This window comes from Tachysurus fulvidraco, chromosome 21, assembly GCF_022655615.1.
Source record: "Tachysurus fulvidraco isolate hzauxx_2018 chromosome 21, HZAU_PFXX_2.0, whole genome shotgun sequence".
Taxonomy (NCBI): Eukaryota; Metazoa; Chordata; class Actinopteri; order Siluriformes; family Bagridae; genus Tachysurus; species Tachysurus fulvidraco.
Window position 1 is genome coordinate 11,388,742 of NC_062538.1, and position 72,089 is coordinate 11,460,830.

A 72,089-nucleotide genomic window follows, 5' to 3' on the forward strand; every position below is an offset into this window, starting at 1 on the left:
AAAAACTATTTACAGGTGGTGTTACTATGTACTGACTTAGCAGGTGATCAAATCTATTTAATATTTTTTCTATATTTGAAGTATAAAATGATTAATATTTGTAGAAGAATTTTGTAATTTTTGTTTGTATTTTAGCCTAAAAATCTGGTTAATGTTTCATTTTCTTCATAGCTGATTCTGGTAGTACGTGTGGTTACTTATTGTTTTATTAGATGGTAGTGAAATTGTGTCCAAGTGCAAGGGTTAACAGATAAGATCATCGGTAGAATAAAAATAAGCGAGACATAATGTACACCCTCACAAGTTAGACTACATTTATTACCACTTGGGTGATTACCTGATTATCTGATCTGATCTGATCTGATCTTCTCCTGATTATCTGAGAATATATTACTATAACTTCTATAGGCATTTTTTTTTAATTTGTGAGACACGATCAAGACACGATACACTGAACAAAATTATAAAAGCAACACATTTTGTCCCCATTTTTCATGAGCTTAACTCAAAGATATAAGACTTTTTGTACACAAAAGTCCTATGTCTCTCAAATATTGTTCGCAAATCTTTCTAAATCTGTGTTAGTGAGCACTTCTCCTTTGCCGAGATAATCCATCTACCTCACAGGTGTGGCATATCAGGATGCTGATTAGAAAGCATGATTATTGCACAGGTGTGCCTTAGGCTGGCCACAATAAAAGGCCACTCTAAAATGTACAGTTTTTATCACACAGCACAATGCCAAGATGTCGCAAGTTTTGAGGGAGCGTGCAATTGGCATGCTGACTGCAGGAATGTCACCAGAGCTGTTGCCCGTGAATTGAATGTTCATTTCTCTACCATAAGCCGTCTCCGAAGGCGTTTTAGTGAATTTGGCAGTACATCCAACTGGCATCACAAACGCAGACCACGCGTAACATTAGGTTACTGTCGTAACCCCGGTTCTCTGAAACATCGAGTGGAGAGATCCACCTATGGGAAGGGCATCCGTTCCTGACCTCTACAGAAGCATCCAATTGCACCGTCTGGCTTGACAGACAGGAGCGCGTGGCAAAGGCCGGTAAGGTAACGCCCCTTACCCGAGTGCATAATGCACCTGCACGCGCTGCCTTTCCTCAGTGTACATATTCGCTTCTCGTGCAGCAAGCAGGGCAATCTTGGTGGATCTCTCCCCTCGATGTTTCAGAGAACCGGGGTTACGACAGTAACCTAATGTTCTCTTTCATCATCTCATGTTCGAGATCCACCTATGGGAGATATAGACAACTCCCCGGTTGCCCAATACACTCACAGAGAAGCCCTGTAAGCCAGAGGACGGCCAAAAAGGTGGTGCTCGGCACGTCACAAAGCAGCAGACATAACATATTGCGCGGGGCAAAAAGCTCAGCCAAAGGGAAACACAGCATGCGGCAACATGCATGTTAAAACCTCGATGACGTCCAACAAGCGGGCAGCCTGCAGGAAAAGAATATGTAAATAAACATGTAAATGGACCAACCCGAGCGTATGGCGGGGAGAAGACCATATGCCTGAAAACATGCACAGCCAGGCCAGGTGGACAGGGCTGACAAGACTGCATTTGGCTACGAAGAGCCCACACTCAAGACCGCATGAGCCACGGTGGTACGAGTAACATCAAGCCGGTAGTGCCTGACAAAGTTGTGCGGAGAGGACCAGCTTGCAGCGGCACAAATGTCCTGCAAGGGAACTCCCCCAAACAGAGTCCACGAAGCAGCCAAGCCTCTTGTGGAGTGAGCCCTGAGGCCATCTGGAGGCTGCACGCTCCTAGACTCATACTCTAAGGAGATAGCTTCTACAATCCAGCGAGAGAGGCGTTGCTTAGAGATGGGTTTTTCCGTGTTCGCCGGGGCCCAAGAGATGAAGAGCTGATCGCTCCCCCGAAAAGAGTCCATCCTGTCCACGTATGCCCATAGGGCGCACACAGGGCACAAAGCATTCAACCTCTGGTCCTCCGCAGAGGAAAAAGGAGGAGGGTGAAAAGCGGAGAGCTCAATCACACCACCAGTGAAGGCTGGAAAGCACTTAGGCACGAAGGCCGGGTTAGGCTTAAGCCAAACCCTATCCCCGCTGAGTGAGAATTTGGTGCACGAGGAATGAACCGAGAGGAGCAGCGCCGTCTTGAAGGACAGCAACCTGAGGGAGATATTCCCCAGGGGCTCAAAGGGCTTTTGGGCCAACACCTCCAGCACCATGGAGAGATCCCAATCCGAGACCACACTCCTGGTGACCAGCAGGGAGCGGCGCACGCCCCTCATAAATCTATGGATAAGGGGGTGCTGCCCCACTGTAGCGTCGCCGAAACCGGCGTGACATGCAGCGATAGCCACCAAATAGACCTTAATTGTCGAAAAAGACCTGCCACGATTGATAAGGCCCTGTAAAAAACCCAGAAAATCAGTGACTGAGCACAGATACGAGATGAGCTGGTGCTGCTTGCACCACGCCTCAAACACATGCCATTTGCAATAATAGAGAGAGCGTGTGGAAGGGGCCCTGGCACTCTGAATCGTGGCGATAACACGGGGGGGAAGCCCCAGCGTGCTCAAATTCACCCTCTCACGGGCCAGGCCCAGAGAGCCATCCTGCCCGGGTGAGGATGAAAAATCTCCCCATTCGCCTGGGTCAGGAGGTCCGTACGCAACGGGAGGGGCCACGGCTCCGCATACAGAAGAGGAATTATCTCCGCTAGCCAAGGTGCCTTGGGCCACCTGGGGGCTATGAGGATCAGAGATAAACCCTGCACCACGACCCTGGCCAGGGTCCGGGATATCAGGCAGAGCAGAGGGAAAGCGTAGAGCAGCGCGCTGGGCCATGGATGAGCCAGAGCGTCCACGCCGAGGGAGGCGTCCTCGTCCCAAAGCGAGAAGAACATAGGATAGTGGGCGTTTTCGCACGAGGCGAAGAGATCGACGGCAGCCTGGCCGAACCTCTCCCAGAGAAGTCCCACTATCTGGGGGTGGAGCCTCCACTCTCCTTACAGAGGGTTCCCCTTCGACAGAAGGTCTGCACCCCTGTTCAAAAGGCCCGGGACGTGAGTCGCCCGTAACAACAGAAAATTCCGCGTGCTCCATACCAACAGCTTGTGAGCCAGAGCGTGAAGCCTGGAGGAGCGCATTTCGCCTTGACGGTTGATATATGCTACAGCTGTCGTATTGTCACAGCGTACCAGCACATGATGCCCCCGCAGGCGGGGTGAGAAATGCATCAGAGCTTTCCACACAGTGAGGAGCTCCAAGTAATTTATATGGGCTGAGCGAAGTGAGATCGGCCACACACTGTTCACTGATCTGCCCTCTTGTGTGGCTCCCCATCATGACCGCCCCGAGAGGGGTCCCATGTGCGTAAAACTCCACAGCTCTCCAGTGGCGCAGCGCGGGCATGCACACACGCGTCAACGAGACAAAGCGGAAACGCGCAACGGGCAAAGATGAAGGGACAAAATCCACTTCATGAAAGCCCTCATTCTCAGAAGACATAGAAGCAAGACATGGACAGCCGAAGCCATAAGACCCTGTAATCTGAGACATGTGCGATACTGTATCCGTGCCCCTTCCCTGAACCGCAATAGACAGTTCATGAATAAAGAGACGTGCCCCCGCGCTAGGTGCACGCGCATCGCGACGGAATTCAGCTCCAGATCCAGGAATATGACTTCCTGAGCGGGAGTGAAATTGCTCTTTAACACATTGACTCTGAAACCGAGTGCAGCGATGTGTGAGAGCACATGGGCAGTGTTCTGAATCACATTCTCTCTCGAATCAGCTTTAATAAGCCAATCGTCTATGTAAGTCAGGATCCTGAGACCCGCTATTCTCAGTGGTGCAAGTCCCGCCTCCACACACAGACAGAACTCAGTGTGAGCCCGAACGGAAGGACTGTGAATTCGTAACATACGCCTTGGTAGGCGAAACGAAGGAATTTTGTGTGTGGAGGATAGATGCTTATGTGGAAAAAGGCATCGCTCAGATCGATCGAGCAAAACCAATTGTTCTGCTTTATCGAACGTATGAGAAAGCCGCGTGTTAACATTCTGAAGTTGTATTTCCGTAAATGTTTGATCAACACTCTGAGATCCAGAATAGGACGGAGAGATCCATCCTGCCTCGGGACCAGGAAATAACGAGAATAAAACCCCTGATTGCTTAGATGCGCGGGTACAACTTGAATTGCTCCCTTCTCGAGAAGAGATGAGATCTCGTCTTTCAGAGCCCTGGTCCGTGTGGGACAGAAGACTGTAACCCCTCGTGACTGTTTGAATCACCCTATCGGGGGCCGAGACAGACAGCCAGGCTGTCACGTGACTTCCGAGCATCCCTACACGGGAGGGCGGGACGCCGGGGGCCGGTCCGGCCGGAACGTTCATTGATGGCGCGACGGCGCCTTCCAGTGGCCAAACCAGAGAAGTTTTCATAATTTTTTTGTGAAAAACTGGGGCCGTAGCCTTTATTGAACATGTGAGAGGTGTGCGAAGGGGGGTGTTTGGTGACACTGCTTCTGCACTCGATCCCCCGACCGTCCCTACTGGGACCGGGGAACGCACTCTGGGTGACACAGGGAATGGTGAAGCCTGTGCGGAACAAAGGATGACCCTCGCCAGCGAGGGGGGGCTGACCTCGCCGAAGGAGACCCTCCGTCTCTTGGACGGGTGAACCTGGAGGGTAGAACGGGTGTCCGGAGGGCTGGCCGCCCATGAACGCGGACTGAAGACCCCCAGAGGACGAACATCAGGTCGGCCGCTTACGTTTCGGAACAGAAGGAGCGGGAATAGGAGGCCTCCGAGCCGCGGCCGCGGCGAAAGACGTCGTACCCCAGGGCCTATCGGGGGGGAGCAGGCCCGCCCTGCTGAGCCTGTGGCTTCCCACAGGGTTTGTTGGACCTGCCAGCGTAGTGGGAATGGTGTCCCGCAGCAGGAGCGTTAGGCGGCCGCCCAGATGGTGTCTGGCGCGGCGCCGGCTTTCTAGGAAGACACAGTTTGAAGGCCTCATCCTCCTTCTTCTTATCAACGCAGCGCTGCTGCATCAGCGCATCAGCGCAACGGCTGGGCCAAAAAGAGCTTGACCTGGATCAACTGCCGCCCCAACGATGCGGCGCTTCTAACTATCAGGGAGACCAGATAGGTTGAGCCACAGCGCATGTTCTCCGACCACCGACAAAGCCATAGAGCGCCCGCTAGCCTGGACAGCCCGACGGGCATTGCGGAGGACGAGGTCATTGACCGTGATGATCTCCTTCCAGAGATCGGGAAATGGTGAATCACTCTCCCGCTGCTGGCCCAAATCAAGCAGGAGTTCAGCCTGATACGCGGACAACAGCAAGGAGACATTGAGAGCTCGAATGGAAAGAGCTGAGGCTTTATAAGACACCTGATGGATTGATGCGGAGAAACGATCCATCTTGCCTGGGAGGACAGGCTTGGGTGGGGCGAGCAGCCCGCCCAGGGATGGGTTAAGGTGTCTGGCGATGGAAGGCTCGATCACGGGGGAGTCGCCCATGCCCAGAAACGCCATATCCTTCACCTCAAGCCCCGCGAGACCGTGTTTTAGATCAAGCGGATCTCCCCAGCAATACCTCATGTGTTTTTCACATGCAGGGAGGACGGGCAGGAGCTGCTTCCTCGGGACGGCAGGAGGCCCTAGAAGCTTACCGTCATACACATCCCTCTCCTGATCTGAAGCGTTCAGGAGAGGCGGCCATTCGATGTCGAGGCGTGCGGCGGCACGTTCGCAAAGCTCCAACAGCACCGTTTGAGGTGGAGCGGGGGGACCTCGTCTACCTCGTCATCCGAGCCCTCAAGAAGGCCCGCCTCGGCCTCATCCCCGGAACCTGCCGGTCCTTCGGGGAAGCAGTCGTCGGCCGGTTGTAAATCCTCAAACGGGGAAGGACACATGTCGGCCCAGTCAGAGGAAGCCGCACCGCGGAGCCGCTTTGGAGAGCGCCATAAGGAGGGAAAAAAGGCAAAAAAGCAGGTGGGCAGCCTACAGAAAAAAGGGGGGTGCGAGCGTGGGGCGGCTCGCAAAGCTAACCTGGCTGAGGACGAACATGTCCGGCGGAGGCTGATCAAGCGATATGTCCCCCTGAAGACAGAAAGTACAGTCCAAAAAACCAGGGAGCTGTGAGGTAGGATCAGAAGTCGCGAGAAGCGAAAGTGAACTGAGGAAAGGCATGCAAGTGCATTATGCACTCGGGTAAGGGGCGTTACCTTATCGGCCTTTGGCACGCGCTCCTGTCTTTCCTGGTTTTCACTAAACAGGGCAGATGGCAGAAGGCGTGTATGGCGTCATGTGGGTGAGCGGTTTGCTCAGGTCAACGTTGTGGATCAAGTGGCCCATGGTGGTGGTGGGGTTATGGTATGGGCAGGTGTATGTTAATGACAATGAACACAGGTGCATTTTATTGATGGCATTTTGAATGCACATAGATACCGTGACAAGATCCTGATGCCCATTATTGTGCCATTTTTCCACGACCATCATTTTGCAGCACAATAAAGCATGGCCCCATGTTGCAAGGATCTGTACACAATTCCTGGAAGCTGAAAACATCCAAGGTCTTGCATGGCCAGCATACTCACCAGACATGTCACCCATTTAGCATGTTTTGATGCTCTGGTTTGACAGCGGACCCCCCAATACAGTAAAACTGCACATTTTAGAGTGGTCTTTTATTGTGGCCAGCCTAAGGCACACCTGTGCAATAATCATGCTGTCTAATCAGCATCTTGATATGCCACACCTGTGAGGTAGTTGGATTATCTGGCAAAGGAGAAGTGCTCACTAACACAGATTAAGACATACTGTATTTGTGAACTATATTTGAGAGAAATATTGTAGGTGTACATAGAAATTTGTGTACATAGAAAAAGTCTTAGATCTTTGAGTTCAGCTCATGAAAAATGGGGGCAAAAACAAAAGTGTTGCATTTATAATTGTGTTCAGTATATATACACAGCATATATAGTCTGTGTCAAACAATAATGTAACATTTATTACCTGTATTTTGCAAAGTGGAAATTAAATATCCAGGTATCAGCAATTCACACTACAGTTCCTAGAGAATCCAGACAGTGATACATTTATACACACAGAACATACTGTCTCTCTGAAATGCGCTAATGACTTCATGGTTGGCACATTTCCCTCGCACCACCAAGGTTGGGCTTTAATCTGCCCTGTGAATATTAAGTTTGTATGTTCTCCACACACTTTTGTTTGCTTCTTCACTCCAAAGACATACAAGGTTCTACAGTATGTACTAAAGGAGCTGCAGGAATATCTGGTAAGTACTAGTGTGTTTTTAAATCTAAATTTAAAACCTATTTTTATTTTTTGTCATTTAATGCAGTTTAGAAGTGTGTTGTCTTTTTCCATTGTTGTTTCATTCTTCTATGTACGGATGTACAGCACTTTGGTCAACTTAGGTTGTGTAAAATGTGCTCTTGAAATAAACTTGAAAATAGTCACTCCATGTATATGACAACCATCTCTCATATTCTTCATATGATAGAGTCACTTCTCTCACCACAATAGCAACCTAAATTTGGTCAAAACCATGTGGAAAAATGTGTTATGATCCAATGAGACCTAAGTAGAAATTATCGGGCATACTTCTAAAAAGATCAATATCACCAAACCATGCTGAAGCACGGTGATGCCACTTCTCTTTACCTGGCATGGTAGCTCTAGTCACGATGGAGGGAATCATGGACAGCTAAATATACCAATCTATTTTTACACAAAACCTCCAGGCCACTGTTAAACAGCTGGAGATTAGACAGCATTTTCACCTGCGAGTCTTTTGAAATTCTTTTAGAAACTACTGAAATGACTTGTAAAGCACTGTTCACAGTAGGTTTCCTCTCATTTGACAGATCTGGGGCATTTTTGAAAAGAACAATAGAATAAATCAAGATGTGCAAAGGTGTTTGAAACCTATCCAAAAAAGGGAATGCTGAATTATTTTCAGAAAGTATAAGTTAAGTGATGTGCACAACTGTGCAATAAGGTTATTGTAAAAAATAAAAGTAACCAAAAACATCTCCCTAACTCCATAGGCCATGGCCCTGGCTCACTACTGTTAGGACACAGAATTGCCATCAATGACAAGATTACCGATTAAACCCAATCATATAAAATATTTAACACATTTCTACTTTATTCACATTACTTCAAGTTGGATTGTTGGTTAGCTAGGGGATTATAAAAATAAGCAAACACATAAAAGTCATTAGACTCAAACAAACCTTATATAGAACATCAAATAAAGTTAAAAAGCTCTAAGAGAAGTAATCATTTAAGAGCTACAACAATGATAACAAGCTACTGAAATTTGGCTTAAAGTTTATCTGCCATTTTATTGAATTTTTGGAAATTGACCCCTTAAATAGACGATACCATGATTACTGAACTACTGTAAGGAGTGGACTAGCTGAGATGCACATACTGTCATGTTAACCCTTTTCTGATTACTGGCCATTTACACCTATTACCACTTATCACAATTGCCACTAAAAATGACTCTTTAGCAACTTGCTCACTCACTGTGAAGTACACCATATCATTGAGTGACTGATCAAGCCCGGTGTAATTCATCTGTTTTTTTTTTTTACTTTGTTACCTGGTTTTACGAGTTTGCTTTTTGCCCTGTTTATGACTGTGACCTTGTTTCATCTTTTGGATTGTCTGCCTGTACTTCCTGCATACTTAATGCAAGTTTTAAAATGTAATAAAATTGCTTTTTACAGCTTTTTACTTTTTACGTAATAGAAATTCTGTACCTGTAGCAACTCCAGATTATTTTTTATAATAGTATATTATATAGGTGCATTATTATTAAGGGAACAGTAATCTTATTATAGAGGTATACTATGATATGTTAAATGCCATATATGTACAGTAGGTGACAAATTTAAAAAAAAATTCAATGGCTCAAAGTTTTTTAATGAGATGAAAATTATATTATATGGGCTGAAACGTTATTTTAAATTGGAAGTGTGTCTGTTATGTGTGACATGCATTAAACATACTTCCGAAAACTCATTGTATACACTGGCTTCTAGTGCTGATTCGAAGCTGTTGTTGTTGTACAGTGGATTAACAGTGAGCAGGATTCAATGCTACACCTTCTTTCGGCCCCTTTTCCCTTTAATTCGGGTGTGACACGTGGAAATATTACCTTAATGAAACCAAATTCAATTTAATATTTTTAACTTAATCATTAATTAATTCCATAGTATTCTAGTGCAAAGTGTTGCTTATTGGCAGAAGTAATTTTATTAGCATTTTCAAAGGCTTAACAAACATGTCTCAATTCTCTAAAAACACTTAATGACAGAACCTTTGTTTAAAAAACAAATACTGTCCCAAACACAATTTTCTCTTGAGACAGCGAACTGGAAACTGCATCTTCCTGAAGCGCTCTTTGTCCTCTTTACCTTTAAACATGCTTGATGTGTCTTCTCATGGCAGCATGTTAAAGGAAGAGAGCTCAGCAGGCTCCTGTGGAACAAAACAGGAGATTTATGACCCTCACAAAGTGTCCAACTGGCATGCGTAAATTTGTAAAGATGTCACTGTATATTACTGACTGGGGCTAAAAGTGTTCTTTGACAGAAGTGCTTTATTGTTAATCCAAGTGTGTGTTTGTGTGCGCACTTTGCTGTGGCCTGACCTGACTGCAGCACAGGTTTGAACTGTCCCAACATGCAGATTTCTTCCTGTTTCTGCCGCACAATGCGCTGGATGGCTGGGGGCAGGCCGCGGGGGTTCCGGGAGAACACAAGGGCATAGCCGTCATCACAGGTGCCGTCATCTTTCAGTGTGCGGCATGCATAGGTGATGGCGTAGTTGTCGTAGTCTGTGTCGATGATCCAGTAGTTATCACCTGTGTGAATGAAACATGCATTTATGTAGATGTTAGATTCTGAACATGGGGACTCTGGGTAAAAGTAGGTATAATTCTCATTTAGTTATTATAAAATGTAGAGAACAGCACTGATGAATTATTTACTGATGCTGATTGGTCCAAAGGTAATGATTCATTTTCTATAGTAGCAGCTCTTTCATTAGTATAGCTTCAAATCACAGGTTTTTATTAATGCATAGATAATATGTTATCATTTCTATAGAAACCGTAATAATCCTATAGCACTGATTTGGAAAAGTTTTGCAAGATCTTCTTTTACAATTTATAGAAGTTGTTTCTAGGTAACCAACAATTAGTAAGAATAAAATGTATATACTGTGCTATGGAATAATAAGCACTAGAACAATACAATACAATAAAAAAAGTGTTTTCCTCCTAATTAAGTAGATGCTTACCTTAAAACTAAATAACTTAAAACCAAACATAGAACATGCTTTTAAATCCTACTGGGATTTTATTCTAGCTAAGAAAAATGTATATATATATATGGGTAGTTGACGTAAACATGGCTTTTTCACTGTCACAGAAGATAAAACATAATTTATTTCACATTTTCATAATTTAGAATACTGTAAATGGTTAAACATTCTTGTTTTATATGAATTTGTTGTTTAAATACCCAAGATATTGTTAGTTTTTTAGAACTTTGAGCCAAATCTCAAAATTGTCCTATGGTGTTACGTAGACAACATTATTTCATAAATATTACATTTTATAAATAAAGAAAATAATGTTTAAAAATCTTAATGAACACTCCGGGCATAATTGTGCAAGTGTCTATTTCACTAAGTGGCCATCACTTTTCATATACATACATTTCTAAAAGTGTAGGAATTTCATAAAGTTTGTCACAGAAAAAAATGTCCTTTGGTGTTATGCAAAAACCTAATTTTAATTTGGGCAATATCATGGACAACTACATTTAATTGAAAGACAAGGTCATGTGACTGAAGACCCCTATGAAGGCCATGAGAAGTGCACATGGTAAGTATTTCTCTCAGAATTGTTTAAATATTTAACTATGTTTTAAGACCACTGAAGTTGTTAAGTTTTTTTGTCCTTTGGTGTGACACCATTCATCTATTCATGGTGAAAATGATTCTAATTAGTACTTTCATGTAAAATAAATATCACTTTAAGAAAATAATGTTTTAATAATGTGAACAATTATATCTCAAGTATTTATTTTATGTTATTTGATATAATTTCTTAGTACTTTTTAAATGTCACACCATAGGACACATTACAGTATTGTTGAGTGAAAAAGTGAAAAAAATATGTGAAGTCATTGACAAAATGAGTTAGCAGTACTATTTTCTGAAACTTTCATACTCCACAAATATATGTATTTTATCTTAAAAAGTTATGCTTTCCAAAAAAAAGTACTTTTTCTTGGTCATTTGTCAACTACCCATATATATATATATATATATATATATATATATATATATATATATATATATATATATATATATAAAATGAAAAAGTATATAACGAAGAGGTTCAACTTGGTACCCTATTTAATTTAAAGAAGCTTGTGTTTGTTTGTTTTTTAACAAAGTGTGGGATATTTGTAATATTTGATATTCTAAACATCTAACACACTGTTTGGGTTTCTTTTGGGTTTGGGTATGTATAACGGTACATGCTGATGCTTTGTATGTCTGCCTAACTGTTATTATTAAAATTACATTACATTTTATAAAAATAAAATCTAAAAAAAAAAAAATGTTATCTACCTCCACTAGACAGGTAGCTGGCCAGACCCTGGTAGGTCATGAACATCTTGCCAGGTGTGGAGTGATCAGGGACTGTATACTGGGCAGCCATGTCAGCACACACCACCCAAAATCTGTAGGTACATATAAACACACACGCCAGGTTAAAAGTTTAGGTAGTATTCAACTAGTAGATAGTTTTTCTTCTAATATCAGATGCTGATTGAAAATTGCCTTCACACTTAACCCTTTAAACTCTCCCTCTGTGTGTCCAGAATTCAGTGTTGTAATGTAACTAAGTACAAATTACAACGAAGTACAAATACTTCGTTACTGTACTTAAGTAGAAATTTCACGTATCTGTACTTTACTGCGCTATTTAAATTTATGTCAACTTTCACTTTTACTCCACTACATTTCCTAGATAAAATGTATACTTTTACTCCGCTATATTTCCACTAAGCATCTTCGTTACTCCTTACTACAAAATAAAATCAGAAGAAATGTGTGAGGCTGCAATAGGGAGGTTTGGCGAATCACTGCTCCTAGATCGCATTCCGCACATCCGCACGCTGTATTTCAGCGTAATGTTGCCAAAGGAGGTGGAAGCACAACTGAAACCGCCATGGGTGCACCTACTAGAGGACCTCCCGTTATCGTAGGCCAGGGGTGGCCAACCGGTCAGAGACCAAGAGCCACATTTTTTACTGTGTTACCGCAAAGAGCCACATCATACACATGGGCACACATGAACATCACCGTTTTTCCCCTGCCATTTTGAGAGCGAACTTGACACAAATTGTTTACTCAAATGATCTTGCTCCTACTGGGAAACATTGAGGTATTTTTATCCCACTTACATGCGCGTTACGAAAATACCGTATTGAACTCAAGCGAAGCAAACATGCACAATAAAAAGACATAAATACAAACTTTGATATGAACGAGCCGCGGGTTGGCCGCCCCTGTCGTAGACGACCACCCCGACGATAGTGGTGAACAGGGTGAAGAAGATAACGTTATACTGTACACCTGTGGCCGTATTTGCAAGAAATGTTTCTGTACATTGGAATGAAATATTCTTCCTACCGGATTAAGTGCCTCTTATGCCTACCGAAAATCACTGAATTTTTACTTTTACTTCAAATACTTAAGTACATTAAATATCAGAAAATTACTTTTGATACTTAAAGTACAGTATATATCAGATACTTTAAGACTATTACTTGAGTAATATTCTAAAAGGTGACTGCCACTTCTACCAAAGTCTTTTTCTAGTACGATACTTGTACTTTTACTCAAGTATTGCTTTCTAATACTTTATACAACACTGCCAGAATTATACTTTTAAAAATATACTGGATTACTGAAGTTACTGAATAATCCGTAGCAGATACAGAGTTACATGTGTGAACATGAATAATTAACCCAAAGCATTTAATGGTTAAGAAATGCAAAGACTGTTTAACTTGTCGTTAGGATTTATACATTTTAACCTCTGTTAGTAACATGGTAATTAACATAATATGGTCATTATTCCCTGCCTTTGGTTTATACCTGTTCCTCATATTAAATGTCACTGGTTGCTTTTTTTATTATTATTTTTATACAAGATGTCTTTTTATATGAAACTTTTCAATATCAAGTTTTAGCCCAATATTGATATTCAATATCATATCTGTGCTTCTGGTCTAGTTATTCCAACTGCCAGCTGCGCCATGCTGTTGAACTGATCTTTGTCCTCACCCACCCAAACAGAGTGACACGACCCTTGGTAAAAGCAGTCATGGTGCCATCATCTTCAACAGTGTATTCTGCAGAAATGTTGTCCTGCAGGAAGAGTCCTTCTGGATCTTTCTTCTGCTGAGCGTACCACTTTCCTGCATACTGACAAAGCACAAATCATCAATATCAGTACTGCAGTATTGCCTCTTTAATTTGTTATGGATATCACTGGTATGGACTGTGTCTTATCTCTATTGCTATTTCTTCTTTTTTGCTTGTATGTAAATTAAAAAAAAGAATTGTTCCATTTTCTTATACAAAAAAGAAGCTTGTTACAAAGGAACCACAGAGTGCAACATCCTCCATCATTTGCCTTAGTCATTAAGCACTGTCACTTAACTCCTTCCAAAAATGTTACATAAACATATCTTTCACCAAAGAATGCTTCACCATATCAACAGTTATACAATACCTTCTGACCAATCAGACTCAAGAATTACAAAAGAATCCTTTTTCGTGATATCCATATTATCTGTGGACTCACTTTTTTTGGGTCAAAGTCCTGCTTGACATTAAAGCTGTCCACCACACAGGAAGAAGACCAGCAGCGCTCAATGTAGTACAGGAAAACAACCAGCGAGGCGAATTTGTAATATTCCATCCTATACCACAATGAGATAGCAAACACTGTGCATATATAGTATATATATATTATATATGTGAGTATATAGACTTGCTTATTTCAGTCTCATCAACAGTAATACTTTCCTAGCAGGGAATTCCTTCTTTATTATATGCATTTTAACAGTGTAAAACTATTTAGAGCTCATTCTTATCAAATTGATAACAAAAAATCACAGCTCTTACCTGTTGTGTTGAAGTTGATCAAAGGGGCTTTTTCCACTTCTACACCAAGTTTTAGCTTCTCCGTAGACCTGTGGCCTCTTTATAACAACTCCACAGAAGGGCTTATTAAATGATTTTCACTTCTTGTTGCTAAATAAGGTGCTTAGCCTAATCCGGTTGTAGAAATCCTCTGTTTAATCTGGATTCTTGCTTGTGCCTGCCCATGCTGCCTGTAAAATAACAAGCCAGTCTTTATGTAACACAATAATCTGTACTGATTAAACAAAAAAGAAAACATTCCCTTGTGACAACTGCAAGTAAGCTAATTGAGTATCTGAATGTGTCATACATATGATGTTAGTATACAAACATGGGTGTGAGTGATTTTGTTGCATCTAAGTTCTAGCGAAATAATGTTTAGTGTATATTATTTTAAGCAATGACTAATGAAATAAAATGAATTAGATAAATCTATCAGAAAATGATTTTTAAATTATTATTTTTTTCAAGATTCTATTCAACCTATTTATTTATCTATTTATCTTTTTATTTATTTATTTATTTATTTATTTATTTACAATTATTGGTCATCATTCTATCATTTATTATTATTATTATTATTATTATTATTATACTTTTAGAAATGTACATGTTGTTTTTTTCTATTTTAAATTAAATTAATATTTTACACATTCTTATATACAGACTGATATACAAAATTTTTTTAAATCTTAATATTATTTTAACTTTGTTTTTTTTGTTCATATTCATAATAACGCAAAATATATTTTCTCCCTTCTCAACAGTACAGTATTCAAAGACAGCACTTGTACTACTTGTACAGTACTAGTCTAATTGGAAAAAGACAAAACAAAACAAACAAACAAACAAAAAAAAACAGTAATCTTGACCAAGTTCATAAACTACCGTCATGAAAACCAGAAATAAATAAGAACTATTGTGGAATCCAAACTCTTGCTAGGCATCAACTGCATTTTTATAATCAGAACTTACCTAATGCACATTAATAATACCTAATGCACACGTTAATAATAATTATAATGTATTGTACTGACTGACCTTTTAACGTGTAAAGCCATGGCATTGTACTTACTAATAGTATCTATTTTCTTGATTAGCTATTTTCACCGGGAGTAGCCCAGTCCTTTTTAGTTTCAATCTGTTTGCTGTATTTACACATGTAGGGAGAAATGTTGTTCACAAAGACACACAAACAGTTTAGTCAGTGTTCATATATTTGTTTTATATGCTCTATGCCATTGGGAGAAAACACTTGTGATTCTAAAATGGCTTCTAATAATTATTGAGTCGTTTCAATTTACAGTATACAGTATCAAGGTCTTTGATGTATAATATACAAACCTTACATTTTGAAGAAAAAGATTAAATGTAACCTACAGAGTTTGTTCTTTTATCCCAAATGTATCCCAATCAAGTCAAAGTTTGTTTGTATTGAAATATTTTTAGTAAAATATGTTTTTTTGCTTTATCGTTGTTTATCGTTTTAAACAGACTTGCACAGGCCACAACGTTATCTTAAGACATCACAGAGTTGAAAACAGTTATAGCTCCATATTTCTTCCTGAACACATAGATTGGTGTCAATGCACACAAGCAACAGGCTCAGGTTGGGGCGGTCTAAAATCTGAATGGGAAGTACATTAGTAGTGATAAAGTGTTAATGGTGATATGCATAATGTGATAAAGAAGTAATAGCGTTCAGTTAGAATTCTACAACCAATCAAAGCCATCTTAATTTCACCTTGGTAGTGTCCCATGTCATGCTGTTCGAAATTCTTAAGTATAAATTTGTTAAATTAACCAATTTTTTAATCTTCCATCAGCCAGCTAGAACAATAATCGGATATTACCTTTGCGTACGAGCAAGAAGAAATAAGATAAACCAGTACTGTATTGTTTTAACTGCTACTATGACTATGTATTTTTCACACTTAAATGTGCAGCTTGTTTACACCACTGCTGTTATTTATATTAATTCCGACAAAATTCCTTTGGGAATTGTTCATAGTGAGTTTGAAAAAACACCACTACCACTTGACAAAGAAAAAAAAGAAAACGACTAAGACAAAACAGTGAAAGAGAGGCAACACCAATCTATGCTTAATATCCCAATAATACAACTCGGCCATTGCAGCACATCAACCACCACAGACACACAAAAACGCTTTCTCTTTTTATTGGGTGCCATTACTTTTTTCTCCGCTGAATTACTAGTCTTATTTGTTTTGATGCGCATCCCAAACAATTATATTATACTTTGAGGTTTTCAAGGTTTACACTAGTGAGTCCTCTTATACACAAATTCATACAAATGTAAGAGCTCTAGTAGGATACAAATTATTTTCATATGAAACTGGTTCTGGTGATTGTTCTTTAAGAGGGTTTAGATTTTTGCAGTTTGTACAATGCTAAATTACTTGCTGATGGCTGCTCTTAATTGGTAGCTACATTAGAATTCTAACTCTTGTGTAAAACTGAAGAAGCAAACCTCAGACACTGAACATGTCTACTCCACTAGATCTAGATCATAATGTGTTTACTCCATGTGTTTCCAGTAAGTGAGATTATACAATCTTAATCCCTTTTTACATCCCTCCTCTTAGTGTGCATCCCCAACAGTCTTTTTTCGGTGTGTTTGGACTCCTCCTCTGTGCTGGCTAATCCCCATACACACTAGACCATGTGATGGGGCCTGGACTTCAGACAGCCTGTCCTAGCTCACATGATTCAGAGCTGAGAGCTTTGGGGTTATTGCTGAGCGAGAACATGTTCCCACGGGTTTATAGAGCTAAGGTTTTTTACTGAGTTTGCACCTCTGCATCCAAATGTTAAATGCTCTTTGCTCTGGACCCCTAGTGGGTTAAAAGACTCAGGGTTTGAAATCAAACTGTTTCCCTTTTTGGTGGAATTGTTCCAGTAAGACACAGTGAGCCTCATTTATCAGAGTGATACAAACACATTCAGCCATAAATTTTTCACAGTAGCAGAGTTTGTGTAAATTTTGTATAAAGAAACTCACTAATGTTTACTGATTGGTTTGAAACAATATAACGTGATTAATCATTGTGAGTATGTATACTGTTTATGCTCTCGGGATTGAATAGCTAATTCATTTCAATTCCACACACCAGTTTTAATAAACATTTTGTGAAACTCGAGTCATTTAATATTGACGACTTGAAAGAAAGCAGACTAGCCATTGGATGAGGACATAAGTAATGGTACCCTATAAAATAAAGAAGGGATAGGCCTGTGGTAGTCACTGAGCTGTATTTCCGTAACATTTGGCACATTCTGCACAGAAGACGATCTCCCTCGGCTTTGCATGTCACAAAGATTTGTGGGTGTAAGTCAGTTTTTTTGTTAATGTATTTGATATCTAATTGACTGCCACGAATTATTAGTTATATTTGTCTTTAAAAAAATTCACACTTTACCAAAAAACTGAAAATGAGGACATCATATTGGTTAAAATGTAGAGTATGATCAGGCTTTGATGTCTTTTAGAGTAAAGTATGTAAATAAAATAAATGTTTTTGTCTGGGAACCAAAACCAAAAGCCTAACCATTTTTTCATTGCAAAGTGGATTTCACATGCATCAATTCCTATGAGTCTCTCCATGTGGTCTATAGGACAGCAATGGCTGTGTGTGGATATTGGTTTTATTTTATTTTTTGTTATTGCTTTAGCAATGCATAAAGCCAGTTTTAGGTAAAATAGGGTACAATATTAACTTTACTGTCACAGATCCAAGCATACATCGTGAAGGATCATCATTTGAGAACAAGTTCAACAGTTGTGGAAGTGTCAGAAAACTGCTTAAAATCTCTGCCGCTACAACTTGTCTAAAATCTACCAAGGGCCTGCATATAATTATACAAAATTCACAGGATTGCTGCAAACACAGTAGAGGCAATAGTGAAACATAAACAAAACGTGGGATTTAAAAGAAAAGTGGTTTGCTCCATCAGATAGATAGAAGCCTGGCAGAAGTCTCAGGTCATTAGGAAGGAGTTAATGGTGCTGAAGAAGCCTCACAAAAAAGTAGCTTTCAGCTCTTAGGCTGCTATGAGTTTGAACCAGTTACTGTATAACAGCAGCTCAGATGTGCAGCCTTTTTCCTACCAGTGGAGGCTCTGCAAACTGCAATCTGCTGCCCCCTTCCGGATATGTCACACACTGCACTTTGACTCTCACTGAAGTATGTTACAAATTCATTCTTGTTAGAAATTCCCTTCTAGAAATCTCTGAAAAATTCTTCAGATCATACATAGATTCAATTTTCCACCCATACAACAGCTCGCAGTTAACACTTCACTGACACTTGGGCTACAAATATGTTAAATGTGGTCATTGCATGAATGAATGAATGAATGAATGAATGAATGAATGAATGATGTGGTTCCAAAAATGGATAAATGGATAAATAGATAAAAATAAATAATATGTTATTTACACATTGATAAAAATACACCAGCTTCTTTCACCTGTAATAAATATCAATGTACTCTATTTGGTTACATTAATACTTTGTTAGCAAGCCAGCAAACTAAAGTGGACAAAGCAAACTGACTCCAATAACAGTTTCCAGCTGTTTTTATCTACATTCAAAAACAAATCTAAAATTATTTCATTATGTATCATTTATAGTCAATCATCTATATTCTATACTGCTTATCCAACATAGGATAAGCTCTACTTCGCTTCTTCTTATGAAGTCTGAGCAAAACACATTTCCCTCCTCCCATCCTGACTATGTTGTACAGAGCGGCCATTGAGTGAATCCTTAGCAGCTGCATCACTGTCTGGTTTGGGAACTGCACCAAACTGCATCTTGGATCGCAAGACCCTGTAGCAGATAGTGAGGACAGCTGAGAACATGCTGCATCCGAAAAGCCAACAACTGCACTGAACTGTACCGAGCACAACACACACACACACACACACACACACACACACACACACACACACACACACACACACACACACACACACACACACACACACACACACACTCAGCTGTGTTTACTGCACTGATCTGCACCAGATACACACTCATCTAATATACATCCATGTTTACAGCACCACCCGTATCATCACCCATGTGTATTGCACTGTTTGCACCAGGCTGTACAGATGCACTTTATGTGGCTAGGACCACTGTAACTCACTTAAATCTCTGTGTAGTTCTATGTATCTCTGTCTTTGTTCTATGTAGCTCCATGGTCCAGGAGAAACGTTGTCTCATTTCACTAGTGTACTGTGTCAGCTATATAAGTTTGAAATGACAATAAAAACTTCTTGAGTTGACTTGACCTGACAGTGTTATGGGAAGTCTAGAGTCTACCCCAGGGAACAAGGCTCCAACCCATCACAGGGCACAATTAAACATACACATACACACACATTCACACAATATGGACAATTTAGAGATGCCTAACAGCCTATACTGTATGTCTTATTTCTAGGGGAGGGAACTGGATTACCTGGAGGAAATCCTTAAATCAATGGGAGAACATACAAACCAATAGTATTGTGAAATAGTTTATTTATTATACTAGCTAACTGGACTGGATAGCAATTAGGAGCAATTCAGGCTGTGCAAGTTGTTATATGAACTGCCTCACATTCATCTTCTCCTTCTTCTTTGTTGTCTTATTCTCTCTTCTCTTCTTCTTCTTCTTCTTCTTCTTCTTCTTCTTCTTCTTCTTCTTCTTCTTCTTCTTATTATTATTATTATTATTATTATTATTATTAACAACAATAAAAATACTACATGGTTTTACTATATAATACAATGGTGTTATGATGACAATTACCATGAAAATAAGAATTAAATTGTATAAGCACTTTGAATAAAAAGATTAAAAAACGATTCACTTTCTTTGTTTGCCGTATTAACAGGCTTTGTGCTTGCTGCAGCTCACTATACAGAGATATGAAGCTATTAATGTGGTAATAATCCTCCTGACCTTTTGCTTAAGATGTTTATCGACTCTTTATATAGATAGCCTATGTACTTTGGATCTGAATTTAGGGATTATTGGCCATTGACATTTTTTAGCTTATCTTTTATTTAAACTCCAGGTCTTTAACATGGGACAAATTATTAATTAAGGACACTGCACTTGGCACTACAAATATCAAAGCTTTTTATTTGTTTTTAATGTAAGAATACTAGTGTGCATTGTACATTGTGCTTTTACAGTGGATTAAATGTGGAGTAAATGTGGATAATTTTCCTTATTTTTCTCTTTACTGCTCTCTTGGTGGCAGTGAGGAGAGGACCAGGGTGCTGAGATAATCAACTAGTGGCCTGGCTGAATAGGGCTTAGGCATGAGGTGTGTGTCTTTAATAAGAACATAAAGAGCTTGCAATGCGACAGCCTGAGAGAGGGAGATGAGAGACAAACTAAACTTTTTTAACATACAGTACAGTATGTCTCTTTCTTGAGGTGGTTTTAATTGAAACATTTTGCACAGTGACTCTTTTCTGTTGACACAGAGAAGATAGACTAGAGAGGATAAAGACACTCTGTTGAGGCAGTGGACCCCAGCTTTGCTGCAGATCACCTGATCAGTTTTGCATGAGCAGATCCTTGTTCACCTTCAACACTATTAGGGAAACACCTTGCTGACGGTTGGCTCGGACGCCCCTGCTGCTGCAGGTATCGCTCCCAGTCCCTCTTTTTCTCCACTGCTTAATAATTATGAATTGTAAAATATAGCTTTTTGAAATTGAAATTCAAGACCAGATTTGAACCTTGTTTGAACCTCTTGTGGTGCTTACAAAGCAAAGATGAGCGTCAAAAGCGAAGATGTGGAGAAGTTTCTTGATGGAAACCTGGAGTTTGCGAAGAGATACTTTGAAAAAAAGCTCAAAGCTGGAACTGTGGCATCCATAACAGGAGTCCCAGAGTCCAAAGTGGATTTGGATTCTTTTAAACAGGTGTGTCAGGTGGAGGAAGGAACGATATTCTTTGATTTGATCAAAGATATGCAGGAGAATGTTAATATGGAGAAGGTGATCTTCAAAATCCTGAAGAGACTCAGTGCTCTCATCCATGCTGACCGATGCAGCCTTTTCATGTACAGGCAAAGGAACGGTGTAGCTGAATTGGCCACTCGACTGTTTAATGTAAACGCTTCATCAAAGTTGGAAGACTGTGTAGTTCCACCCGACTCTGAGATTGTCTTCCCTCTTGATATCGGCATAGTCGGGCATGTCGCCCAATCCAAGAAAAACATCAATGTCAAGGATGTTAAAGAGGTAAGATGTGTATATATCCATTTTTCAATGGAACACCATAATGTACTTTTTGTATTATAACTTAATTTAAAAAGACAGATACCACTGGCTATCATCTCGTAGATGCATAAGGTACTAGATTCATAATTTAGAACTGCTAAATCCTCTTGACATAATCCATTTATTTCAATATGTCATGACCCTTTTGGGCTTGAGGATTATTGTACCTGTGGCACTGTATTTTGTGTGTCAGCAACAAAAAAAAAGTTTAATAGTTACAGTTACATATATAAATATAAATATAAATATAAATGTTATTATGGCTGTTCAGCCATAATAATATTTTTGAAGAAATGCTTATTTAAAAAAATTAGTCAGTGTGAAATTCATTTATTTAAAATTAAGTTATTTACCAGCGCTGGTCCTTAGTGTATGTCCAGTAACAGAAATCTTTTCCTTGAACCAAACATACTTTTTAATGACTGTAAATAAAAAAAACAAAAAACTATTCATTCCAGAATAGCTACTTCAGTACGTTTGTTGATGAGCTGACAGAATACACCACCCGCAACATCTTGGCTTCTCCCATCATGAATGGCAAAGATGTGGTTGCGGTCATCATGGCAGTCAATAAAACTAATGGACCCTATTTCACAGACGATGACGAAGATGTAAGTGATTCACCGCAGAGATAAGCATATAAACTGTTCTACCTGTATAAGTGTTAGTTTGAGTATTTTCTGCCTCACTCTGGATCACTGAGATTAATTATCATAGTAGTTAATGGATCTGGTTGGTGCTAGTGACCAGAAGGTTGTGGATTCAAATTTAAGAACTGTAAAAGAGCCACTATTAGGCCTTTAACAGATCTCCAATTGATCAGTTTTCTATCTGTATGCATTAATTACATGAGTTATGCCTCAGTGCTAATGTGAAGTCTTTGTGTTTCACTTACAGCTTTTTTTAAAGTATCTAAAAGTTGGCACTTTGAACTTAAAGATTTACCATCTGAGCTATCTACATAACTGTGAGACACGTAAAGGCCAGGTGAGTGTGTCTCGTATGTTCTCACACAATCTCAGCTAGGTCTGGGCAGTGTAACAACATAATACTTATTTTGTAATAAATTATGTAAAAATATTTTTTTCTAGGATGTCATGGGCATCATAATATCTTTTAAGGATGTTTTTTCTGCATTTTATTAAATGACAATTACAAACTCCAGAAGCAGGAAGCATGTGTTTTTGACATCAAAAACTTGTACTGTTTTTATTCTCTAAACTGTTAAAATATTAACAAAACATGTTTAAAAAGCATCTACTAGTTTTCAAGCAAACAAACATATTTTGATGCATATCATAAATCACAGAAATGTCGTCAAGTATCGTGATGTGCTATTTATGTGATGTTTTCTGTACAGCTGCTTCTGTGGTCTGCTAACAAAGTGTTTGAAGAGCTCACGGATATCGAGCGTCAGTTCCACAAAGCTTTGTACACAGTGCGGGCATACCTTAACTGTGACCGCTACTCTGTCGGTCTGCTGGACATGACCAAGGAAAAGGTGCATCAAATCAAAAGTGGTGTCTGAAAAAAAAACTAAGAAGAGAGTTTAGATATTACTGATGGCTTCTTCTTAGTTTACTTTCTGTAGATTCTCATGTCTCCCTTGCTCCACTAGTAATGAAATGTGCATACCAACCACATCCCAGGCTCCTCTCTACTATTAAAAAAATCGACTCAAATGCCTTTAATTGCAGGTTTGGTTATCTGAAAAGAGTTCATGCCAATTTACCTACTTTTTGCATTTTGTTCAGGTCATGCTGTGCTACTTCATATGCCAGAATGTTTTGCTGCCAAAAAAGTTGATAAAAAAATTTATTAATAGCTAATGGTTCAACACACAGTGTTTGTCTGACTCTTCTATCTTGTATGTGGTCTTGGACAGGAGTTCTTTGATGTGTGGCCTGTGTTGATGGGAGAACAACCACCATACTCTGGTCCTGTTACTCCAGATGGGAGGGTAGGTGATTTAATGACTCTGATGTTTCACTAAATAACTTAAATACCATGGATGCTCATGAGTTTATGCTCACACAGGAAATCATCTTCTACAAAGTCATTGACTACATTTTACATGGAAAAGAGGACATCAAAGTCATACCGTAAGTTCTGTCTATGGTTCAATTTAAGGACTGATTAAGATCACAGTGCATTATTCTTTTAGTGAAATAAGTAGGACGTTTTCTAATAGCAGCACATCCAAAAGTATGTTATTCCTCTCCTACCACAGTAATTTGCAAAATATAATAACAATGAAACACCATACTCTTATTTGATTCCTTTAACATCATGGAATGTCCAACAGATAAGTTAGTTCATGTTTTTGGGGGATGTGGTAGCCTAGTGGGTAAAGTGTTGGACTACTGATTGAAAGGTCATGATCAGGTCCACCAAGCTGCCACTGCTGGGCAGTGAACAAGGCCCTTAGCCCTCAATTGCTCAGTTGTATAAATTTAAATAAAATGTAAGTCACTCTGGATAAGGGTGTCTGCTAAATACTAGAAATGTAAATCTTATTGCTTACACAATAGCAGTTATTAACAACAAATTCAGATCCTCTCATTTTCATATCGCTTGAAAAAGTAACTTTAAGAGAAAGAAAAAAGGGGCTGGTGAGTGGAAATCTTGTCATGTAGTCATGTTGCACAGAAACTGCAAAAAATTCCAGCATTGCTGTCTTCAAGACTTTCCTGTTTCTGTGACATCTTGCACTAGAGATTTATTTCTATGAATGCTTCATAAACATCTCCTCACAAAACACTTCATCATATCAATAATTACACATTTAGTCAGCTTATAAAGTGTTTCAGCTATCCAAGTCCGTATTATATTTCAAGTTTTTCCATTCAATTTTATTTGTATAGCGCTTTTTACAATAGACATCGTCTCAAAGCAGCTTTACAGAACATAAACATAGAACAGAAGGTAAACATAAGGAATAATATAAAGGATTAATATAATTCAAAATTATTATTAGATATATAGTTCACAATATGTATTTATTTATCCCCAATGAGCAAGTCTGAAGTGACTCAGGCAGCAATGGCAGGAAAAAATTCCCTTAAATTGGTAAAGGAAGAAACCTTGAGAGGAACCAGACTCAAAGGGGAACCCATCCTCATATGGGTGACACTGGAGGGTGTGATTATAAATATACAGTCAAACAAATGTTGTAATTGGTGTAAGGATCACATGGAGTTCAGATCTCCTCTTTAGTATCACAGAGTCCAACTGGAGCTATAAAAATTATAACGTATTAGAATGAGCACATTAATATAACCCTGTGATCTGTAGCTGTACTACTGTCAGAACTGCTGCTATAGAAAATTATACAAAAGCCTTTCTAAATTAAGAGTTAACCGGCACTGGGATTTATTTGTTTAATAAATGACAATTTTTACAGAAATCCACCTGCAGACCACTGGGCACTGGCGAGCGGCCTACCTACCTATGTAGCAGAAAGTGGCTTTGTATGTGTAACCCTTTTGATCTTTTTGGCACAAATACATTTCATACAATAAATGTATTAGGCCCAAAAGCCACACATGAACACTTTGTTTTTAATTTTCTCCACTGTTTTAGATCTGCAATATCATGAACGCACCAGCAGAGGACATGTTCAAATTTCAGGTACACATTCATTTCACATGAAATTGTGAAATCAGGAGGTTCTCAAAGGGTGGGCAGCTGTCTAAAAAAACGGAGAATTGGTTTCTCTGTGGATGGGATGGATGGTCTTTCTGTATCTTCTGTAAATCAGAGCAAAACTAGCCAATCACAACCTCATGTATATAGGGTAGAACTGGGTAAAAAAGCATTTCCAAGTCATTTCCAATTATGTTTATGCTGCCATATTCGAGGTGTTTATTGGTGCAATAACTCTGTCACGGTGAGACACGGTGAGGCAAAGAGGAAAATGAGGATCCAAATGCAGTCTGAGATTTAATGACAAAAAACAAGAAACAAGCAACAGATAAGCAGGCAAAACAGGGCAGAACACTGAGCGGAACAGGGAACAGGAACATAACCAGACAACATACTACACCAACAACGACTAACACCAGAGAAGTGGACAAATAGTATATATAGGTGACAGGAACCATTGACAAAGCAGAGACAATCAGAGACAAAGACAACACACCTGGAGGAAAGATTGAGTACAATTAGTGTCCATGGTAATCAAGAAGTGGGCAGAGCAAACAATTAACAACAGGGCAAGGCAGTAGACAGAAATAGGACAAAAACACAGACTTATTACAGAACACCCCCCCCTTCCCCCGAGCGGCTTCCTGACACTCCCAAGTCCGCAGAAACCAGCCCAAGAGGGTGGAGCGAAGGCGCAACCAGGGTGGCAGGACGGGAGGCCAGGGCGGAGCCGGCAGAGCGGGAGGCCAGGGCGGAGCCGGCAGAGCAGGAGGCCAGGGCGGAGCCGGCAGAGCAGGAGGCCAGGGCGGAGCCGGCAGAGCGGGAGGCCAGGGCGGTGCTGCAGGTGGAGACAGAGACCAGAGCAGACCTGGGAGCCAGGGTGGTGCCACAGGCAGAGCCAGGGACCATAGCAGGACCAGAGACCAGGGTGGTGCCGCAGGCAGAGCCAGAGACCAGAGCAGGACTGGAAACCAGGGTGGTGCCGCAGGCTGAGCCAGAGACCATAACGGAGTTGGCGGCCAGGGTGGTGCTGGAGGCGGAGCCCGAGACCAGAGCAAGGCTGGAGACCAGGGCAGTGCTGCAGGCGGAGCCGGAGACCAGAGCAAAGCCGGAGACCAGGGCGGTGCCACAGGCGGGGCCAGAGACCAGAGCAGGAGACCAGGGCAGGGCTGCCGATGCGCTCAGTGAGCTGGCCATGATTGCAACCCATGGTGGTGCTGGGGTGCTCTGAGCCTGTAAACTGGGACAGGAGGTAGAGGGGTTGGCAAATCCAGTGAAACGAAACACAGGACAGGTAAAACAGGAAAATTGTTTGGTTCAGGCCAGGCAGAGAGTTCAGGGAGCTTGGGTGTAACCATGTCAACTGCGTTATCCGACTCCGTCATTTCGGTCGACCCGGTCGGTTTGGCTGGTTCCGTCGACCAGGTCGGTTCGGCTGGTTCCGTCGACCCGGACGGCCCATCTGGTTCCGACGACCCGGTCGGTTCGGCTGGTGAGGCCGACGGCTTATGGATGCCGGCCGCCCGAGCTGACCTCATTGGGGTATCCGCCAGTTTGGAGACCAGCCGGTTCGCACGGGCCTCAGCCAAGCTTGCCGGTACGGTAGCCATGTGAACTGGCTCGGTCACAGGTGTGCACGGGACTGGGCTGGACGGAGGCACTGTAGGGCATTCGGGCTTCCGTGGATGGTTCTGCTCCGTAGCCCATGGACCCCGATGCTTGCTGCCCCCCCCCAAAAAAATTTTAAGGCTGGCTTCCGTCTCTCCACTGCCCATGGTTAACGCGGACCCGCCCAGGAGCAACGCTAAGTTGACAAAGTCTGACAACGACCCCATTTCTCGGCCAGCCGGCATTAAGTAGTGCACCTTGGTCTCCAGTCCATGCCTGAAGATGTCTTTCAGGGCCTTCTCGCCAAAGTCCACCTGGTTAGATAGGTCCAAAAAGACCTTGACGTATTCCTCAATTGAGGAATCTTCCTGGCGTAGGCAAAACAGGATATCTGCTGGATCCATTTGGGTTAGTCGTTCTGTCACGTTGAGACACGGTGAGGCAAAGAGGAAAATGAGGATCCAAATGCAGTCTGAGATTTAATGACAAAAAACAAGAAACAAGCAACAGATAAGCAGGCAAAACAGAACAGAACACTGAGCAGAACAGGGAACAGGAACAGAGACATAACCAGACAACATACTACACCAACAACACCTAACACCAGAGAAGTGGACAGAGTATAAATAGGTGACAGGAACCAATGACAAAGCAGAGACAATCAGAGACAAAGACAACACACCTGGAGGAAAGATTGAGTACAATTAGTGTCCATGGTAATCAAGAAGTGGGCGGAGCAAACAATTAACAACAGGACAAGTAGACAGGGCAAGTAACAGGGCAGTAGACAGAAACAGGACAAAAACACAGACAGACTTATTACAAAAACAGCGTTCATCCTATTTTCGAGACAATGCACGTTTGGATCCCAGTGATGCTACAGCCATCTGTGGCCAGAGTCTGAAAAAACTTAATTGGCTGTGGCCTTGGGGTGGGCATGTAGATAATGCTACTTTCTCCTCTGTCAGTCTCTCCAGACATATCCGAAAGAGGGAAACTAGGGCTTTTTTAAGTGTTCATCTCCTCTGTGACTTAATATGAGCAACATTTTAACATGGTTGCTTCAGATGTTTTAGATGTCCTAACCTTCGCGCTTCTTTTTGGTAGTAATGGGTGAGAATTGAAAAATTTGACCAAATCTCATCAAATTGGTTGTGAGTGGGAATTAGACAAGACTAAACCGGAAGAAAGACATATTAATATCTCAAGTCTCCAACATCAAGCATGCGTTTGTATCTTTGTGGTATAGCGTGAGGCACTTGATGACAGCGGCTGGACCATTAAGAACGTGCTGTCTCTGCCAATTGTCAACAAAAAGGAAGAAATAGTAGGAGTAGCAACTTTCTATAACAGGAAAGATGGCAAGCCATTTGATGAACAAGATGAACAACTAATGGAGGTAGATTTTTTTTTTTTTTTTTTTTAATAATTTTTCTTTTTATAATCATGAAAAGCCAGCACATTATTAGTAACTAACTACTTGTTTTTTTATGTAATCATAAGTCTTTTATTTAATTAGTGAACACTGTTGATTTTAAAGGCTTTGACCCAATTTCTGGGCTGGTCGGCACTCAACACAGACACCTACGACAAGATGAATAAACTAGAAAACAGGAAAGACATCGCCCAGGACATGGTGCTTTACCACGTCAAGTGTCGAGATGATGAGATTCAGAATATTCTTGTAAGCCTTAGGTGCATAGTTACTGAGTCACAAATAATGAACTAAGCTAAGAAATTGGACTGTGATATTACATTGCATATTTTGTTGATGTTTTGTTTTTTGTTACTGTAGAAAACCAGGGAGTACTTTGGGAAAGAGCCAAAAGACTGTGAGGAGGAAGAACTTTCCCAGATCCTGGTATATAGTCTACCTTGTATAATAAATGATATTAAAATATAACAGAGCTTGGTAACAATATCACCCCCAGCCCAACACATTGCAATTTCATAACAAAACCTGCAAGGCTCTTGTATTTTATGGTGCAATATTCAGATCTTTTTCAATTTGCTGAATAAATTTGAACCCCAGTGGGGTTTTTTGACATAACCATTTAGGACACTCAAATTAATTTCACCAAATGGATTTAATCCAAAATGTTTTACTCTAATGTTGTTTTTTATTATCTATATAGACCTAACTGTTTCCTTCTTTGTCTATCTTTTTATGTAGAAGAAAGAACTTCCAGGAAAAAACAAATTTGAGATATATGAGTTCCGGTTTTCCGACTTTGACTGCACAGAACGGGATCTGGTGATGTGTGGCATCCAGATGTACTATGAAGTTGGTGTTGTAAAGAAGTTTCAGGTTCCTCAGGAGGTCAGTATTCATGCTAATTAGCAATGCAGATAAAAATATATTCCGTTAGTTTATGACATGTTAAATAGAAGATATTTTATTTCCAATATTGCAACATCGCAGCATAGCTAAAAATTCACTCTTAGGCAATGTAATTCCATACAACTTAATAGATAAAACATAATACTTATAGTGTCTTGGTCCAGACAGAAAACCAGTTAAGAATGTGAGATCTTAGATATCTAATGACGAGACAACATTTTCTCCACTAGGTTCTAGTGCGGTTCATGTACTCAGTGAGCAAGGGCTACAGAAAGATCACCTATCACAACTGGCGCCATGGCTTCAATGTTGGACAAACCATGTTTACATTACTAACGGTATGAACAATTTAAACATCCTTAAGCAAAGTTTAGCCTAAATTTGAGACTTTATGCTGTGGGATTTATAATTACGTTTTAATAATGTATGGATTTAGACAGGGCAGCTGAAGCGATACTACACAGATTTGGAGGTCATGGCTATGATCACTGCTGGATTCCTACATGATATCGACCACAGGGGCACCAATAATCTCTACCAAGTGAAGTAAGTCACTCTCACTAACCATAGTGGAATATGAGCATGTCATGTCATTGTAGTATCACAGTGTTTCAGTTGTATTGTTTGTAATATGTTTTTAGATCACAAAATCCATTAGCAAAACTTCATGGATCATCCATTCTGGAAAGGCATCATTTAGAATTCGGCAAGTTTTTACTTGGAGATGAGGTAAAATATATATGACCCTTGCCAAAAATCTTGCAAAAATATTTCAGTCTGCTATACAAAAAGACTGATTTGGACATTTTGCTTTGTTTACAGTCTTTAAACATTTTCCAAAACTTGAACAGAAGACAGACAGAGCACGTTTTCCACCTAATCGACATCGCCATTATTGCAACTGACCTTGCCTTGTATTTCAAGTGAGTACATTTTGAGTACACACTAATTAAACTATGGTGGACATAAAGAATGAAACGCCTTCATGTCCTATATGTTATAGATTTAAATAACCAACTTCAGGTTGGTGTGATGAAACAATAGTGTTTGCTTCATCCCAAGGGTGGTCACTTTCCTTAGGGTTGCCAGAACTGTATAACAAAACCATCCCTTTGGTTAATCAGCACTTGCCCAAAGCTAATTAAACTAACTCAAAATCTAGCTCAAATACCAAAACTCAAAATATGATATGTCCATACCAAATAATCACAAACACATGCTCGCATAAGTAAAATCATTTTACCTTAAGGTTGACATGTGGTGAACAAAGTCTTTCTGTGGGTGAATTAATCCTTATATTAAAACTATTTACAGTTTTAAGATTTTGTTTTGATACTAACCCTTGTCTTATCATCTAGTACAGTTGTATCATTATCATTGGTTGAATATAATTTGGGTAAGGTAAACTATTTTAATGCAAGCATTTTAGTCAAATATAATGTATGCAATATGTAAATGTCTGAAACATCTGAAATGTCTGAAACCAAAGACTTGGCAACCCAGACTTTCCTTAGAGCAGTGTGTTTTACAAATAGCAGCGATTTAACAACAATTACAATTTTTATTTATTGACGCCTAACATTATTTTTTAAATTTATTTATAATTGCATTTAATGTTGGGGAACATCAAAACAAGCTGTTCTTGTTAAAAATTAAAGAAAAGCTAGTGTAAAGAGCATTAATATAAACCTGTTATTTGTAGCTGCACTACTGTCAGAGTTACAGTTGTAGAAAATTAATTAACACCTTCAGACCAATCAGAATCCAGAATTCAACAAAACTGGTGTAACTGCTTATACCAAATGAAGTGACGTTCATGTGCACTTGTATTTGTAATATTTCTGCTTCACATATCATTAATTAAAATCTTGGCTCTTTTGAAATAAGCTCTCTAACATTAACAGGAAGAGGACAATGTTCCAGAAAATTGTGGATCTTTCTGAGACGTATGAGGATGAGAAGAAATGGGTCGAATTCATGTCTCTGGAAACGACAAGGAAGGAAATTGTAATGTGAGCACCAAACATAACAATAGATCATATATAGACCTAAAAAAAGAAATATTATCTTGATTGCTTGTTTAACTGCTTTATTAAGAGCATTTTGTTCATTTTCGTTTGAACCAACAGGGCCATGATGATGACTGCTTGTGATCTGTCAGCCATAACCAAACCATGGGAGGTTCAGAGCAAGGTGAGTCTGTCTGGTTGGAGTAATCTGGTCAAAACAAAGTGCTGGAGCTCAGATGTACTGTATAACTTTTTTCCTGTCTACCCAGGTTGCACTCTCAGTAGCAGCTGAATTCTGGGAGCAAGGTGACTTAGAGAGGACTGTACTTGAGCAACAACCCATTGTGAGTCTCAGATAGTTGGCACCTATTTCTAGTAGTTTATTCTATTTCCTATACTGCATATCATAATGACAAGCAGGTATACCCACGTGGACAAAATTGTTGGTACCCTTCGGTCAATGAAAGAAAAACTCACAATGGTCACAGAAAAAACTTTAATCTGACAAAGTAATATTAAATAAAGATTCTACTGTATGAATGTTAACCAATGAAAGTCATACATTGCTTTTCAACCATGCTTCAATGGAATTATTTAAAAAAATAAACTCATGGAACAGGCCTAGACAAAAATGATGGTACGCCTAGAAAAGACTGAAAATAATGTGACCAAAGGGACATGTAGATTCAAGGTGTGTCCACTAATTAGCATCACAGGTGTCTACAATCTTGTAATCAGTCAGTGGGCCTATATATACTGTAGGGCTCCAGGTAGTCACTGTGTTGTCTGGTGACAAGGTGTGTACCACACTCAACATGGACCAGAGGATGCGAAGGAAAAAGTTGTCTCAGGAGGTTAGAAAGAAAATTATAGACAAGCATGATAAAGGTAAAGGCTATGAGACCATCTCCAAGCAGCTAGATGTTCCTGTGACTACAGTTGCACATATTATTCAGAAATTTACGATCCATGGGACTGTAGCCAACCTCCCTGGACGTGGCTGCAGGAGGAAAATTTATGACAAATCAAAGAGATGGATAATCCAAATGGTAACAAAAGAGCCCAGAAAGACTTCTAAAGAGATCCAAGGTGAACTTCATGCTCAAGGAACATCGGTGTCAGATCGCACCATCCGTCATTGTTTGAGCCTAAGTGGACTACATGGGAGATGACATAGGAGGACACCATTGTTGAAAACAAATCATAAAGCTAGACTGCAAACTACATGTTGACAAGCCACAAAGATTCTGGGAGAATGTCTTATGGCCAGATGAGACAAAAATGGAACTTTTTGCCATGGCACATCAGCTCTATGTTCACAGACGGAAAAATGAAGCATATCAAGAAAAGAACACTGTCCCTACTGTGAAACATGGAGGAGGCTCTGTTCTGTTCTGGGGCTGTTTTGCTGCATCTGGCACAGGGTGTCTTGAATCTGTGCATGGAACAATGAAATCTGAAGACTATCATGGGATTCTAGAGAGAAATGTGCCGGCCAGTGTCAGAAAGCTTGGTCTCAGTCGCAGGCCATGGGTCTTGCAACAGGACAATTACCTAAAACACACAGCTAAAAAAAACCCAAGAATGGCTAAGAGGAAAACATTGGACTAATCTAAAGTGTCCTTCTATGAGCCCTGACCTCAATCCTGTTGAGCCTCTCTGGAAGGAGCTGAAACATGCCGTCTGGAAAAGACACCCTTCAAACAGAAACAACTGGAGCAGTTTGCTCATGAGGAGTGGGCCAAAATACCTGCTGAGAGGTGCAGCGGTGAAGTCTCACTGACAGTTACAGGAATCATCTGATTGCAGTGATTGCTTCAAAAGGTTGTGCTACAAAATATTAAGTTAGGGGTACCATCATTTTTGTCTAGGCCTGTTCCATGAATTTATTTTTTAAATAATTCTGTTGAAGCATGGTTGAAAAGCAAAGTCTGACTTTCATTGGTTAACATTCATAGAATTTTTATTTATTATTACTTTTGTTTTTTCTGTGACCATTGTGAGTTTTTCTTTCATTGACCGAAGGGTACCAACAATTTTGTCCAGTGTGTAATGACAAGCAATTTATAGTTATGATTAATTAGGATTTGAAGGCTTCGGTAGGCACTTCCTTCAAAGTTTCTTGCAAACTTTAATTGAAAAGGATCATTGATGTGAACCTTAGGGTGATTTTACACAAGCAGCATTAAGTCTGTTTGAATTGAATGTACTTTCTTCAGTTGTGCAGTTCTGCTAAGAACACAAAAATCACGGTAGAGACCAAAACAACTGCTCTATCTGAGATGATCCAAAACAGTCTCGTTCCAGTTCCACTTGAACTCTATTGCAGTTTAACATGCACAAAGTGAACCAAAAAGCGGTGTATTTGGGTGCAGGTATCATTTTTATGGTAGGTGTGAGTTATTCAATTGATCTGTGAAGCACAAACTGAGCCAAAAGCACCAAATTGTAGTACTACAAAAATACCAGGTGCTGACGTGAAATGTTAATATTTGGTGCATAAATGATACTTTACCTTTTTTCTATTTTTAGCCCATGATGGACAGGAACAAAGCTGCAGAACTGCCCAAGCTTCAGTGTGGTTTTATAGACTTTGTCTGCACTTTTGTCTACAAGGTATTATTTGGGAGACAACTATAATAACATCTTAACTGCTAAAGTTGCATTATCTACTGGTTTAAAATACCAAGCTTGGTGCTCTAAAGAGAAAGATAAGTATTACATGAAAATATCCTCTGCAGGAGTTCTCACGGTTCCACAAAGCCATCCAACCCATGTATGATGGCATCCTGAACAACCGGAGAGAGTGGAAGGCTTTACAGGAAGCGTATGAGGCGAAACTGAAGGAGGCTGAAGAAGCAGCGAAGGCGAAAGCGGAAGCTGCAGCAGCCAAAACAGGTTTGATGAAAGACATCACATAAGCAGTATTCTTTCAAAAAATTGCTCTTAAAATTAGATGGCAAACAGTAGAAGAAGTAAAAAGCTTTCTTGAGATGTTGGTTGAGAGAGTGCAAAAGAACAATTTAAAATAGAACAGTTTTCATTTGTTTAACGTTATAACACAAATGACACAGTGACCAGGAAAGTACAAAAAGAAGACTTGCTATGAGCAGGGATATACAAACTTTTTACCAGTAGTGCATATGAAATACACATAGGTCACATTGAAGAGTTCATACATGGTGTTTGTTTGGTAAACAAAATATATATATATATATATTTCATTTGCTTTACAGCGGCTGCCTCCAATAACCCATCGTCATCAGGGTCCAAAACCTGTTCCATCTGCTAGAACTGAATTAGAGAAGGCAAGGTACTTTAGGGATTCAACACAGCCACTGAAATGGATGGCAAATGGTGAGAGTGGCCTCACCCCAGAACAGAGGGACTGCTGGGAAACACTGAGCAGGGCAATGCATCAGATGCTTCCAGTATGCCACTAGACCAACTGGGGCCTGACAACAAATTTCTGTAGACACAAAACAAGGTGACTAAAGTTCACCTCTGGATTGTACCACCTTTTTTAGTTTTTGGTTAAATCCATTTTTGTTGTGTTATAACACGATCACAAGATCAGTCTTGTTCTTGAGGCAAATCCAAAAGTGGAGTGTGTCTCTTGTGAGGATTAGGCATCAAATATGATAGCTATGAGTTAATACGTGTTGCTTTTTTTTTTAAAGTACATATACCAATTCTTCCTAGAATTGTTTGTTACATGAGCTATGTTCCAGTCTTACAAGTCTTTGGCCATCATTGTTCCCAAAAGGCAACAATGGTAGGCAACAAGCTTGAGAAACATTTTGTACATCATTACTGAAAGCATTTAAGGATGGATCCCAAACTAGTGGCAGCTACTGATGGATGTGTAAAACACAACAGAAAGTGTGTTGGTAAGATGATGGGACACCACAAACTGTGAGAACAGCTTTAATTCACTTTGGCATACATTGCACAAGTCCCTGGAAATGATGTACTGGAGTCATGAACAACGTTGTTCTAAACAATACACCCTATTTTTTGTTATTTGTATGATGGTAGAGGAAAGGGCTGTATAAAGTCAGCATTATAGATTACGAGTTTGGGCCTGATTTTGTTGTCACAGACAAAAGTCACACACAGTAAAAGATTGTGGATGAGGTAATGTTTTAATGTAGAATAAAAGGGGATGAGCCAAATAAACCTGGAATTGATTTGCAGTAACATTTCCTTTTACATGAACAAGTGGGCCCAATCCAAGCCTGTAAAAATAAATTTCCCCCATCAGCAAAAAGGGCCAGTAATTTTTCCTTTAATATATTACCCATCTGCATGTCTCTGGTAACACGACAAGGCTACTCTTCGCTTGATAACATAGCTACATAGCACTTAACTTAATAATAACACCCACAAATTAAGAAGATGCAAATGCAGTTCTTTCCTCAAACCAGCATAAAGATCTAAGCATGTACATGCTGTTAAAAATGCTGCCTGCCTTGGTGGCTGCTTTCTAGTGGAACACAATCATCCCAAGCCCCTAAATGTTATCTAAAATATAGATAAATATATACACATATGACCAAAGAATAAGTAGATGGTGGCTCCCAAATGTGCTCATGATATGTGCATGTTGATCAGTATATGTCACTAGAATCTTAATCTTTTTAGCATCATGCTAGTATTGCACTTCAGTGTGTGCAATCGTACTTAAATGTACTTTATAGGAATTTCCATCATGGCATTACATCAAGTGCTACCATACGTGTGCTTTTTCATACGTGTGAGTTTACACTTGACACACGCAGTTGGAAGGAATACCAGTGCCAGTGGCCTTCATACCTCTACATCTCATATATATCAAATGTCTTCTTAGCCAACTTCTATCGACATTAAACCTACAGATGTCAAGGCTGTGTGTGGTAGCATAAAGAGTATTTCAACAGGAATACACAGTCTCTAATTGTGTGCGATGTTTAAGGAAGAGGACGTGTCTTTCCTTTGAACATCTACAGAAATTTGTAGATCATATCAAATGTAAATCTTTATTCTATAAAAATATATATATATATTATTTCAGGTTTAGCAAGAAAACATGGCATTATGGTATATTGGTATATTATGGTATATGGTATATCATATATTTGGACAAGTAACTTATGCTAGTTTATTTTATGTAAATGGAAAAATTCACTGTTCAGTAATCCACTGTTTTTGACATGAATGTGATAAATAAGGGGTCCATGCATTGAAATTTTTGGGTGCAATTAGGATTTCTGGTTGGTTGTGTTGCTTTTTATGGGCTCTGTAACATATGCAGTGTTTAGTCTGTTTGAATGGAACCCTGGTGTGTTTCCCCCTCGGTGCATATATTTAGGCAGGTAAGAACACAGCGATTATGCTTAGGTCTGAGTGAGCTATTCTGCTTTGCACCTACAGTAGCATTAACAGGATACGCTCTGGATCCACCATGACCCTGACCCCTACAAAGCCCTTATTTACGACAAAGATGAATGAACATGGCTTTGTGTTCTTTGTGCTCAGGTGATTTTTCCCAATTTCTACACACACTGGGTAAAAGTTAGTTTATTTATTTTATCTGCACTGTTTCAGACAATGTTTTTTTATGACTATGTAGTATTCAAGAACCATACGAAGCTAAAGCTAAATCAAACTAAAAAACAAACAGACTAATAATTTAAGCACCCTAAAAATTCCCCTGTAAAGCTATCTCTGTATGTAATGAAAAAATAAAGTATCAATTTTTATGAAGTTTTTATTGTTAATCTTGATTGATTAACCTTAGAAAGAATAAGAACCTAGAAATGCTTTTTTATTTCCATTCTTTACATTTATTAATAATTTTCTACTGTTTTTAAAAGTATGCAATTACAGTACTTCTAATTGCAATGACATGCAAATAGTCAGATGAGGTTCAAATTCAGTTGTTCTCTAAGATTTTGTTGGTGGTAACATTTTTAATCCTTTATTTCCAGCAGCTCTTTAATTAGCGTGTCATGTCACAGCCATTTATAGGCAGCAACTCACATATAATCCTCCTATCTAATACAAACTCTCAGCAGTTTCCAGTCTGCTCAGTGCCAAGGTTATATTAGGAACTGAGGCTCATCTCACAACAGAGACAGACGTTCACAGTTGATGCTGCAGCTGTGAATATGACTATATACTGTAGTTATTCTTTTTTATTATGCAATGTGCCTGAGTTTTGAATTATTTCAATAGCATTTCAGTAGCATTTCAATAGCATTTCAGATTTAAATCAATGACACATGACTGGTAGGTGCTGATACAATTTAGGTTGAGTAAAATATTTGTTTAGCACTAGGAAAGTGATAGTAAAGTGGACTATAGTCGGTAACACCTGCAGTAAGTGTCTTGTATAAACTCAGCACTTTTTTGTATTGGACTGTGACCCAAATCCTGGGATTTATGCTAAACCATGTATGGATTACGCAGCTGCTCTCCTTTGTTAAACCTCAGCGTTGTGGTGCTGAAGGGCAACAGTGATAGCTGTACAGTTAACTGTATACCTTCTAGGTTTGAGAAATGGGTTAAAAATATGACTAAGATGATTTATTATATAACCGAATGACTAGTTTATATGCATCATCTTAAAAAGATATAAAAGCCTAATAATAATGACATGTTTTATTGAATACTTCCTTATTAATTTATTACAACAATAATAATTAGACTATAATGTAGTTTTATTTAGATTTAAGATTTAAATCAGTGGTCCAGCAGCAGGATCATGCACTCTCACTTCGATTCCTGGGCAGGGAACTAAACCAGCTACTGAATACTTAAAACAAGAGGGTAAAACCAAACATGTAGATTGGATGACAGTATGTATTTATTAATTAATATAAAAATCAGTCTTGGGGATATTTGGTATGCAGGAAAAAAAGCAAAGCTCAGAATCAACAATCTTAGTTTTGTCATTATTCAAATGTGGAACATTTTGTGACCTCCACTTCGATAACTATTAAAACTAATTCTATGCTTTTGCATAACTTCAACATGGGGCAAGATGTAATAGAAAAATAGGATTTTTTGTAATAGGATTTTTTTTTATTAATTTGTGATGTGCTATGAATTAGTGTGTATTAATTCATCACTAAGAAAGCATTTATTTATATATAGCTGTTGCAGTACAAAGTGAAGTGAGACATTTCTCCAGGACCATGGTGCTACATAAAACATAGACAGAGTTAAGGATTTAAGTAAGTAGTCCTAGCCACATAAAGTGCATCTGTGCAACTTGGTGCAAACAGTGCAATACAAGACAAAAGACAGAATAAAACAAAAAATGCAAGACATTACACAAAAGACAATACAAAAACAGTATATGCATACTATTGAACCTTATGGAAAGGTTTTACAATAATAGGTTAGCACAGCTCTGGAAACAGCTAAAAGAAATTTTACTACACTATTTTTCGCTGTATTTCGCTGTTTGTGGCAAATTTAACTGCTGTCCACTGCTTTTCATTCTTTTGTAGTTTCCTAGCAGATCAGTAACCTATAAGCTGTAAAATGTCTTTTTTTACATCTCAAACTGATCATATTAACCTAGTGGTCAGTTTTTAGATCATTCATAACACAGGATCTAATAATCTTATCAAAGTTTTCCTCCAAATGTACACATTACATACAGGTGGTAAATGGAATCATACACTCTTTTAGTGATAATTTTCATATTTTAATTCCTGCATTTGGACTACATACATTAAAACAGACACATATAAATAATTTTTATTTATATCCAAATATATGTATGCCCCTTAATATGAGCTTTCATAAATAAAACCAAGCAAACACAAATGGCTACACCTTGATGGAGTACCTTCAGTTAGTGGATTCCATGTGGGGGAAAAAACATGACATGTTTTCAGTGAACTCGACTATTATCAGGAAACTTTCCTCAAACAAAATGTCACATAACAGTTTAAGTATTTTGATGACAGCTCCTCTATGATTCTTCCACTGGTCAACAAGAAATAAAATTAAGCCAAATCAGAATTTTTGGGACATCTAGAGGTTTGTGGCAGTATTGCAATGGGTACATGAGACTGACAGATCACATTAAATTACACTGCAGGTATAACTATAACGATAAAAATGTAAAAGTCGACCTAAAATGTTAGAACTTGATAAGCTTACTATTACATGTATTTATTGGCATAGTTTGTTACATGGCAAAATCAGTGTCCAAAATTACCCACAAAATGGCAGTAACCATGTAAGAGGGTCACATTAAAAAAGAAATGTAAATACCTTTCTTTTAAAGTTAAAATATATGACATTTATGCCATGGCATTAGATGACCCTTATCTAAAGTGATATACATCATTATCTAATTTTATACAACTGAGCATTTAAGGATTAAGGGCCTTGCTCAGAGGTCCAGCATCAGTATCCTGGTGGACCTGGGGTTCGAACCACTGAGCTACCACATCCCCTGAACACACCTGCTACGAAGATTATCAAGATGTTTGATCTCAAGAACTCCCATAGAAACTGAAGGGAATAAAACACCTGAAAATAATTTTGGGTGTGACAGTAAATCCTCTTTACCACACCTTCCTGCCACTGACTATGTTATTATAAAATCATGCACCAAAAGTGTTTTATTCCTTATACAAGACACATGAAAAGGTCAGAGTTTTAGGTACAGAGTTTTCATAGATCCATTTTAAATGCATCTTGTTTGTATGTAAACCTCCATTTTAATGTGGATAATCCTAATCCAGATATAATAGTTGCAATAAAGGCACATGTAGGTTCAAGTGATAATCAGGTCTAAGCTTTTAAATCTGCCCGAAATATAGTGTTTATACCTTCATCAAGCTGTTTGTAGACCCTCTCTCATTCTTCACTCTATTTCTTTATCTCCTCTTCGACTTGCCCTTTCCTCCACAGCAAGCGGCTTTAGGTAATCTGGTAAAGAAAGTATTATAAAAGAAGCATGGTACTGTATATAACAGACCAGACTGGACAGCTGTAAGGTTATTGTGGTAGATACAGTACAGACTGTGAATATATTTTATAACCGCACAGTCAGGTCCATACTTTTCTTTTCTTTTTTTTTTTTTAAACGATTAAACATTTAGTATACAGAATGGCAAATTAAAAGAGTATTACTGCAGACTTTCTTTTGAGGGAAGTTATATGCACATCAGGTGATCAATGTAGAAATTACAGCATTTTATATGTACATGCTTCCTATTTAAGGGACCAAAAGTAATTTGAGAAACTAACAATCAAATAAATTTTAATATTTTGTGGCAAATCCTTTTTTTGCCAGTGACTATAATACATGGACATAACCAGACTCTGGATTTCTTACCTGGTGATACTTCTTTATTGAAGCCGTTATCAGTTCCTGCTTCTTCTTTGTGCATTTTTGCCCTCGGCAAGTGAAAGACTTACTAGATAAGATTCAGGTCAGGTGATTTTCTTGGCCATTGCAGAACATTCCATTTCTTGCCATCAAAGGCTTAAAGGTATTTTCCATCTAATGGAGCACCATCTAATGGAATTTGAAGCATTTGGCCGAACCCGAACAGAAAATATAGCCCATACACTACAGAATTCATTCTGCTGCTTTTGTTAGCAGTCACATCAGAGAAATAGTGATGTGGGAAGCAGTTCCATTGACAGCCATACATGTCCACATCATAACACTAGCATGCTTTGGATCTTGAGCAGTTCCTACCCTTTACCAAACTAGTCTCTTTGATTGTTGCTTCATTTGTCCCATAGGATGTTTATACTAAAAATAACTGTTGACAGAGACACAGATATGTCAACCTCCTGGAGAGTGTTCTTCATCTGGCTGTGAAGGGTTATTTTTTTCACCAGGGAAAGAGCTCTTCTATCATCCATACAGATCTTTTTGTGGTCTTCATACAACCTGATCACTTGTAAGCAAAATAATGAGGAAATAACAAACCTGGTCATGGAACTGATGAACAGACAACTGTCCAGTTCCTTTTAGTGCCTTGAAAAGGGTTGCACATAAAAATACTGTAATTCCTACATTCACCTTATTTGGATAGATAAAAGCTCAAGTTAAATTATAAAGACTATACTTTCTGAGCTTATATCAATCATTTAATTTTCCATTATATCCATTATTTTAACTTTTTCTGCCTGATACATGCGATTTATTCACCGTCCAAACGTTTGATATTAAAATCCCATTACACCAGTAATGACATCATGAACCATGGATAGCCTCGCAATATTTGCTCACTAGCTCACAAAGAAAACTAAAAAAAAGAACTATTAATTAGCTAATTAACTAATTAACATTCTTGCTTACTGTATGTACTAAGTCAGTCAGTTCTCTTTCATCATCTCGTGTTCGAGATCCACCTATGGGAAGGGCATCCGTTCCTGACCTCTACAGAAGCATCCAATTGCACCAAGTCTGGCTTGACAGAGAGGAGCGCATGCCAAAGGCAGGTAAGGTAACGCCCCCTTACCCGAGTGCATAATGCACCTGCACGCGCTGCCTTTCCTCAGTTCACTTTCACTTCTCGTGACTTCTGCTCCTACCTCACAGCTCCTTCAGGAGGACATATCGCTTGATCAGCCTCCACCGGACGTGCTCGTCCTCAGCCAGGTTAGCTTCGCGAGCCACCCACGCCCCCCCCCCCCTTTTTTCTGTAGGCTGCCTGCCTGCTTTTTTCCTTTTTTCCCCTCCCTATGGCGCTCTCCAAAGCGGCTCCGGCTACTCTGGTGGACAACCTATCGCGAGCCTGCCCGGCCGCGTGCGGTGCGCTTATCGGCGCAAGGGATTCCCATCCCTTCTGCGTTGTCTGCATGGGTCTGAAGCATGCGCAAGAGGCTATTGATCTGCCAGAGAACTGTAGCCATTGCCTGGCGCTCCCGAAAAAGCTCCTGCGTCGAACGCTCAAGACGGCCACTTCCCAGTGTGTCGACTTCGAGCTGTCCGACTCGGAGGGGGGAAAAGGCGACGCCACCGTGCTCCTGGGGGCCTCCCGCGGCATGGCTTCCTCTGACTGGGCTGACATGTGTCCTTCCCTGTTTGAGAATTTACTACCGGCCAATGACTGCTTCCCTGCAGGACCGGCAGGTTCCGGGGATGAGGCCAAGGTGGGCCTTCTCGAGGGCTCGGATGACGAGGAAGCCATCCCGTCTTCCGCGGCCCCTCAGGCTCCCCCACCCCACCTCAATCGGTGCTGTTGGAGCTTTGCGAACGCGCTGCCGCGCCCCTCAACATCGAATGGCCGGCTCTCCTGAACGCTTCGGATCAGGAGCGGGATGTGTATGACGGTAAGCTTCTGGGGCCTCCTGCCGGCCCAAGGAAGCAGCTCCTGCCCGTCCTCCCTGCATGTGAAAAACACATGAGGGATTTCTGGGGAGATCTAAACACGGTCTCGTGGGGGTTAAGGTAAAGGATATGGCGGGTCTGGGCATGGGCGATCCCCCCGTGATCGAGCCTTCCATTGCCAGACACCTTAACCCATCCCAGGGCGGGCTGCTCTCCCCACCCAAGCCCGTCCTCCCGGGCAAGACGGGTCGTTTCTCCGCATCAATCCATCAGGTGTCTTATAAAGCCTCAGCTCTTTCCATTCGAGCTCTCAATGTCTCCTTGCTGTTGTCCGCGTATCAGGCTGAACTCCTGCTTGATTTGGGCCAGCAGCTGGAGAGTGGGTCGCCATCCCCCGTTCTCTGGAAGGAGATCGTCACAGTCAATGACCTCGTCTTCCGCAATGCCCGTCAGGCTGTCCAGGCTAGCGGGCGCTCTATAGCTTTGTCGGTGGTTGGAGAACGTGCGCTGTGGCTCAACCTATCTGGTCTCCCCGATAGTGAGAAGCGTCATATCGCTGGGGCGCCAGTTGAACCGGGTCAAGCTCTTTTCGTCCCAGCCATTGAGGACGAGGCCTTTAAACTGTGTCTTCCTAGGAAGCCGGCGCCGTGCCAGACGCCATCTGGGTGGCCGCCTAACGCTCCTGCTGCGGAACGCCAGTCCCACTACGCTGGCAGGTCCAACATTTCCCATGGGAGGGCCCCCCCTATAGGCCCTGGGGTAAGATGCCTTTTGCTGCAGCCGTGGCTCGGAAACCTCCTATGGAGGGTTTCCTTCAGCGAGGTCAGTCCCCCCTCGCTGGCGGGGGGTCATCCTTTATTCGGCACAGGCTTCAGCATTCCCCATGTCGCCCAGAGTGCGTTCCCTGGTCCCAGTGGGGACGGTCGTGGGATTGAGTGCAGAAGCAGTGTCACCAAACACCCCCCTTCGCACACCTCTCACATGTTCAATAAAGGCTACGGCCCCAGTTTTTCACAAAAAAATGATGAAAACTTATCTGGTTTGGCCACTGGAGGGCGCCGTTGCGGACCGGCCCCCAGTGTCCCGCCTTCCCGTGTAGGGGAAGGCCCCCGATTGGGTGATTTACACAGTCACGAGGGGTTACAGACTTCACCCAATCATCCAATCACCCCCACGGTTCAACGGAGTGGTCCGGTCCCACACGGTCCCACATTCTGAAAGACAAGATCTCATCTCTTTGAGAAGGGAGCAATTCGAGTTGTACCAGCGCATCGAATGTTAACACACGGCTCTCTTATACGTTCGATAAAGCGGAACGATTGGTTTTGCTCGATCGATCTGAGTGATGCTTTTTTCCACATAAGCATCTATCCTCCACACACAAAATTCCTTCGTTTTGCCTACCAAGGCGTATTTTACGAATTCAGTCCTTCCGTTCGGGCTCACGCTGAGTTCTGTCTGTGTGTGGAGGCGGGACTTGCGCTACTGAGAGTAGTGGGTCTCAGGATCCTGACTTACATAGACGATTGTTTTATTATAGCCGATTCGAGAGAGAATGTGATTCAGAACACTGCCTGTGTGTTCTCACATCGCTGCGCTCGGTTTCAGAGTCAATGTGTTAAAGAGCAATTTCACTCCCAATCAGGAAGTCATATTCTTGGGTCTGGAGCTGAATTCCGTCGCGATGCTCATGCGCCTCTCGCGGGGGCGTGTCTCTTCATTCATGAACTGTCTGTCGTGGTTCAGGGAAGGGGCTTCGGCTGTCCATGTCTTGCCTCTAGGTCTTCTGAGAATGAGTGCTTTCATGAAGTGGATTTTGTCCCTTCATCTCAGCCCGTTGTGCGATCTTTGCCGCTTTGTCTGGGTGACGCACGCGTGCATGGCCGCACTGTGCCACTGGAGAGCTGCGGAGTTTTACGCATATGGGACCCCTCTCAGGGTGGTCATGATGCGGAAAGTGGTCACGACAGATGCCTCCTTGACAGGGTGGGGAGCCACACAAGAGGGCAGATCAGTGAACGGTGTGTGGCCGATCTCACTTCGCTCGGCCCATATAAATTACTTGAAGCTCCTCACTGTGTGGAAAGCTCTGATGCATTTCTCACCCCGCCAGTGTGGACACCATGTGCTGGTACGCTGCAACAATACGACAGCTGTAGCATATATCAACCTTCAAGGCGGCATGTGCTCCTCCAGGCTTCACGCTCTGGCTCACAAGCTGTTGGTGTGGAGCATGCGGCATTTTCTGTCGGTACGGGCGACTCACGTCCCGGGCCTTTTAAACAGGGGTGCAGACCTTCTGTCGAGGGGGAACCCTCTGTACGAAGAGTGGAGGCTCCACCCCCAGATAGTGGGACTGCTCTGGGAGAGGTTCGGCCAGGCTGCCGTCGATCTCTTCGCCTCGCGCGAAAACGCCCACTGTCCTATGTTCTTCTCGCTTCGGGACGGGGATGCCCCCCTTGGCGTGGAAGCTCTGTCTCATCCATGGCCCAGCGCGCTGCTCTACACGTTCCCTCTGCTCTGCCTGATATCCCCAACGCTGGCCAGGGTCACGGTGCAGGGTTTATCTCTGATCCTCATAGCTCCCAGGTGGCCCAAGGCACCTTGGCTAGCGGAGATAATTCCTCTTCTGTATGTGGAGCCGTGGCCCCTCCCGTTGCGTACGGACCTCCTGGCCCAGGCGAACGGGGAGATTTTTCATCCTCACCCGGGCAGGGTGGCTCTCTGAGACTGGCCCGTGAGAGGGCGAATTTGAGCACGCTGGGGCTTCCCCCCCGTGTTATCACCACAATTCAGAGTGCCAGGGCCCCTTCCACACGCTCTCTCTATGATTGCAAATGGCGTGTGTTTGAGGTGTGGTGCGTGGAGCACCAGCTCGTCTCGTATCTGTGCTCAGTCACTGATATTCTGGGTTATTTACAGGACCTTATCGATCGTGGCAGGACCTTTTCGATGATTAAGGTCTATTTGGCGGCTATTGCTGCATGTCACGCCGGTTTCGGCAACGCTACAGTGGGGCAGCACCCCCTTATCTGTAGATTTATGAGGGGCGCGCTGCTCCCTGCCGGTCACTAGGAGTGTGGTCCCGGATTGGGATCTCTTCATGGTGCTGGAGGTGTTGCCCCAAGAGCCTTTTGAGCCCCTGGGGGATATCTCCCTCAGGTTGCTGTCCTTCAAGACGGCGCTGCTCCTGGCTTTGGCTTCCGCCAAACGTGTCAGTGATTTGCATGCGCTCTCGGTTCATTCCTCGTGCACCAAATTCTCGCTCAGCTGGGATAGGGTTTGGTTTAAGCCTAACCCAGCCTTCGTGCCTAAGTGCTTTCCAGCCTTCACTGGTGGTGTGATTGAGCTCTCCGCTTTTCACCCTCCTCCTTTTTCCTCTGCGGAGGACCAGAGGTTGAATGCTTTGTGCCCTGTGCACGCCCTACGGGCATACGTGGACAGGATGGACTCTTTTCGGGGGAGCAATCAGCTCTTCATCTCTTGGGCCTTGCCGAACACGGGGAAACCCATATCTAAGCAATGCCTCTCTCACTGGATTGTAGAAGCTATCTCCTTAGCATATGAGTCTAGGGGCATGCAGCCTCCAGGTGGCCTCAGGGCTCACTCCACTAGAGGCTTGGCTGCTTCGTGGGCTCTGTTTGGGGGAGTTCCCTTGCAGGAAATTTGTGCCGCGGTGAGCTGGTCCTCTCCACACAACTTTGTCAGGCACTACCGGCTTGATGTTACCCGTACCATGGTGGCTCATACGGTCTTGAGTGTGGGCTCTTCGTAGCCACGTGCTACGAGGCCCGCACTCTTGTCAGCCCTGTCTGCCCGACCTGGCTGTGCATGTTTTCAGGCATATGGTCTTCTCCACGCCGTACGCTCGGGTTGGTCCATTTACATGTTTATTTACATGTTATTTTCCTGCAGGCGGCCCGCTTGTTGGACATCAGTGGGGTTTTAACATGCTGTGTTTCCCTTTGGCTGAGCTTTTTGCCCCGCACAGTATGTTATGTCTGCTGCTTTGTGACATGCCGAGCACCACCTTTTTGGCAGTCCTCTGGCTTACAGGGCCTCTCTGTGAGTGTATTAGGCAACCGGGGAGTTGTCTATATCTCCCATAGGTGGATCTCGAACAGGAGATGATGAAAGAGAACATTAGGTTACTATCATAACCCCGGTTCTCTGAAATATCGAGTGGAGAGATCCACCAAGTTTGCCCCGCTTGCTGCATGAGAAGCGAATATGTACACTGAGGAAAGGCCACATGTGCATTATGCACTCGGGTAAGGGCCGTTACATTACCTGCCTTTGGCACGTGCTCCTGTCTGTCAAGCCAGACTTGGTGCAATTGGATGCTTCTATGGAGGTCAGGAACGGATGCCCTTCCCATAGGTGGATCTCTCCACTCGATGTTTCAGAGAACCGAGGTTACGAGAGGAACCTAATGTTTAGTCTCTCTAATGTTTAGAATTACATGTCTACATTTACAAAATATTATCTAAATAAGCAGAGAGACCTGAACAGAAGTTACTAATACAGCCTCTTTTCAGCCTCTACAAGTGAATGCAAAAGTTTCTGCACCCTCCCTTTGAAATGAACACGACAAAATGTATTTTGTTTTATTATCACAAGCATAAATTGTTTTCAAAGTGCTTTCAAATATTATATATTTATATTTTCTTAAAAGAAATTCTAAAGGTAATATAAAATTTGCACAGAAATAAGTTTCTATTTTGTTATGTCTGTCTTATTGTCAGTGCCTCCCCTGTTTAAGCCAGCTCATATTAAAGACTCTTAATTTGAAATAAGAGTCTGTATCTCGATTTTGGGTCCTCGCCTGCCATTCCTGACACCTACTGTATACTACTATTTAGAAATGATAAAAAAAAGGTCAGCTACTTTATGAATCCCTGTAATAGAACACTAAATATTTTAAATACAATTAAGGAAGAAGGTATTACATGTCTGATGCTGAGAAACTTGTCTGATGCTGAGAAACCTGTTTCATTCTTATTAAATAATCACAGTAGTAGCCCTAGAATATATATGGAAATAAACAATCCATGCTGTGCTGTTATACAAAGGTTTTTAAGTACTTTTATACTTAATGTGGAACTAGTTTTACTAGAGAAACATAGAGACAGCGTTTAAGTATAAACGTGTGATTTGCAGCTGCTCTACTGTCTGTTATAGAAAATTAATTAAAAATCTAGCTGCTGTTATAGAAAATTAATTAACACTTTCAGAATCCAGAATTCAACAGAATTGCTGTATAAACATCCATATTACATGCAGCTTTTTCTTCAGGTTGTCTTTTCACTGATTTCCCACCAGCTATTTAGCAAAATTCCCTGATGAGTATGATTAAAAAAAAAAAAAACATTAAGACTAGCATTTATTTTATTGTTATTTTAAAAGTAGGAATATGATGTCTGGTATGAATAGACAGTCCTTGAATAGAGAGCATGCTGAGAAACTCTGGCTAAATTTAAGCATATGACAAACATTATGAATGTAAATGTTTGGGAATTTGCATCCTGACACCGAGAACTAGGTCATAGGATTTTTATGACACACTGCGATCATTTGAATTTTAAAATAATATAGCAGGCTATATTAAGCTTTGTAGTGTATCATTTGACTGGGGATGGAAAAAGTACAGAACAATTTTAACTTAATTGAAACTAAAGGTATTATATCTCAGGGTTAGATATCTTGATTAAATCTTAAATATTTTACAGACATAATTTAAGCCTTACATGCTGGTATTTAACAAAGGAATACATATAATAATTGATGTGTTTTGTGTGAGGATATGTTTTTTTTAAACAATTTATTTCTTTATTTACTGGTAATGGAAGGAGTCTCCAGTGTCTACACAGAAGCAAGGATATAATTTGAAATGTTTAAATATAGCAATGTTTTCAAAGTTTTTAGGGCAGAGGAATGTAAGCTCTGCATTTTCCTAGTAACAACCTTCATATTTTGCCTTATTATCTTCAGGAGATAGAAAAAGGAGTCTGGTCCGGGAGTGATCATTTATAACTGCTATAATATAAGTGATAACAGGAATTAACTTGCTTTGCTGACATTTCACAACATTAAACAAATTTTTCTAAAGTATGTTTCTGTTGGCAAATAAATGATGGCAAATTGTTGTGGTGTATGAGGAATGAAATGCTTTAGGACATTGTGGTATTTATAGATAATTAATTTTGAAGTTGGTAATGGTTTTATTGGTTAATTTTATTGGTTAATACCTTATACCAGCTTCTTTAAAAATAAAAAAAAAAGGGTTTTATCACAGAGATTTATGAAATTGTTCACTTCTGTGTTTTATTTATATAGTAGTATATAGTAGATTGTTTTCTAGGCCAAAGAGAAAGAAATTATAATAATAATAATACATACTTGAAAATATACGAAGTAAAAATTTTTTATTAATTTTTGAAAATGTAACTGAGTAGAATTCTTTTTTCAGTAAGAGTAGCAGGTGTCAAATGTGGTTTTATAGTGGCTTAATGACAAAACAAAATTATCTAGCATGTGTCTGTGGAAGTCTGTCTCTGTACTTTAAATAGAACAAGGACACACTCCTCTGGCATGTGGCAGTTAGATCACACAAGCACATCCATCTATCTTGTTTTAGAGTATGACTGCATGTACGTTGTCACACTGCTCTGGCACATAGATGACACATAGTGAATGAAGCTGGAATGCTACTGGAACTTTCTACCCCAGGATATAAAAGCGGCATCCTGGGTGCCCTGAGCCAGAAGCAGCAAGGCAGCTGAGACGAGCACAAGAACAGGAGAGCACAAAAAGCAGCACAGCAACGCTGACAATTCACTGATCCAAGATGCTTTGCTCACGCACATTTCAGCCTTCCTTCAGCCCACTGATGGACTTCCACTGGCCGGTACGCAGTCTTTGGCCTGAGACGAGACCTCTGTTCTTCCAGATTGAACAAGAAATGATGAGGCACATGCAAGAGATGCGACACAACTGCGAGTTCATGGAACGCATCCACAGGAGGATCTTTGATGAGATCGACTTTACCTCACCTTCAGCAGTGTTCAAACCCATCTCATTCCAGCTGGGCAAAGAAAATAACCGCTTCACAATAACCCTGGACACAAACGATTTCTCTCCTGAGGAGCTTTCCGTCAAACAAGTGGGCAAGAAACTGCGTGTGAGCGGAAAGTCCGAGAAGAAGCAGGAAGATGGGAAAGGGTCCTACTCTTACAGATGCCAAGAATTCCGGCAGGAGTTTGACCTACCTGATGGTGTGAAGCCTGAGTCCGTTACATGCTCTTTAAATGATGGCCAACTGCAGATCCAGGCACCTAAGGAGACCTCTGCTGGGGCAAATGAGAGAGTGATTCCTATTGCATACTCTCCTGCTGTGAACAGCCCTACAGCTCAGAGTTCAGATTCACAGAGCCAGCCAGCCCAGGAAGATTCCTCTAAGAGCGGAGATCAGCCTCAATAATGTACTATGATGATTAATGACCATGAACTTTAGAACTAACTTATTACCTATTGTGTAGATTTTGTTTTCAGACTGTGTTCTCCTATGTGCTGCCATACAAACATGATAATTAATTGTTCATTTAAATGATTGTGTTTGGATTGGATTGTAGGAAAATACCTCAGTGTTGAAAAATTTCACCGGAATAACTGGCTTATTCATGTTGTAAAATAATAAAAGTAGTTTTTCATCAAAGTATTTTTAACTGTTATTTTAAGATTTATTACAAAATGCATGCAACAGAGAACAGACTCACAGAACCATCAGTATATCAAGTTTATTAGTCAGACTGCAACTATACATAAAAAATGTTTTCTCAAAGTAATTTAATATGGGTGTGATTAATTAATTAATTTTAGCTCTCTTAACAGAACTAATTTCTTGTAAGTTTTTTCTTTGAAAGATACAAATGACAAAAAAAAATCATTTACAAGAATGCCCTTCTTTTTTCTAAGACCATATATAAGTGTATATGGGATATTTCAGGAAATATCTAGAATGTTTGGGTTTAAGTAAATAATAGAAATGATACATATTCTAAAAGAATATAGACTATATAGACCTCCAAGACAAAACTGTTACTTCAAAAATAAACTAAGTTCAAACTTTTTAAATAGGTTCTGCTTGTACTAGTTGTTGTGGAAATTCAAAGTCATATTTATCTAATATTTAATATTATACCATTGCAATAAACCATATATAAGTTTAAACAACAGATTTTTAGAAACTTCTAGATGTATTAAGTGGTCTTATTTTATTGGCAGATAATTTCAAGCATTTATTTCTAGAATGAAATAATAATAATAATAATAATAATAATAATAATAATAATAATAATAATAATAATAATAATAATAATAATAATAAAATAGGGTATCCCCTGCCTTGTGCCCTGGAGACTGAGATAAGTCTCCAGGCTCCCTGTGATGGTGATGTGAACATTAAGATGGACATCACACTTTTCCTCATACTGATGTTTGATGTGAACATTAAGATGGACATCACACTTTTTGCTCATACTGATGTTTGATGTGAACATTAAGATGGACATCACACTTTCCCCCATACTGATGTTTGATGTGAACATTAAGATGGACATCACACTTTTCCCCATACTGATGTTTGATGTGAACATTAAGATGGACATCACACTTTTCCCCATACTGATGTTTGATGTGAACATTAAGATGGATATCAGATTTTTTCCCCATACTGATGTTTGATGTGAACATTAAGATGGATATCAGATTTTTTCCCCATACTGATGTTTGATGTGAACATTAAGATGGACATCAGATTTTTTCCCCATACTGATGTTTGATGTGAACATTAATATAGACATCAGACTTTTTCCTCATACTGATGTTTGATCTGAACATTAACTGAAGCACTTGACCTGCATCTGCATAATGTTAATCCTCGCGCTGCTGCACGAGTGCCTGATTAAGTGACTGTATGAACGTACATGTGTTCCTAATAAACTGGACAGAGAGTTTATATCTTTTCACTGCTATGCATTTAAGAAATTAATCTTTATATGTATTTTAGATTGACACAAATTGACCACTCGACCAAAGATCACTCTTCTACCTTAAGGTAAATTTTGCGTGAAACTATTTGCAAAACAAGTCTCAATTACCGCGTTAGCCTAATTGTAGAACTATAACAAACTTCCGGGGCGGGGCTAATGACCTGCTAATTTCCAGTCATGTGATTTTTCCGGCCTGTTTAAGAGACGGTTAATTGTAAAATTCTGTTTCCCAGCAACGGTTTCATGGTTTTTTGACTTTCTGAAACCTTCTACGTTTTCCACCCGTATTTAATTAATAATTTACAAGCCGTCAATTGATTTTAGTCCACATTCTTATGAGTCCCAGGCTGCTGTAGTTATGAAGGAGCTGACTGAGGAGACGCCGGACAGCGGGTTTGGCTGCGCGGTGGCGAACCGCTTCGGCCGCCTTCTGGATGACGAGACCGACCCTTTCGACCTGCTGTACCAGGCCCAGGTGAAAAACGAGAAACGGAAGAAGAAAGAAGAGCTGAAAAAAGTCGAAACGTCGACGAAAGCCAGTAAGAAGGAGTCACAGAAAGAAAGGAAGGCGCTAGTTCGTGTCGGGGATAATTCTGCGAACAAGGGAGTAGCAGGTAAGTTTATAATGAACTGGATTGTGGAATCAGCGCATGCGCAGTGAGAAATTAATTTCCTTGTGATCTGGACCAGGCCAAAAGCGGCCTGTTCGAGCGGCACCTGAGGAGCGAGCAGGTGAACGACACGTGGCCTTCAGTGAAGCTAAGCTCAGTGAGGGGGAAGTTTCTCTCGGGTACTCCATTGAGAGGTGAGAGGAATCATTTCTGTCCTATTTTTGGTCAGAAGAGTTGAGAGATATTAAACACGATGCTTTCTGTGGCCAAGGTGTGTACATGAAATACAATGTGTGCAAACAATTACAGTTTTGTTTGATTTTATTGATTGATCCATCACACTACTTATCTGTTTATTTGTAATTAATAACAAATATGATCCATTGCATTTATAATGATTCACTGACACATTTATGCAAAATTCCTAAAAGTAAATTTCATTTTTTTTTTACATTATAAAACTTCTAAAAGAGAAACATTATTTTTATATATATATTCCTTCAGTTAAAGATTGTGCCTTAAACTTAATTGTCCATAAAAGTGGACACCAGGAATGAATGGTTTACTAAGATTACTGTCGCTAAGTGAATAAAATAAACTAGATTTAACTGATGGTGCCTGTGTGATGTGAACACTAGCACTGCAGCTAATTTCCACACATTAGATAGTGTTTTTTATTTAATTTTAATTATTTTTAATGCAGCTTTTAATGAAATTGGTTGTAGGATGCCCTGATTTTATTATTCATTAGGAAACTTTGGTTCTTTTTCAGTTCAGTATTTCTACATACGCTTATGTCTGAAGTTTGATGGTTTCAGTGTACAGATTGTTAGGATGGTTGTTCTCGATGTCTGTGACATACCCTTTGTTTAGGCCCGGAGAACTTTTTGATCGAGCAGCACGGGGAAGAGGAAGTGGAAGGGGTCGTGGGGTCCGAGGCTTCGGGTTTTCCAGGTCCCCTGGTGGTTTTGATCCCAGGGGGAAACGGGAGTTTGAGCGACACAGTGGCAGTGATCGAGCGTAAGAATACACTGCATTTCTTATTTCACAGCCTATTGTCTTGGCTCGTACTTCAGTTAAATTTAATAACAGTGATGTTTCTTAACCAGGAGTGTTCGTCCGGAGGAGAAGAGGGGTGGCAGTGGACCTCGCAACTGGGGGTCCATGAGAGACCATGTAAGGTAAAGCATGTGCAATTGTTTGTTTATGGGATTTTTTTTGTTTGTTTGTTAGTTGTTTGTGGGATGTGGTAGACTAGTGGTTAAGGTGTTGGGCTACCAATCAGAAGGTTGTGAGTTCGATTCCTACGTCTACTAAGCTGTCACTGCTGGGCCTCTGAGCAAGGCCCTTAACCCTCAATTGCTCAGTTGTATGAGATAAAATGTAAGTCGCTCTGGATAAGGGTGTCTGCTAAATGATATAAATGTAAAAAAAAAAAATTGTTCTAATGGTTAGGAAATTTATTTGATTAAATTCAGTTGTATGGTGGATTCAACAATGGAGGATCAATAGGAGAAAAACCTCCATGAGCTGATCTTGACAATCCAGATTTGAAGAGACACACCCTCTTTGGGTGGCATCAGATAGTGATTGAATTGTATGCAGATACATGTATAGAAGAGTAACGATGAAGTGTCTAAAGTACTACAAACTGCTATATTCTACTAATCTTCCAACCATGTTAAATTGCTGCTTCTAACCAGCATACATGGGCATGATATCAAAAGCATGTCATGCCTAATGTATTTAAGAGAGAGAAAAAATAAACCCTAAACACTTTGCAGCAGTTTAAATGTTGTCTACCTTAATTCTGCTGGACACTTTCAAAGTGTCTCACAACCCAACCTGAGCAGACAATTCAGACTCAATTGGGTAAAAATATTCGCATTTGTTTAGTTTTTCTCAGAAATCAAAATAGTGCAGGATGTTAAAACATTTAACTTAAATAAATGCCCATTGAGTGATTTGTTTAGTTCACAGATTGTTTTGCACTTTGTTATATACTAAGGTGTTTGCCCCCTTACTGATTTTTTTATTTTTTATTTTTTGCTTGTCACACTTTAATGTTTCAGATCATCAAACAAATTTAAATATTAGACAAAGTTAACACAAGTAAACACAATATGCAGTTTTTAAATAAAGTTCAAACCCACATGGCCCTATGTGAAAATGTTTAGGTCTTTTATCACACCTAAGTTCAATTTCACTAGCCACACCGAGGCTTATTTGTTTGATCTGAAACATTAAAGTGTGTCAAACGTGCAATAAAATAAAAATCAGGAAGGGGGTACAAACTTTTTCACATCATTGTATGTAATTGTATAATTTGCACATTGTTTTATTTTTGAGTAAGTCTTGTATGCAAATTATGTAACAAGTGTATCTATAAATGGCAAAGGTGTCATTTGCACAATTTATACTTTTTATAAAAAGCTCTTAACCCACCCAACCCTTTTATTTCTTTATTTTTTTACTTTAACAGTGCAGCGGCTGAAGGAGCGCCTAATGAGGAGACTGGTGAAGGCGAGGAAGTAGCCGAGACAGCAGAGACCGATTTGGAAAATGGGTCAGATTGACTTGTGTGTAGAAGTCTGCTGATGTTTAAACGTGAATTAATGGTGTTTTGGTGTTTGAAGTTTTTCCAAGAAATTATGTAATGGATTATCATGCATTTTTGAAATTTTATATATATAATATAGACACACAGTGATCCCTTGTTTATCGCGGTTAATGGGGACTGGAACCCCTCGCGATAGGGCCAATCCTACTTCGTAGATTTTCACCTAAGTTTGACCTTTTCACTTATGGTCATCTTCCTCTTCGGCTCACTAGAGGAATCTTTCGCAGGGGCATGGCGCTTAGGATGCATTGTAAGGGCTTAACGAAAAGTTAATTTCTTTGGGAGAGAATGCGATGATGCGTAGCCAATCAGCTCAGATCTCGTGCCGGGAACCAATCGTGTGCCTTGTCGGAGTGCCCATGGGTATGTACAAAGCCTCAGAGTTTCTCTCTTTGTCTGGCATCCTGGGAAACTGTTATTTTTATTTTTCGATGAATATTTTTGAAAAATCAGCGATGCACTGAGGCTGTGAAACTTGAACTTGATACTTTAAATATAAAAATCTCAAAAATGCATGATAATCATTATTTATATATATATATTATTAATATTCTTCCTGAATTGGTTCTTGGATGTGAGAATTGTTACTTTGCTGTATCACACATGAGGCTCATCTTTTTGGTGAAGCTGAATGTAATGTTGAAATTTTATTTATTTTTTTTTATGTTTATGGTACAAAGGCATTAAATTTAGGTGGTACTGTAGGCAAAGCTCTGGATAGGGAACGAATGGCTTCACAAGTGCTGGTCATCAGTAACCAGTAATTAGTTGGAAAAATGTTTTGTGTAGCTTTTGTATATAATCGGACTCCCTTTGGCTTTTAATTGCATACCTGGGTTATGTTACCTGGGTAACAGGAGTTACTACAACATTGTACACCGATTTATCCTGTCAGATCTAAAAGGAAGAGCAGGTATGTTGAAACGCCACCCTGGCTGAGCTGTATTACTGAAAACCTTAGTGATTTTGCTGAATGATTGAGAAACACTCTCAATTTAATCACTTTACTGTTTTCATCTCTTTTAATCTTTGCTTAAAAGAATGTTTTGTTGGCTTCTTTAAATTTACAGTCAGTGTTACTGGAATTATTGTGAATGCCTGGAGATTAGTTCAGTTTGGGTTGCAATAATATTTAGGATAATTGGGATTTGGCTTAACTCCGTATAGACGTAAAGCACTGAAATGTAACATTGAAAATGTTGCATCAGACTGTTAGTAGAGATGGTCTGAATATTTACATTGTTTGTTTGTGTACTTTAGATCATCTTTGGCTTATGGTATGGGTGGTTTGATTTTGTTATTTTTAATTCAGACATGTACTGATTTTGTGAACAAGATTTGTAAAGGTACTACAGATTCAGCCATAATTTGATTGTCCAAAAAAGTAGACAGCAGGAATGAATGGGTTACCAAAGATTACTGTGGCTAAAGGAGTTAATTTCTACACATTAGTTTATTAAAATTTATTTAAATACAAACATTTTTTAACCTTTTATGCAGCCTTAATGAAATTGGTTGTAGCATTCCCTAACTTATTGGTACTGAATTATGAAAAACAGTTTCCTGTACAAATTGGGTTATGGGGCCAAATGTTTTGAGTGGTGTGTGATGTATATATACCTGCAGTTTGGACCATGCTAAAGTTAAACTCTGATAAATGAGCAAACTTTAGACACTATTCACATCTTGGCTGAAAACCATTTTATTTTTAAGTTGTAAGCAGTTTATTTTTGTAGCCGTTTAAACTGTCCTTGTAAAATTGTGGATTCATTTTGATTTGTGAGCTAAAGATGGTTGTGTTCCTGCAGACCTATTGAGACGGAAGAAGTGCTTGAAGTTGCTATTGAGATGTCGTTGGATGAATGGAAATCCATTCAGGAGCAAAGCAGACCAAGGGCAGAGTTTAACATCCGTAAAGCAGAGACCAAGTTACCCCCCAAAGCTGTTGTGATCCACAAGTCCAAGCGCCTTAAGGTTGTTTGACACTTACATGGGATGTTGCAGGTATATTGGCTGTTTGCACATATTCACTTATTTTACATTGTGTATTAGGAACATGGCCTTGGTTTAAATGATGATGACCTAGTCTGCCGACGCCCTGCCAATGACATCACCTGTCAGATGGACATCAACTTTGGGAGTCTCGGGAGGCCTACTCGTGGGGGCCGAGGTGGGCGTGGGGGACGAGGTCGTGGGGCCCCTGACCCCCAAAGATCACCTCAGAAAGATAATGAAGTGGTAAGTGTGCATGAGAAGTCATTTAACTTTACTCAGGTTTTTGAATTGCATCTTTACACTTTGCTTGCAAGTCAACACTGGTAAACGGAAGGGATGTGTTGGTCAGATGCGTTTTCACAGATCTGAGGTCCTTGAGTTTTTCTGCATGTCCACTTTACTGTCCCACATGTGCAGTGTTTTTAATGACCACACTTAACTATGAGCTCAGGTTAGCTTTTGTCTCGCTTCCTTTAGAACAGGTTTTTTTTGTAGGTTACTTGTACTGTAGAATGATACTGAGGTTCATCCTTTTCTTTTGTCATGCCATATCAGTAATGTGTCTGTGTCCCCTGTGTCAAGCTTTTTTTCCCCTGTGTGGATGGATAACATGAATTTAAATCAGCGACCATTTCACTATGTATTCAACCGAGGGTGGGTTTATTTTAACAACCTTAGAGACTAGGCATGGGATGATGGTATCAGGAATCGCTAATGGTCATTATGATAACTGAGACATGATAAATGTCTGGGATAGTGTGGGAGAAAAATTAAATGTCGTACTGTGTTTCTTGCCCATTTTGAAGCCTTGAGCAAACCTTAATAGCCTCTTTGTTCTGACCTCAGAGCAAAGCAACAAAACGTCCTCTGCATCATACTGTAGCTGCTGTTGTCCAAACAAAGCTTTAAATATCTTCACTCACAAAACATGAGATCTAGTGAATGTGTTCTCCATTAAATTAAAATTCTTTAAGGATCCCAGTTGCTGGTCACCATAGAGCACATGCAGGTATAATTTATATTCTTATTTCTACAGTATTTAATGTGCTTGATTACAGCTGATAACCTCTTGTTTAAGTCTCAACTTCAGTTTAGAAAGCATTTCTCACTTAACAGTAAATAATAAAACAAACACTGACTAAACACTAATGCCTCTGACTTCAGCTACTTTTGACTTGCAAAAAATAACTTTCAGTTTATCTCTTTTTTTTTTTTTTTTTTTTTCCCTTAGCTGGTATCATGTAATGTGGCCCAAACATGCATTATAATTTCACACTCTGTGTGACCCTGTTAGTTGTTTTAAACCCTGCTTTTAACCCTGGTTAGAGGAACATTTCACACTTGAAATTTAGAAGCAGGCTTGGCACCTCTTTTGTTGTGTGATGTTGGAATGTTGCATCTACTGTAGATGCTTAGCAACAGACACCCAGTCAGAAATTGAATAGAGCCTGCTTTATATCCTACTTTTATATAGTCACAAACCCCACAAGTTGACAGTAATTCTTTTTCCCTTTTGTCTCCCAAACATTTGTTTTGCATATAAGTAGACTTAAAACAGCAAAGGAAGATTTACATGGTGGCATTTATTTACTGGTTCATGAGACAAGACTGCATGCATTTTGTTTTTTTGTACTTTGAAGGACTGCCAGTAACAGTCTCAGACTGCGCAATCAATGGCTGTGAATATTCATACTTGTTCAGCCTACCATTAGATCATCACAATGTCCTGTAGAACCCTCTATGAAATGTTTTCATCCAATATTGTAGGAGCATTACCTGGGGGAAGACATGACAGAATTCCCAGTTGTCTTGATGTTTATTTTGATGGGGCCCCGACACTCGCAAAGTAAATGTGTTTTGGTCCTTCAGCAGCCTTCATCAGAGTTCTGTTTGACAGTCTGTAAATTTTCTAGTGAAAGCAGCAATAAAGGCTGCTCTGCTTGTCAGCACTGAGCTGCAACCTGTCGCTTAGATTGATGGAGAAAACACACATGTCGATACACAGTCTCACTACTAAATTGATCAGAGACTTGCTGCTGAATTGCCCTTACATTGACAGGCTTCAGTTGGTGCAGTGTTATCTGCCATTAATACACCCTCACTGAAACGTTGTATTCCGAACTACCATTTATTTCCTGTTCCACTCGTACACTAAGGTGCTCAATTTATTTGCAAGTTGTCACTTTGCTTTGTGTTTTTATGCCTCAGGCCCCAAACCCTGATGACCATGAGGATTTCCCAGCACTGGCTTGATGGGATCAGATCGAGCCAAGACAGCAGACAACTCATGGGACTAACACTTGAAGTTGTGTTAAAAGAAAAAAAAGATTAAACCCACAGTTAAATTGAGTCTCAGTGGCCTGTGCATTCTCTCTATGGATTAAGTTAATTCTCTACAGACCTTTACATTCATTGTGATGCTTATTCTAGTAGCTTTCATGTGTGTGGGGGAAAAATAAAGCAAGCAAAATGAACAATGAGACTCCTCCTTCTGAATAAAGACATTTAGTGATGGGTAATGGTTAATATCAGCACTTTAATATCAAACTCCCAATGCACCAGTTCTTGCTATTGATTTACAGTCATGCTACAGTCAATAATTTACTTCTTTCAGAAAATACTGCAATCGATCGAGGCTGAAAAATATGGCATTCATTGGTGAGTGACAATGAGTGGTCCTGAAGCTTTAGATTATACTACCTACTGGTGGAAGTATTGTGAATAATTAATTCAATTATTTAATAGACCCCAGATGGTAATTGTTTAACTTTGTGCTTTACAAACACAAGTGTTAAAGTGCCTAACAGTGGCTATTTAGAATTGTTATTAAAAATCAAGCAAACCTTGCAGTATTTAGAGGAGCTTGTAGTTTTTTGTAGAAATTCCAATTTTATTTCTTTTTTAAATTTACTTATTTGACACCACTTTTTTTTTTTACCCATAACAATGAGACAAGCCCTGTTAATGATAATTTAATATTTGCTTTCCTTGCTGCACATTGCTTTATTCAGTAACTTGTTATACCAGTGGTGTCCATTCTTATCCACAAAGGGCTTATTCCAACCAAGCAGAAGCCACCCCTGATTCCACCTGTTTAATCAGTTGTTCTTGGCTTAAAGTAGACTCTGGTGTGGCTTCTGCTTGGTTGGAATGAAAACCTGCACCCACACCAGCCCTTTCTGTTGAAATTTATTGTATAATTAAATTCCTAGTTGATTTTTAGTTTTTTTTTCTTCTTCCCACCAATTTGTTTTTCTTGACTGTTTGCAGTAGGATTCATCCCTCACTTCAACTCTACTTTAAAGAGCAATGCAGCAGTGCTTCAGTCCTTTAGTTTGTCTGAATCTGTTACTTCCAGATGTACAACTCTGCTCAAACAGATCAGAATCCCGAGTCTCTGGTTAACTCAAATCAGATGCATTGCATCCTGAGACTTTCAGGATTCAGAAGCCCAGCTTCTGTTGTCTCTACTTGTCTGCTGGATTTCTCATTAACATGACTGCTGAGGTGAAAAAATCCCTATAACACAAACCCAGTACCACCTGCCCCAAAACGAACCGAGCACCAGCATATATAGTATAAATATATTTAATGTGTTTCAGGATGGCATTTTCCTTTTTATCAAGTACAGGCTCTTTGATTTTAGTTAACATTCATTTGTAAATACTTTTCTGTAAACCGGTTCACAAAATTAATTTTGTGCTGGGAGGAAAAATGTAATTTAAAGTTGAATTTAAGTTTAATTTATTAACAATAGTGTTTAAGCTGTTAGGCTACAGATTGGAAGGTTGATGGTTCAAATCTGAGGTCCACCAAGCTGCCACTGCTGGGCCCCTGATCAAGGCCCTTAACTCTCAGTTGTTTGTGTAAAAATGAGAGATGTTAGTTGCTTTGGATAAGGGCATTTGCTAAATGCTGTAAAGGTAAAAACTGAAATGCATAGTCTTTCATGGTGAGTAAGTCTTTTGGTAAGTTCAATTCAAGTCGGAAAGTTGGGTGAAACTTTTATTTGTTCATATTTTACCTTTTGGCGTTTTAGCATTAGACACCAAGTCAGTAAGAAAACATGGAGGATTTCACTCAGTGTGTTTTGTATATGTATCAACTTACTAACACATGAGCAAACTTGACATTGAAGCGCCTGTTTTTATAGAAATTTCAAAACGCATAATTTTTTTTAATTTTTTTTTTTTAGTGGTAGGACTGAGAAATAATTAACTAGTAAGCCAATTAACTAAGCATTCACTTGTTTTATTGTTAGAAAAGAATCAAATGCATGACTAATTATTTAGTATTTTTTTATATTTTCTAACAAACAATTTGCCTGCACAAAATACTGTAGCATTTAAAAATTATGACATGTAACCGTAATGTTTACAGTGGCTTCATAAACCGATTAAATACAAATAAAACATTTTTATATTTTTCTTTTTTTGGTAGTTGAGAAGATGCCCGAGTGGTCTAATCAGAGTGACGTAAAAGCACCTGACGTCCATGTAAGTGCCTAGAGTTTGTATTATAACACAAAATTAGCGATACAGTTTCTGAGTAACTAATTTTTTTCTCTTCAAGGTGATTTAAAATTGTTTTTTAAAGTCAAAGTAAACTAAAGATTTCAGGTAGCAGTCCTACATGCTGCCACTAGATGGCGCTTTTAGACCTATTTGGATGTTTAAACCTAACGGGGGGCGTCATTTAAAGTCCCTGCTTATTGAAGGTGAACATCAGGTGATGAGGCAGTTTTTAAAGAAGGGTGTGTTCTTTTGCGCATAGCCTATATGAAATATAATTCATTTAAGGACAGAACTCCAATGTGGGTTCTAGGCTTTTCCATTGTGGCTGATTTGCTCATGTCAGTGCAAACCAGTCTCTGCTGCTCTTTAATGATTATTTCTTTTCGTTTTTCCCCCCCAAACAGACAGATTCAAAAAGTTTCCTGCATTGTTTTGACTGTTGCCAGATTAGCAGTTAATGTTTTTAGAAAATTTGGGTTGACTTTGAGAAAGACTTTAAATAGTTAGTTAGTTTTTAGATGATATGATTTCAATTTGATCCAAATTTATCAAATGTCTTTAACATTTGATCAATTTGCTTAATTTGCTATTGTATGTAACGTTACATACAAGACCAAATAAAAAGACTTTTAAAGCCAGTGTATGATGATTAAGGCCTAGTCCACAGGATGGCTCATTTCACAGTAGAATTTTTTTTCTATTATGAATTCAAGTTTTTCATGTAATCTTACAATAAGTGATACTTTCTTTGCTAAAGTTTTTAAACCTCTAGATCGATCATGTAACAATGTAGGTGCTAACAAGACAAAACAAAACAAACAAGGGTTGATACTGTACAGTGTAGGAAAAAACTTCTCCATGGCAGTGGACACTTTCTGAAAGATAATGCTCCGTGACACACTGAAAAAATGGTTAGGGATGGTTTGTGAAATGTAAAGAATTCAAGATGTTGACTTTGCCTCGAATATTCCTCAGATCTCAATCTGATCGAGCATCTGTGGGGTGTGTTGAACAAACAAGTCTGATTCATGGAGACTTCACCTCACAACTATCGCCGCTACAAAGGATCTGCTGCCAACGCCTTGGTGTCTTAGTGCCAGACACCACGGCACATCTTCAGAGGTCTGGAGTCCATGCCTGAAGGAGTCCGAGCTGTTTTGAAGGCACAAGAAGATCTACACAATATCCACAATTCAAAGATGGTGGCAAATACAGAAACAGCCTTGTGTAGGGGTATTTTATCAGTGACCATGTGAAAAATCTTTAGATTTAATTGTCAAAACAATGAAATGTAGTGTAAAGCTCATGACATTACTGTCATATTAGCATTCCGTTGTCCATGGGAACAGACTGAAAACACTAGCATGAACAAAACATTAAAAAGAAGTGCACTTGTTCTGTAAATACCTGATTGTGATTTACGTTTACAGCATTTGGCAGATACCTTTATCTAGAGCAAAGTAAAAAAGTGCTATTAAGTCTCTTTTGATGAATACATTAACACTGGTTCACTAGTAGGATACATCCTTAGGATACCATCAACCTAAAACTCTGTTCAATCTGTGTTTCAAGAAGAGGAAATGACTTAGCTGTTTGGATATCTAGGGGAAGTTTAGCCCACCACCTCGTTGCCAGAACAGAAAAGAGTCTTGCTGTATGCCTACCTCTTACCCTGAGAGATTGTGGACTGTGACTTAGAACATTAACTTGTGTGAGCTAAACTATTCGCTATGAGATTATCTTAGTTGTTAGCCTTATAACTTTAGTGCAAAAACAAGATGTGAGACAGAAAACAATTCTGCAGGTTGTTTAAGGCAATGATCCAGTTATTCCTTTAATTTGAGCAGAAGGCTAAAATCTCTACTCTCTGTTATCAGGGGTTTCTATCTCAGATTCAGTCGAAATGAGAGGATTTATAACTAAATAGCCTGCAGCAGGGTGCATATGGTATATGTGCATGAGGATCATGATTTAGTAATTTGTTTCCCTGCTATCCAAGTCCTTGCCTTATTTGTGTAGTGCATCTATCACTACTGAAGGTTAATGTCCTCCGCTGTGATGGAGCGTTTTAAACCTGGGAGCTCGCCTACTGTTCAAACACACAGAGGAGTGCTTTGGATATTTGATGTTTATCATTTAAATCCTGCAAACCCTGTTTTACAGATTTACACAATATAATTTTGTTTAGTCCTCTCACAGGCTTGTATAGCAAATAGATTTTAATATTCTCTTTCCTACTCCAGCAGTCAGAACTTAACATAACATGGGTGGGGGGAAAAGGTTACCATAGTAGTACTTGGGGCTATTAAAGTAGATTAATCCTTAATTTAATTAATTTAATTTAATCAACAAATGATAACAAACCCACAGTTTTACAACAGCAGAAATGGCAAATGTTAGCGACCGGGCTTCTCGTGCAAGATAACTGAGAACTAAATTATTATTGTGGATTGGATCAGAAAGGCTTTCAAACGTGAAATAGATATTTTTCATGTTTCACACTGCTCATACTTTAATCGGGATACCAATTTATCCTGACTATTCATAATCTGACATTAGTTAAATTTTTATTTTATTTATTTATTTATTTTTGCACATATTTACATTCAGGATTGGATCAAATACCACACAACTAGTTTAAATAACAGCTCGTTATTTACGTTATTTTTTATATCAGTGAGGGAAAAATGTTACCACATAAATCCTCCATGGCTGTTGTAAGCCTCGCCTGAGATGCACACTGCAAAAGATAGAAAACACACAGAAGTGCAGCATATATGATTTTTTTTTTAATAATTATTTCTTTTAAGCATGGAACAACTTGTTTGTAGCGTAGCATCATTGTTTACTTCTCATTCCACATCTTGGAAATTATGAGTCATCACTGGTGGCACATTTAGCAACACTGTAATAAAGAATACAAAAGTCAACACTATGAGCTTCTGTCATCATCTGCTGTTAACACAACATGTAGGGTTTCTATGACTGTACAAATGTGATATAAAACACACACTTTAATTTCTGACTGAATGTCTATAAGCATCTAACTGTAAGTGTGTAACTGTGAATCATTTCACAGTGAACACATTTTGGGAGTTACCAAAACAAAAGCTGTGCTAACCCTGTATCAGAGCAGGTTTTCAGAAAAGTGGTGCTAACCCCGCTTCTAATTTACAAGTGGGAAATGTTCCTTAGTTTTTCTCAAGTTAAAAGAGGGGTTTAGGACGTAAACCTGGAGTTAAAATAAATCCTAGAAGGTGTTAATTAAGTAAGGAATAACACAATCCAGACCGCGCTGTTATACGAAAGTAATGTGTCCTCTCCTGCTAAGAAAGTGCATATTTTTAAATAAGAGCATTGTCTGGTTGTGTTATTCCACTTGTACCACAGCAACTTACAAGCTATTACATTGTTCAGTTTACCAGATTGCTGTACTTCGGCTGCTACCTGTTTGGGGTTGCCACAGTGGATCATCTGATCCGATCATCTGATTTTATATATATGTTAATTCCCAATGAATATAAAATATAAATACATCTAATGTTCATAATATGTGTAAAATAAACCAATTGTAATAGTTATCAAATTGCTGTAATTTAAGAGCAAACAAACTCTTCAGGATGTGCTGTTATGGAACAATAATCAGCTTTGGTGTAGTAACAGTACTTTTCTTAAAACAGCAAAATCTTTGGAAGCTGCGCTTCCTCCAAACTCCGCTGTCCATCAAGCAGGAAGAAATTCTTGCTATCCATCATCCTTGGCTGCAGCTCAGACCATTTTACAGACACTTGCCAAAAAAAGTGGAGCTCATCATCAGATTTGTATATTAAAAGAGCACAGTGAGACTTCTGTCTGCCAGGAACCCAGCAATTTCTCTCAACCCTGAGCCAGGAGAGTTTTGGCTGAGTATGATGTGACGGTGTTTGAAGATAGTCTAGTGGTGTTTTAGTGGATTGGGCCGAGACCTTGCAGCTGGGTTACGGCAGAGGTGATTGTAAACGTTGGGCTTAAGTGTTCTTTCTTCACTCGGTGTAATAAACACAGGCGTGAGCTCATCGCAGCTGACGGAGTGAATCCAGATGGATAAAGTCGGAAAATACCTCAAGAATGCATCTGTAGCTAAGCCCTGATTCTTCTTTATCTCGACTACCTGCTCCCCCACCCTTTTTCCCCCCCTCAATCTCTCTCAATGCGTCATTGTTACTTTCTCCCCGTCGCGCTCTTGCTGAGATGCGACTTGAGGGGGCTCATGAATTATGTACATAATGGGCTTTCCACTGCATTGGATTCATGGAGACTCAAAAGACCATGAAGAAATTGCTGATTGATTTACAGCAAGAATGTATACACTTCTGATTCCTTGGAGAGAAAAATAAAATACTTTATGAAACAGTGTAAAGTGAATAAGCTTTGATGTTTGATAGTGTGTGTACTGATTTACCCGTGCTTTTTACTTCTCAGTTATAAACTGATTTTTCAACGATTAGTTTTTAAAGTGGCTCAGATTAAAATTTACGAAGATTAAAAGTTCATTTTGAAGTATTATATTAGCATTGAAGGACAAACCATTTTTTCACTACCCGTGTAATGATAGTTGAACCAACTGTCGTTAGCTGTAATGTTAGCTAACTATCTAGCACAGGTGATTGCTTTGTCTTCCTGACCAAAACTAATCATTCATTAAAATACAGCAAAGAAATGTTTCCCAAAGAGTGTGTTATTCAACATTCTTGGTGGAATTAAATATTTTAGCAAATTAAATGATCAAATATCTCACTGCAACAGCACACATACTTTATTTTGTATATGTTGTTAGCTAGCTACTTATTAATGCTTCAGAAGTATTTCTTATCTTAAAGTTGTAAGTGACCCTATCAAAAGTATTTAGAAGCAGACTAAATACTGAATATATTAGAAGATTAAGTGGCTGCAATGAGACATGGATTAGCATTTTCAATTTCTTATCAATTTTTATATTTGTTGAAAATCTCCTCACAGTCTTGCATCAATAAAATGCTCAATAGAAAGATTTGTGGCTCTGGGTTTTGATGAATCTTCTATAAATGTAGTAACCTGACAGATGTGTTTACATTAATGTGATGGAGTTTTCAGTAATATACTCATTTATTTTAACATTAATGGAAAGAGTCTGATTTGTAACAGTTAAAGAGGTACTGTAGTTAAGAGGTAAGGCTAAAACTTTAAATTTTCCAAGTCATGGCTTTGTCATGTCAGACTTCACAGTGGTGGTTATTTGTCTCATATAAAAGTAGATACTCCTTTAGGAATTTGTATTTTTTTAATAATTATATTTGTTTTTAACCTAGCCCGATGGGGCAATATATTTGTTGCCCCTAGCAGGCTAGGGCAACAAATGTCTTCAAACTAATTTTCATAAGCATCTAGAATTTGAAGGCAACATTTTCAACCACTAATTTTCTCACTAATGTTTGTAAAAACAAAAATCTCACACTGAGGCAAAATCAGATTTATGGCAGTAAATAAATATTTATATATACTGATAGAAAATGTCTCATGAGTAGATTTCCATTTTGCCAGTGGTACAGAACATTTATTGGGAAAATGGGTTAATTTCCAGAAAGAGGAAAAAGAAAATCTGGTGAGGATATGAAGTGTAACTATGAATGTATAAAAATGTTATCTGTGGCAAATTGATAAGGTATAATAGGAAAAAAAAGAAAGACATTCTGTTGAAGAATAATCAACTTTGGGATAGTAACAGTAGCTTCATCACACCACCTCATCATTTATTATTTTCAACTAACAGCATGACTCCACATTCTAGAGGAATTTTTAGCACATGTGCTCAGTGTACACACACACACACACACACACACACACACACACACACACACACACACACACACACACACACACACACACACACACACACTTTCACACATCTTTTCTCTAGTTGATTAAAATCGAAACAAGAGTTCGTTGGTCATGCACTCTCCAGTCTGTTTTGATTAGGGTCTTTTTAGAACCTGTAGAGAAAGCACAGCAAGTAAAGACCTTTTCTTTCTAATTCTCTTTCTTCTGCAGCTTGGCTGAAGGCTAGCCCTTGTGGCTGCATGGTTCGAGTCTCAAAGAGTCACAGCCAACTTATTGATTTGAGCTCAAGGGATAGCACTAAAGCTAATAAGGTTAGCCTTGAATTCTAAAGTTCATTTGCCATTGAGACCTTCAGAAAAACAAAGAGCCTTGATCTCGCTTTCTGTGGTTCATAAGGGTCGTCTTCTGCATCTCAATCATAATTTATTGATCAGTAAATTATCTCAATTTCTGCTACAGTAGGTGGAAACATCTGTCCTTTCTGGACAATGCTTGATAATTTTGCAGTTGTGATAATGCATGGTCTGCAATGTGTTTGTATTTTTGTAACAGAGGTGCCAACATTTGTGGTTTATTCTTTGAACAGTCTATTTATTTAAAAAGAGTCTAGTGACAAATCTAGTGACTTTATTAGTATTAGATTAGATGTTTAGTATTAGATTAGATGTTAGAAACTGTCCTGTACCCAATACGGTGATTCAGCTCACATCAAAGCTGATGGTTATACAAGTTGAGAAAGCAGGTCCACACACCTTCCAAACAGTTCCAAACAACCAATCACTGATTTTAATCATTCCCAAAAAGTCAATGATTACCATTGTTTCCAACCACCAATCACTGGTCACTATCATTCTCAAAAACCAATCACTGATCAACATTTTTCCAAGAATAGTCATTGGTATTGTTTCCAAAGACTAATTACTGATCACTATTATACCCAAATACCAGTCACTGATTACCATTGTTCCCAAAAAACCAATCACTGGTCACCACCCTACCCAATGACTAATCACTGATCACCATCATTCCCGATGACCAATGACTGATCACCATCGTTTCCAATCACTAATCACTGATCAGTTTCATTCTCACCAAACAAATCACTGATCACCATTATTTCCAAGAATGATCATTGGTATTGTTTCTAAAGACTAATCAACATTATGTCCAAATACCAATCACTGATCACAGTCATTCCCCAAGACCAGTCACTAATTACTATTGTTCCCAACAACCAAACACTGAATATCACTGTACCTAATGTTTTTATAAATTTGAATTTTGTAAACGCTTAAATAGTTTGTTTCTGGTGCTGTGACAATGTGACTAACATGACTAATATGATATTTTTTTTTCTTTAGAATACTTTATATTCTATTCTGATAAAAGTATTCAAATAATTCAGTGAATATACAGTTTTCATTTATGACACCATACGGTGGCTCAAGCAATTTTTGGAGCATGTTTTAGCTACTTTTATTTAAAACAGTTTTGGAAACAGTGGTTACTTGGTGCACACTTGAAAAACGTAGCTGAAAAAAACTCTGTTTTTCTGTTTTCCTGCAAGGATTTTCTTGTTATCAATGTGAGCAGTTTTGGTAGAAAGATAGAGGCCATATCAAAGTCTTAACCCTTATATATTAATAATAGGCAGTAAATCAATCAAGGCTGCAGGGCTATCGAGACACAGTGTGTTCAAGTCTCTGGTGGAAGTGGAGGCCAATAAGGAGGGCGTATGGTCATTATTAATGCAGCAGCTTGGGGATCTTGATGCTCACTACCCCACAGGGTTTAAAGCACATTGTCAGCTCAGCGATCCTCCAGCACAGCTCTGGGATCTTGTTTGATGTAGAATGACTTCCAGCAGCTTCATGATGTTAGGTGTTCTCTGGAACCATGTCATGGATGTTTTCTTATGTATTAGTTTTTAATAATATAATATACAAAGCAACAAAGATTTGGTGTCATCATCATGGTCAAGCTTTACTTATATGAAGGGAAAAGCAAAAGAAAATAAATTAAATACAATTGAGAGATGGTGCATATACAAGTACATATGTTCTGCCAGTCCAAAGCTTTTGACAATCTGGAGTTTAGGTTTTATTAAAATTTAATGGCTATGAATCAAACAAACTGGTACAAAATAGTATCTTAATTTAAGAAAAATAATTTAAGAAAATATTTCTGGGACGTAACTGTTTACTCACTCATTCTAATGTGACACTAAATAAATTTGTTATGAGTGTAGCTAAATATTTATACACAGCGCTAGCATGAAAATATTGATATTTTGAGTAATAAAACTTTTAGCCATTTACAATAGTAAAGTACATTTGGTTTGTTCTAAAAAAAAAAGTAGATTCATTTAAAACATTTTAAAATTCCATACATATTACTTTGGTTACAGTTTTAAACTAAAGAGTTAAGATGAAGACATTTAAAAAATAAAGCTACATAGGCTTTTTAAAAACTTTAAACTGTTAGAGTAAAATTTACTTAATTTACATTGTTCTAATGCAGCACTAAATAAAGTTGTTATGAGTGTAGCTAAATATTTTTACATCTATTTATACAAATATTTATACAAGTTCTTGGTACAGTTAACGTATTTTTAAATTGTTTAAATAATTAAATAAATTAAAAAATTAAATAATAATTAATTACTTTAGATTTTTAAAAATATATTTTTTCTTCTTTTTAGAGGCAGACAGGCTATGTTAATTTACTGTCAATTTATCTTTTATCTTTATCTCTTTTCTGGTCTGGCCCCGAGATGGTGGAATGAACTTTCCCTAGGGGTCTGGACAGCTGAGTCACTGGCTATCTTCAAACAACAGTTGAAGACCTACTGTACTTCATGAAATACTTGAACTAGCAATTTCTCCCCTGTTTGTTGTATGTGTGTATTTAAAAACAACAACAAAAAAAAACAACAACCAAAAAAACAACCATTTGAACTTTGTTTAGGCGATTGTTAGTGTATATTAGTTAATGTATTAAATAATATAGACTTAAAAGCACTTTCGTACATCGCTCTATATAATAAAGCCATTATTTCACTAGAAGAGCCCATTTTCATGAAACGTTTCTGTACAGTAGCTCAGTGGGAATTGGATTATTGTAATATAGAACAAATTTTATTTTTAAATTTGTGTTTCTATTTAACTTGAAGGCCTCATTCACATAACCACATTGTGACCCAAATCCTTTTATGTCTTAAAGCCACACAGCTCTGATTTTTATTTTTGTTTTCAGGATTGTGTAAGCACAATAATCTTAAATCTGACCTCAGCGAATTGTGTATGTGGGCCTAGATCTTATAGGACAGCAATAGTTGCAAAACAGATCAATTTACTATCAATTTCACCTGTGAACCTGATAGTATACAGGTTTGAAGGATCTAGTATATGTATATTATAGTGAACTGCAGATCAAATAGCAATGCAGGCTAATGCAGCTTGGTAACTTTGTTGGTTCTAAAATTATGGATTGTCTCACAGATACTGGGCATGGTTATGGGAGGATATGGATCAATTAAATTTGGGAATGAACCATCAAGACAGACAGAATCTGATTTGAGCAAAAAACTTGTATTTGTGCAGTGAGGTGTATAATACAAACCTAGCCAAAGATGTGATTTCTTTCATATTGTCATCATGAGAAATAAACTTTCGTTTAAAATACAGTGCATCTTTACAGGGCTGTCATTAACTCTGTTGTGTCTTGTCTCCTCTTTCAGAAACTTAATCTGGACTTTTTATGTGTCTGCGAATTATTTGATTGTGAAATATTTTAATTTGTTGGCTTCAGTGTAAGTGGAGAAAACGACTGTCTAGATCGAAAACATTTGCTCTATTGGTGTAATCAAAGCATTATTGTTTCAATGCCAGTTTGAGAGCAATTTGTTGAAATCTTAGCAATGTGAAAGGAAACGGTCCTTAGAGTGCTTTTTAAGGTTTATAGTCCCATAGTTCCCCAGTCCTGGCAGGTCTAATTCTTTTGTTTTTGCTTTACACTGAAACCATTTAGGTTGAAGATCAAAACCTGAACATGACACAATAGATAAGAAATCTCAGCTTTCATTTCCTGATATTTACATCTAAATATTTGTTGAACAACTTGGAACATGGTGCCTTTGGTAGAAACCACTGTATATTAGCTTAATTTGGAGGAAATGCTTGTGTGTTTTTGTGGTCTGGTCGGCTATATTAGCTTACATATTTTGGCTGTTGGATGTAGTAATACAGCCTCTGCGGATGCTCGGCTCTCCCACTGGTATCGTACAGCTCATGGCCTGACACGTTATGGCAGTGCAATCCAAACAGCATGCTGTGAAAAGCTCTAATTAGTTCCCACTGTTTGCACAGTGGACACCCAGAGGACCCTTAGGCACGCTGTTACTTTGTTTTAATGTGTTTACGCTCGGATGTAAGTAAGTCACATTAATCACCCAGCAACCACCTTGGCAGTGCCCTAGGGATCATCAGCGACGAGAAAATAGAGGCAGCTGGTGATCGCCATGTAAAATGTACACTTTATTTTGCAGTTCACAAGGCTGCTTCTCTGAATGACTTGGCACACCAAGCCAACTGTTGTCCAGAGCATTGTTGGTGTTGAATATTCAAAACTGACATATTGGAAAGTGAATAAATCAGCAAATATACACTCACCATTGTACACCTGAGCATTTATTCATTTGTCTAATCTACCAATTACGTGGCAGCAGCACAGTTTATGAAATCATACAGATTCAAGTCAAGACCTTTAGTTAATCATCAGAATGAATGTGCAAGTGACTTTAATCGTGGCATGGTTGTTAGTACTGTACCAGAGGGACTGGTTTGAGTATTTCAGAATTTTTTTTCATCTCCTGGGGTTCATGCACAAAAGTTCTAGAGAACTACAGAAAAGTGTGAAAAAAACATTGATTGATAGTCCTGTTGGTGGAAGATTTGTTTTGA

At 39.4% G+C, this 72,089-nt stretch overlaps 4 protein-coding genes and 1 long non-coding RNA gene across 5 annotated transcripts; 4 read left to right on the forward strand and 1 right to left on the reverse strand.

Moving 5' to 3' along the window:
- Positions 1-9,267: 9,267 nt before the first annotated feature.
- Positions 9,268-14,394, reverse strand: rbp4l (retinol binding protein 4, like). The gene is made up of 6 exons (XM_027139881.2): positions 14,253-14,394; positions 13,930-14,047; positions 13,411-13,547; positions 11,682-11,794; positions 9,688-9,900; positions 9,268-9,515 (listed from the first exon to the last, which is right to left on the reverse strand). Exons 2-6 carry the CDS (start codon positions 14,044-14,046, stop codon positions 9,505-9,507), a joined length of 591 nt encoding a protein of 196 aa, XP_026995682.1. The 5' UTR covers position 14,047; positions 14,253-14,394; the 3' UTR covers positions 9,268-9,504.
- Positions 10,877-13,702, forward strand: LOC113638580. The gene is made up of 3 exons (XR_003439627.2): positions 10,877-10,926; positions 11,691-11,796; positions 13,356-13,702. It is a non-coding gene; the product is annotated as an uncharacterized LOC113638580 (long non-coding RNA).
- Positions 14,395-21,073: 6,679 nt separating the features above from the next.
- Positions 21,074-35,756, forward strand: pde6b (phosphodiesterase 6B, cGMP-specific, rod, beta). The gene is made up of 22 exons (XM_027140044.2): positions 21,074-21,544; positions 22,042-22,194; positions 22,481-22,570; positions 22,944-23,084; positions 23,469-23,543; positions 23,621-23,685; positions 24,987-25,053; positions 25,166-25,213; positions 28,086-28,235; positions 28,377-28,520; positions 28,632-28,697; positions 29,010-29,156; positions 29,408-29,515; positions 29,614-29,723; positions 29,819-29,906; positions 30,000-30,100; positions 31,082-31,189; positions 31,307-31,370; positions 31,456-31,530; positions 33,719-33,802; positions 33,928-34,084; positions 34,423-35,756. Exons 1-22 carry the CDS (start codon positions 21,074-21,076, stop codon positions 34,476-34,478), a joined length of 2,568 nt encoding a protein of 855 aa, XP_026995845.1. The 3' UTR covers positions 34,479-35,756.
- Positions 35,757-49,234: 13,478 nt separating this feature from the next.
- LOC113638666 (heat shock protein, alpha-crystallin-related, b11) lies at positions 49,235-50,196 on the forward strand. Its single transcript, XM_027140048.2, has one exon. The coding sequence runs from the start codon at positions 49,330-49,332 to the stop codon at positions 49,960-49,962; it is 633 nt and encodes a 210-aa protein (XP_026995849.1). The 5' UTR covers positions 49,235-49,329; the 3' UTR covers positions 49,963-50,196.
- A 1,506-nt stretch (positions 50,197-51,702) lies between these two features.
- Positions 51,703-59,232, forward strand: zgc:103482 (uncharacterized protein LOC450001 homolog). Its single transcript, XM_027139863.2, has 8 exons — positions 51,703-52,146; positions 52,223-52,337; positions 53,017-53,163; positions 53,253-53,324; positions 54,626-54,709; positions 56,572-56,737; positions 56,816-57,001; positions 58,967-59,232. The coding sequence occupies exons 1-8, from the start codon at positions 51,891-51,893 to the stop codon at positions 59,009-59,011; spliced, it is 1,071 nt and encodes a 356-aa protein (XP_026995664.2). The 5' UTR covers positions 51,703-51,890; the 3' UTR covers positions 59,012-59,232.
- Positions 59,233-72,089: the final 12,857 nt, after the last annotated feature.

What these genes read in the sequence shown, in the direction of transcription:
- rbp4l (XM_027139881.2), bottom strand. Translation starts at nt 14,046, where the DNA reads ATGGAATATTACAAATTCGCCTCGCTGGTTGTTTTCCTGTACTACATT. An exon ending in AGGACTTTGACCCAAAAAAA is followed by an intron (nt 13,548 to 13,929) that starts GTGAGTCCACAG and finishes GTGCTTTGTCAG; the next exon opens with TATGCAGGAAAGTGGTACGC. An exon ending in CAGCTACCTGTCTAGTGGAG is followed by an intron (nt 9,901 to 11,681) that starts GTAGATAACATT and finishes TCATTCACACAG; the next exon opens with GTGATAACTACTGGATCATC.
- pde6b (XM_027140044.2), top strand. Translation starts at nt 21,074, where the DNA reads ATGAGCGTCAAAAGCGAAGATGTGGAGAAGTTTCTTGATGGAAACCTG. An exon ending in GAGGACATCAAAGTCATACC is followed by an intron (nt 23,686 to 24,986) that starts GTAAGTTCTGTC and finishes CAATTTTTACAG; the next exon opens with AAATCCACCTGCAGACCACT. An exon ending in CATGGGAGGTTCAGAGCAAG is followed by an intron (nt 31,371 to 31,455) that starts GTGAGTCTGTCT and finishes CTGTCTACCCAG; the next exon opens with GTTGCACTCTCAGTAGCAGC.
- LOC113638666 (XM_027140048.2), top strand. Translation starts at nt 49,330, where the DNA reads ATGCTTTGCTCACGCACATTTCAGCCTTCCTTCAGCCCACTGATGGAC.
- zgc:103482 (XM_027139863.2), top strand. Translation starts at nt 51,891, where the DNA reads ATGAAGGAGCTGACTGAGGAGACGCCGGACAGCGGGTTTGGCTGCGCG. An exon ending in TGCGAACAAGGGAGTAGCAG is followed by an intron (nt 52,147 to 52,222) that starts GTAAGTTTATAA and finishes GATCTGGACCAG; the next exon opens with GCCAAAAGCGGCCTGTTCGA. An exon ending in CACAGTGGCAGTGATCGAGC is followed by an intron (nt 53,164 to 53,252) that starts GTAAGAATACAC and finishes TTTCTTAACCAG; the next exon opens with GAGTGTTCGTCCGGAGGAGA.